The sequence below is a fragment of the Amphibalanus amphitrite genome, unplaced genomic scaffold (assembly GCF_019059575.1).
Source record: "Amphibalanus amphitrite isolate SeventyFive unplaced genomic scaffold, NRLGWU_Aamphi_draft 000443F_arrow, whole genome shotgun sequence".
NCBI lineage: Eukaryota > Metazoa > Arthropoda > Thecostraca > Balanomorpha > Balanidae > Amphibalanus > Amphibalanus amphitrite.
In genome coordinates, this window is record NW_024881937.1 from 458,555 (window position 1) to 528,594 (window position 70,040).

Sequence of the window (70,040 nt, forward strand, 5' to 3'; positions counted from 1 at the left end):
TCACTGAAACTTTCAAGGTGATCGTTCAGTGGGTTCTGCAGCAAGCATTTATACTTTCTGAGGTGAGGTCACTTGATGTGACCTGGGCTATCTGTAAAAATCTTGACCTGGGCTTCGTTTCATAAAGTGAATCCCTAACTTACGCCGGTTTTTGGTCTTGTATTGCCAGTGCATGTGAAGCGATAAATTTATTAACCCCTCTCTTTTCTGTTCTTGCTTGCAAGATACATAAATTCACCGATTCAAACTAACGTTATCGCTACACATGCACTTGCAATACAAGACCAAAAACCGCTGTAAGTTACATACTCGCTTTATGAAACGAGGCAGGTGACCCGACTGAGTGACATGGGTCTGAATTTTCCCATGGGCAAAAAGGATTGAGATATCTGCGAAAAACTACAGTAGGTAGCTGCTTTACATCACGCTTCGTTAGCCATTTTTGCAAAACGAAATGTCAATTATGTAAAACGATCTGTAGAATCCAACCCTTTTGAGCACAACTGCAGCAACAGATACCAATACCAGTGTTTTGGATAGAGCACTTACCTGCAGTGTTCACGGGTGAGTGCAGCTCCACCCCGACCGCCGCTGCTGCCAGTGCTGCCTCATCCATGAAGTGCTGCTCACGTCCAGTAGATGTCCTCAGCTGTTCCTCAGGGTCCCAACCTCTCCGAAGATGGCTGCTTGGAATTCACACTATATCATACAGCAGGTTTCCCGGACTCCACCGCACCCCTCGGCCCTCCCTCCATCGAAACAGTTCAATTGATGATGACATGAACACTATATTACACTTCTCACAAACAATGTACAAGTATCACAGTTTGAGCAGCTAAGTGGCCACAGCAGCCATTTGTACAAGCTGCAATGATGAGACAAATGACATGGAGGTTCTTCATGAATGAATGAATCAAAACCTAATGATACCACCTGACTGGCATACTACCTCTCATCCTCTTCCACGGGAGGTAGAAGGCCCAGGTGTGCTGGAAAGAACATAGCCAAACATCATCTGATTCATGGGAGAGGTGCAAAACATGGGAAAATTAGCAGTGGAGTATCAACAGTGTCTGCAAGATATGAGATATCAAAGCTTAGCATTTGTCAGGACAGTGTCACTGAAGGGGCCTGTATACCAACCTGTTATAAATAAGATGTATCCATGACAGCTTGCATGGTGCTCTGGATCTATGACCAGCGGCATCAACCTAGAAGAAGGGCAGATGGCTAAAAACAAGACAATGATGCATGCAGCATACACGCACACACTCCTACCAACAGCTTTAGTTTTCAGTAAGTCATTCAAGACTGGACAGAAGTGGCCTCTCACTGCTCCGTGAGAGGCATATCACTGCACAGGGCGGTTGACAAACACATGGTTCCCACACACTTTCTGGGGCACAACGACACACTCCAGACCCCTGGTTCAGATGTCCTTCCCCACTGCTCCAAACACACCTGCCGGAGCCGAGTCCCCTCCACCGAGGGACTTCAGGGCATCGCCCAGAGCTGGCCTCGCATGGCCGACCTGGTCCAGCAGAGCCCTCCGCAGGAACGCTATCTCCTCCTCGGCGGCATGAAGCCGAGCCTCCAGGCTCCTCTTGCTCCTGTCCAGTTCCCTGTTCTCTTGGGAGAGGTTGTTACACTTCTCACTGAGCATCATCATCTCCTGCTTCTTCCTGTCCCGGTTCTTCTTGGCGTTGATGGCATTCAGTCGAGTGCGCTCCAGGTTCGGGTCAGTGTACGGCTTCTGCATGTACTTCTTGGTTTTCCTAGTTGTCTTGAATCTGGCAATTCCAGAACTTTCATCAGTGACAGAGAGCTTTCTCTTGCACAAAGCTGCATCAAGCTTACTGTATGTATGCACTGGCGACTGCGTACTTGCAGGTTTGCGAAGCACCTTCAGCTTCCTTTCCTTTGGGTGCTTGACCATAGGAGCATCCTCCATTGGAGAGGCGGTCTCAGTCTGGGAAACCTCCGATGACTGGATGAGCTCCATGCCGGCTTCCTCCGCAGACCTCTCGGAGATGGCTGAAAAGGAAACTGGTGACGTGACATCTGCCTCTTCAGCGCTGTCATACGACCAGCTGATGGCTCGACCTAAAGCATCTCTGTCACTGGAAGCTGCTACCATTTCATTCAACGTTTTCTCCTTATCTGCCACAGGTTCAAACCGGACATCATTCGCTTCTGGCTCAGGGCTACGATAGATCCCAACAGTACATGATGCAACAACAGATTTCAGCTCAGTGAGTGTGCGGGGTGACGACGACGGGCTGTTGATAAAATCACTTTGGGACATGGTAGATTTCCGAGTCGCAGCCGAAAACAGTGGCGTTTGCTGAGTGTCTGAGTCTTCTGGGAGAATCACTTCAGATGCGAACTGCTCATCGCTGAACCGAAGGAACTCAAGCTCGTCGAAAAGTCTGATATCGGGGAACAAGTCTGCCATGATGTGCAACGCTAGGAATAGTAGCTTACCAGCTAAATATATCTTGAAATCCGAAGAACGGACGAACAGCGATCACCCGCCTCTTCAACGCTATCTCTCGACGAAAAAAGTCCAACTTTCTTTATATACGACACGCGTATGAGCATCTGACGTCATGAAAACGCGGCCTCCTATTGGCCGATGCTATCAGACGAAGCACATCAATAGTCATTCGCCATCAAAGTAGTGCCCACACCTCAAAACGTTTCGCAAACGTTTCGTTCGACGCCGCCGGATGGCGCAGCGGAGACAATTGCGCAATATGCAGGGAACGTTTCCCGCGCGAGTAGGTGTCGGTTCCCGCTTAGTTGCCAAATGGGTCACAAGCGAATAAGCGGGGGGGGGGGGGGAGACCAGCGTAGTAAAGGAATGTTGGGACCAGCCACCTTATAAATGCTTCTTCCATGAGCACGCCAAGTTTGCGAAATGCAAGCGAAACGATAGGTGTGATGAAAAGGAAGGCTTACCATTACCAGCTAAAAATACCTACACAACCTACCTACACAAGCAGCGCATATTTTATATCGCCAGATCCCAAATCCAATCGAAACGTCACATTTCCCGGGTGTATTGTGGACAACAAAACCAGCAATGTCACTGTATTTCAATTACCAGAAAGCAGGTTATCGGGGGCCGACAACGTCCGGGTTAAAACACGCCGGCACTCCCATCCACAGGCGCGTGGCGATTATTCCAACATTTCACCACACAACCAGCAGGACTCGTCAGCAAACAATCTGGGCCGGCAGACGAGCATGAGAGGGCTTTAACTCTGTGGGCAAGCCTCTATTGTGCTGAGTCCCTCGACAGCCTTCATCTGCATAACATTTAACGATGAATTCTTCAGCAGGCGCCGTCTACGCTAATGTGAAGACTGCCTTCGGATGACGCCACTTCTCACCACGGCGAGATCCCGAGACTCAGGGCGCGTCAGCCGCGCGAGGCTCCTCCGTCGCCGTTCGCTTTGTCGGCTCCTGCGCGCTTTCGGCCTCCGCTGCCGATGACTGCCCATTGTCCCCTTCCACAGGGTCGGAAGACGCCTTTGGCGACCCCGCTGTCGCCCCCGCAGCAGCGCTATCGCCACCCACCGCCCCTGCGCCGTCCTCGTCCTTGGTCGCCGCTTCTGCGTCACTTTTGGCCTCGGTCGTCGCTCCTTCGCCACTTTCGCCACCATCCCCCGCGCTTTTCGTCCCTCCCGCGCCATCACTCGTATCACATACCTCACTCTCCTTCTTCCCGTCCGTCTCATCACAGCCTCCCTCACCCTTCGCCTCGGCGTTCGTCTCACCCTCCCCCGTCCCTCCTTCGCCCTCCTCCCCAGCCGCCTTGGCTAGCTCCACCAGGTTATACTTCTTCATCGCGAAGTAGTCGCGCACGACACCCAGGCAGATGACGTTCCTGATCACCTCCATGAGCACGGTAAGCGTGGGCGTCTTGTGGTCGAGCCGGGCGGTCGGACATACAGCATCGATCAGACTGTTGATGGCCGACTGGGCGTCCGTTTGAGACAGCTGTGCCTGGTTCCGCGACCTGGAGAACGAGAGAGAGGAGGGTTAGAGAGGAACTTGACGCGCCGCCGCGCTTGACGCGCCGCCTGCACTGGCCCAAGTTGTGCAGCGTCGCTCGGACGTGTCACAGAGACACACCCGATGCTCCCACGGACATCAGTTGGAGCTACCTAAAATTAAGAGTGAACGAGCGAGGCGCTGTTTCCCTTACAGATCTGTGTCCACGTGGAACAGCGTTGGCGGGGTCGGCAGCGGATGAAAAACCATGTATTTTAGATGTCTTTTATTTCTTTTGGTGTTTAGTGTTTCGCTATTGCGTTGATTTTAGCCTTTTTATGTACGTACTGCGTAATGATTCACGTGTTTGTCAGCGAATTTTAATACTTGTATGTACACGACGAGAGGGCTGAAAAGCCATTTGAATGGAGACCTCAATAAACTGGATTTGGATTTGGATTTGGATTTGGAACTGTGCCTGACTCCGCGAACTGGAGACAACGAGGGAGTAGGGTTAGTGAGGTGCTCTGCCGTATAAAGGCAAAACCCATTATGTTCGGGTGACCTCTGACCTGAGGTAATGGCCTCTGACCCGACATAATAGTTTTTGCCTTTGCACGGCAGTGCTGTGCCTGGTTCCGCGACCTGAGAACGAGAGGGAGTAGGGTCAGTGAGGAACTGTGCCTGGTTCCGCGACCTGAGAACGAGAGGGAGTAGGGTCAGTGAGGAACTGTGCCTGGTTTCGCGACCTGGAGACAGAAAGAGGGAGGAATAAGGTCAGTGAGGAACTGTGCAAACAGTGTGCATCGTTCCGCGACCTGAGAACGAGAGGACGGAGGGTCAGGACGTGAGGGATGATCTACTGATCTGTGATCTTTCATACATAGGACCGAAGGTCAGTGTAACTCACGCAGGTCAGACAGTCTCCCGGGCTGTGACCTGTCATAAACAGGACTGAAGGTCAGTGAGGGAAAGTTTACTAAACCGTACCTTGCCCTATGTCAATAAGGGACGGTCTACTGAACTGTAAATTGTCATAAATAGGACCTGTAGTCCCGGCACCGGCCCTGCCGCTTACCGGCTCTGCGCCGGGCCTCACTAATCACTTGCGCCATCTATCACCGCTGCGTCGGTGACTACTTTTATATGCTCCGCGAGGTGGCGCCAGATGTGACGATCAGTATTCAGTATCCAGTATCACGCAGTAGAATAGAATTATTTTAATCATACATCACACTCATTGCTTCGCTTCACAATCATTCATAGTAAATTATTTCATATGTAAATTATCAACTAAGCCGACAATCTGTTATCAAACCGTAGTAACTAATAATATGTTTTCCGTAGCTCCACTCCAACGACGCGACTCCTTCTTCCGTTTCTGGTTTTGTTCCGTGACGCACGTATATCAAGTCTCTAATAAACCAGCATTATTATCACCGTTCAACACGCGTTCTGATATCATATGAAGTAGCGGCCAAGGACACTAAACAACGCGCTACAGACCGATTGTCGTTGAGGGACGGTCTACTGACCTGACAGCTGAATCGGTAGCCTATCAATAGTTCACCTAGTTCACCTGGAGCCGGTGGTGTAGCTGATTTGATCACCTGACGTAAAAAACAGCAGTGCCAGTGTCTATGGATAATAACGGAGTGGTTCACCTGATGACGTTGGTTTGGCTTACGTGAAGACTGCGGATTAGCTCACTAGCTCACCTGAATGTTTTAGCTCACCTGAGACATTACCTTAGCTCACGTCCTGAATATTGAACAGCGACTAAGCTCACCTGCATATGGTGGTGTAGCTCACTGGCCCACCAAAGACTGCAGTATGACCCACGGAGTAGTTCACCTGAACACAGTAGTGTAGCTCACGGAGTAGCTCACCTGAAGACGGTCGTATAGCTGACGCCGATCTCAGTGAATGCCTCTTTGATCATTGACTCGGCCGACGCCCGGATGTCCTCCTCCGTCGCCTAAGCAAACCAGACTATTAGAACACCACACGGGAAAGAAAGGTTACGCGTCCCTGAACGCCATTGTCGCACAGAGTACAGATCGAGACAACAGCATCACATCGGTTTATTTACTGTGTTCTTCAATTCATTCTCGTCTACCGTTGATCATCGTCTATCGTCCCGAATAAATTCTTCAAAATTCGTCTGTTTTTTTTTGTGTGTGCTACAAATCAAATATCCCGGCCTCAGCCAGATCCTCAAGGTCGGCGACATCGGTATTCTACACAAAAACCGTAGTATTTGACAAATTACAGATTCGATCACTACTTTACTGAATGACACTCATCGTTCACCACAAACGAGTCATCAGGGTTAAATATTGACTTTATGAACAAGTCCCTTAGAGCAGTATCCACAGTTACCCAGGCCTTTCACGTGCGTTTGTTACCTTGCATGTGACCTGGACGGGAATGAGTCGGAGCAGGTAGCGGGTTCTCTGGGTGCCCGTGTCGCGAATCTCGCGTGCTATCCGCTCCACCAGCGGTGCTGTCTGCTCCAGCTGCCGGGAACAGGTGCAACGTGGTCACAACAGGAGAGGAGTGGTAGGTAGCTACTCGCTATTAAGGGGAACTGAGCTGTCACCAGGTCAGAGTGCGTGAGAAATGGTCACAATAGACAGAGAGCAACATCCTCAGGGGTGTGCGTAGCATGAAAACCACAACGTCCACATTAACCCTCGCCGGCACAGGCCATTTTGCGTCCTTTGACGGCACAAGGGGGTACGACCCCCCTCGCGTTTGGCCCCTGAACGAGCTAGAGCTTTGCGAAAAAAAACGAGTGTGTTGCCCGTCACGAGAGGAAGCCGATGATACCCAATTTTAAGGTCCAAGGTCATCGGTTGACCTTTCAGGTCAGGTCAATGACCAAAAAGTCGGGAAAATCGGGACCTGTTAGAAAGTCGTAAAGTGTGGCTGCTATGGGGTTTTTGGGGTGCTCATCACGAATATCGTGTTAGTTTTGATCACAGATGATGTCTTTAAGCATTTAGCCCTGGTCGGGTCAGGTCAGGTCAGGTCAACCAGTAGGGGTCGTGACAGGCATTCGTAGTACGTGTCAACCGCTTCTGACAGCTTCGTATTATGTTACGAAAGGCACCAAAACTTATTCGTAAATGTTTAAATGGCTGTAAATTCGAACTCAGCTCCAAAAACTAGCTTAGAAACATGTAAAACCCCAAAAAAGGAGCTGAGGTCACCAAAGGTCAATGACCTGACCTTCAGGTGACCTTGACGTCCACCCTAATGCATGGGAGCAGCATCAAATCACATGTTTGAACTATGCTTGCAAACGCGCGACAAACTCGAGCAGACACACGCGGAATCGCGATTCCGACCAAACATGGTCTCGGAAAGTAGGTTACAGGTCAAAGGTCATTTGGGTCATGAAATTTTCAGGGTAGGTGTAAAATTAAGAAATGCGAGAGCACTGAACATTTCGTCGTGATAGGCCGTTTTTTACACAAGTTATTCGTGTAAAACCTTAGGAGAGGGTTGGATCAAACCCCCCCATGCTGGCAAGGGTCATGCTATCGGACCAGAGGGGAAAACTTTGGGGGAACCAAATAATATACAGTAGGTTATTGTCCCCAACAAGCTGCCGCACCTGAGTGCTTATAAAGATGCAGTTTTTGGCGCCGCTCTCCACCTGCTGGAATCTCCGCTCCTTGGAAACCTTCTGCTCCTTCAGAGCTGCCAGCTCTGCCTCCAGACTCTGCTCCACATCCTGTGATGTGCCCCCAGCTGCTGCTACCTCCTCCTGAAACAAGGTTGATGTTGGCATCAAATAAGGAGAAGGGATATAAGCATGTCCCAAATATCCACTTATGGGTTATGGCACCTCAGTCATTCATAAAGAAACAAAATATAGCAATCATAAAAATGACTCAACCATATATTTGCCTTATAATTGTGCATATAATTAGTATCTAACACTCTAACACAAAGGAGAGCAGGACTCACTTGAACACTGTCTTCTGCACCATACATTTGATTTGCATACTCGTTAAGGATGTTATAGGCTTCACGGACACACTCTCTTTCCTTATTATTTGTTGTGCAGAGAAAGCCCCTCAGACCTGGGTGAAGCTTTCTTTTCTCAAATCTGGCACGTTTTGCTTGGTTGACATAATACTGTTTTTGCTTTCTCTTCTTTTCATTCATGACGAGAGCAGTTTAGCACCCTATTATCGCTTATCTTCTTTTGACTTAACGATTCAGAAAACACCTAGGATTATCGCATATAGATGCCAACCGCACTAGCACCACAATTTCCACGCGCAACACCAAGCAAGCGCAACACACAGACGACACCAACACTGCCCCAACACTGGCCTTGGACGACACCAAGCCCGACACAAGCAAAGGTCACCACCGTCTTCCGTAGTCTGCAAATGAAATTCGAACGGTTTACGAAGCCAATGACGTCATTCATCCGGAGGAGCGATCTACCAATGACCTTTCAGATTTTGGTCACTTCGAATAGTCATTTTGACATTGATTGGTTTGCGTTGTAATGACGTACAAGAAATGTAGTATAGCAAGAGTTTTCTTTTGCCATTAAGACAAAAACAGCGCTCTTGCTACGCTTGAAAATTCCTCTTTGGGACCGTGTATATCACACCACGGTGAGATTTACACAATACCGGCCATTTGTGTAAATCACACCCACCCCGGTGTGATATACACAAAATCTACTACGTAGTGTAAATCACACCCGAGTGAGGAATACACAGAGAGGGCAGCTGTGTGTATATCTCACCACGATGTGACGTCATAGCAACGCTGAACGTCCATTGGTCAGAGCAGTGACTCTGCTCGCCCATTGGTCAGATCAGACTAAGCACTACGAATATTCCGGCGGGATTCCGGGCGTCCTCTCTCTCGGAATCAGCTGACCGCCTGGCCTAGTGGTGAAGGTGCTTGCACCATGATACGAATGTTGAGGGTTCGAGTCCCGTCGGCGCGGGCGCTTTTTCCCGCATTTTCGCTTTTCCTTGGTAGCGGTGGGTTCGCTGCCGACCGACAAGTTTAAAAGCACCAATACAATATGGAAAGCGACGTCTGAATGCTCGTGGCGAAGCGGTGCAGTGCCGAAGGCAATGCCTTAGGAGAGATTACAGGCAATGGTAAGTCAAATATTTTTAGGTTAAGTGGTTGTGTATCTGGCTTCAGGCCGAAGGCCTGAAGCCTGATGCACAACCACTTAACCTTAAAATATTTGACTTACCATTGCTTGCAATCTCTTCATGCGAGTAACTTCTTCCTCATCCACGGGTAGGCAAAAATCAGTAGGTCAGGTTAGGTTAGGTTAGGTTAGGTTAGGTTAGGTTAGGTTAGGTCAGGTCAGGTCTAAGGTTTGGTTAAGTGTCTTGTTACCGTGCCTACTGTGTAAATCTCACCCAGGTGCTGCGTGGTTTGACACCCAGGTGTGATTTACCCACTACCGAGCACACAGTGTATATCACACCCTGGTGAGATTTACACATTGGCTAGGCCTACTGTGTAAATCACACCCAGGTGCTGCGTGGTTTGACACCCAGGTGTGATTTACACACTAGGAGCACATTGTGTATATCACACCACGGTGTGATTTACGCATTTGCCGGGCCTACTGTGTAAATCACACCCAGGTGCTGCGTGGTCTGACACCCGGGTGTGATTTACACACTAGGAGCACATTGTGTATATCACACCCCGGTGTGATTTACGCATTGCCGGCCCACTGTGTAAATCACACTCCGCGTGGTGTGATATACACAGGAGTAGTGTATTGTGTAAATCACACCCGGGTGAGGTTTACACTACAGTGCGATGCATTATGTAAATCTCACCGTGGTGTGATATACACGCGTCCTTCCTCTTTAGCACGCAATTTCAATTTGCAACAGTGTTTTTATTGGTTTTGTGGTGTCCGTAGTGTCCTTGTTTGCAACAAGCGCGTGTTGGTGTTGGAGGCAAGTTAGAGGCATGTTGTTGGGTTTTTACATGTATTGAAATGCTAGAAAACCTGATGCAGCCAAAAGAAAGGTTTTCTGGAAAGCTGAAGACTTGTGAATAACCTGAACAGTGAGGCTGACCACTACAGACTGGCAATTTGGTTTAAAGTCAAGGTATTGGGGCAAGTTGTGTCCAATTTTAACTCCCCACCGGCTGTGGGAAACTGAATGAAGTACTGGCGTTAGTGCGTGCACATTGCACGGCATTGCACACGCCTTTGCTCATACACATGCTGCCTTGGCACACTTTGTGAGATGGAAGATCAAGGTGGTAGGTTTTTGTTGGCAGGGGAGGAAGATGCCTTTAAAGAGAAGGCCGGAAGCTTGTTCGATGCTCTCAATGGTGTGCAGTATTCACCAACTCAAGATGCAGATGGGTATTTAAAAAATGATCCTCAGAAAGATTTGAAGCATTCAAACATGGCCCAACACAGGAGAAATGCAACTGAAGAAAGCTCTAGACCTCACAGAGGTAGCTCATCAAGCTTGATGCCTCCCCCAAGAAGACCTGCATTGAAAAGAAGAGGTGGACACTCTCTTCCAGAGCATGTGAAAAATCCTTCAAAGTTTACCAAATATTCACTGGATGATGTGCCAGATCAGCAACTGACACAAAAGTCCAACACTGCTGCTGCACTGGCATTCCTTCGTGAAATTGATGAAAAGAAAAGGAAAGATCAAGATGAAACAGATGAAGACACATCAAAAGATCAAAGGCCAATATTTAAAAAGCCAACAAACAAAACCAAAGACAAGCAAAAAGGAGATTCGTCCTCATTACCTAAACCTTCAGATCCTGAAGAACCTACTGGGCCTAAGACCAAACCTAAGCACAAATCTAAAGGAAAAGAGATCAAGCTCTCTCATCTTGAGTATGAGGATGAGTAGTTTGTGCCATATGGTTTGGCTGAATGATGCATAAATGCACTCATTGTTGTCATGATACTACTACCATGTGCGAAATACAACCACGATTTGCTCGAGATGCAGTGATTTAAAGTGAAGTTTATCTGGGCTTTTTTCGAAGTACTCCGCCACCCATGATCAGGTGACCAGGAGTGCCCCCACCCTCAAACCATGGATAAGAGATATCCATGCTCAAACCCAGCGACTAGCAGAACCTTACGTTAACACCAGACGAAATAAACAGATAAGTCGCGGCACTCCCTGCTAAGAAAGGAAATAAAATATAAAAAAGCAAACGAGAGAAGGGGGTAGCGGGCTTAGACGGAGACAAGAACAGAATGCGAAAGTAGCCACTGCTGAAATAATATTGTGCATTTTGCTCCTTATATCAGTGATACCACATACCAGTACCTAAAACTACAACAGAATAGAAATGTCATGTATTTGTAGATAAGACACAACACACTTGACATGCAGTCAGATGACCAGAAAGGTGTTCACCTTTTCATCCACTTTGTGGAAGCAACCCTAAAGCCTCAAGTAGTGGAGCACATCTGCACACAATGTGAGTAGTGAGGATGCCTGTACCTGAGTTATAGAGGTCGCATGATAATTTGATCACTCCGAGTCCAACAGCCTAACGCGACGTTTACATAAGCCTTCCTGCCTCTCTGCATTGTCGTGAGTTCTGTCTACGTTCATGTAAAGCACCAGACCAACTTCAATTAAACTTCTCTAGGCTTTGGGCTAGTAGAAAACCATGCACACCCACTCATTAACCATGATAAAACTGTGTGCCTCTGCGCGCTCCTCGCATGTGACACACGGCAGTACTGAACGATATGACTTCCGCTGGTACGTCGTCCCCTGTCGACATCGCCCGAATCGGTCTCACGGACCATCTGTTACACACTGCAGGGCTAACACAACGTGAGAAACGAAAACGAAGGACTTGACTAGCATGATCTGCTGCTTCTGCTACCGCACAGGAAACCAGAGCAAGCCCCCGCCGCCAATATTGGACCACAATCACAGTCATTCATCGGAAAAAATGTCCGCTACAGAGCGCTTAGCACCGCGTACGCTCAGATACCGACAGAACGGGCTCCCACCAAACGGTCGTGCCCTCAACACCGTCATCCCAAGCCACCATGGGCATAGCACTATCTTACCGTCGGCTGTCTAGCCTTCCTATGAGATCACGTCCTCCGTCCCTGCCGCCATCCCTCACGTGCATACCAGTGCCCCTCTGCTCTCACTGGAGCGTTTCTGACTCGTCCTGCCCCACTTCCTTCTGCAGACGCTCCAGAAGAGCCCGCTGCCGCTGCTCGTCCAGGCCGGCCTTCTTGGCGAACGAGGCGCAGAACTCGGCCAGGTCTGTGCCTGTAACATGGGATCGCAGGATGAGAGCGTATTTGAGGCGTTTCCAGTTCGCCCCTACGGCCCAGAGGCAGAAGAATGGAGATGAGCACCTAACATCGGATGTTGTATTGCGAGTTTTATCTGCCTTTAACTCAGTGAGAAAGAAATAGAAGCAAGGAGTAACAAGCAGTCAAACAAGCAGCACTACTGCTAAAGTAACATACAACACCATAACTTGGCAAACCAACAACTTTTAATGGCAAATACATATAAGTACGCACAATAGTCCTTCAAAAGCAGTGCTAGAAAGGCATTATGGACGGACTTCATCGTAGACCAGTATAAAACAAAGAGCGCAAGAATTACCGGGGTTACATGAGCAAGTAAATGCGTATCAGGAACGGATTTTCCTATTTGCTCACCATTGTAGTCCGTTTGTAATGCGTATTAACTCTGCTCATGTAACCCCGAGCAATGACTACATTAGATAAACTGAAGTATTGCTGCCTATCAGCATGCCAGCTACCCTTAAGACATATATGACGACTGTCGATATGGTTTTACATGGGTATCACTACCTTCCAAGAAGGACTCGTGGCGCACCGCTCCGCTGCTGGTGTCGCAGTACTCCAGTCTGAAGAGCACGGCGCGAGGCGGCACGGCCGGCTTCCGCGCCACCGGCGGAGTATAGACAGCACGGTCCGGACGTCGGGGGACTCGGCGCGTCCTCCGCGCCGGCACCGTCTGCGACGACCTCTGGAGAAGCGGGGCAGAGCGAGAGAACACGTCCAGGAGGGCCGTCTCAGCACACATGCGGGATGATAGATGGACATCTTACGGCTTACGCAGTCTCATTGGAGTCATAACGGTAAAGGGTGATTTGACCTGATAATAGGTCATCAGTTCGGTGATCGTTTTTTCGACAGGATCCAGACCACGTATTTTCTAGATAGTTTCGTTTCTACTTCAAACGACAGCTTTGCATTCCAGTAACAAATTCGAAGAGAAAATCGGGCGGAAATGAAACCGAGTAAAAGATATTGGAACATGTAAACATGATCAATGTAAACCACATCAGTGTGGTTAGAAGACATGCTGCACAATTACCTGGTCCATCTTCTCTCTCATCTCCTGATCGTATCTATCTCTGTCTAGCTGGTTTCTAACGACAAATTTTACGAAACCGTGCTCCATGTTTAGGCGTGCCTGAAATATAACAGAAAAAAATGAATGGAACTGCACCCATGTGCTCCAGATAATTCAGACTCATAAGATTTACAGGGTGACCGGAAATTATTTGCCCCTTGTTCATTCAGCTAAATCCCATCATGCGCTTTTAGAACTGTTGAAAAATTGTTAAGAACGTGCCTCAGGCTATCCACAGCTGTCGGTTAGCCAGATGACCTAACCCGGTCACCTGACCTTGACACTTGCGACGCGCCAGGGGCCAGTGTTTGGCAGGCGTAACTCGCACCTGAACGTGGTTTCTACTACGACCGAAGAAACTCTTTGACAAAGCGTCATCGCGCTGAAGTTATGGTGAAGACTGAAATGAAGTAGGAAGTCAAATCGAATCCTCTGGCGTACCTAATGCCAATCGAAAACCTATGGGGAAATCATGAAGGAGGAATTCAGCAAGATTGAGCCAGCTCCCACAGAAAACGGACTATAGATGAACCCAAGGCCATCTATGATGAACCTGTGAAAGGTGTGGCTGAACATCAGCGCGGATACACTGGACATCTTGATCTATGAAATGCCAAAGCGGATGAGGGAATGGGTGGGACAAGTCAGTGGATAAATCGGTAAATAAACCATGTCCAGGTTTTAATGGCATTGAAAGCGGTTTACGGCAGTCTGTTGGGGGGCTACCACCGCCATCGGTATCGGTATCGTTCTGGCGACATTTCTCAATTACGAGGTCCTTCTAGCTGACATGTGCGTGGGTCCGAGAAAATGGATAGGGGATGATTCCACAGATCCTGATCTCGGATCCGATGAGATCATAGATCCAGCTCGTTAATTTATCGAGATCCAAAGGGATGAAAGATCAAAGCCCAATTTTGGGTTGAGATCCAGTGAGATCATATACCGGGGTTACATGAGCAAGTAAATGCGTATCAGGAACGGATTTTCCTATTCGCTCACCATTGTAGTCCGTTTGTAATGCGTATTAACTCTGCTCATGTAACCCCGAGCATAGATCATTTTTATTGCCAGTATAGAATTCCTAAACATTGATTTGTAGCAACTCAGAAAAATCATGTTATGACAATTTTATGTGATTGCCATCATAATTATTAGTTTTGAGGCACTTATGCACATAACAATGCTTGGAAACATAGTTCCAAATGTTGTGCATGATGGGATCCACTTGGATCATGGATCCAAGTTCCTTCTTGGCTTACCTTCGGATCCTATGAGATCATAGATGCAGGAATAATTTTTCATATGGGATCCAGTGGGATCACAGATCCCAACTTACACTGAACAGTTTGCTTTGGGATCCACTGATATCAAAGATCCATCACTCAGATCCCTGCACAATGCACATGTCTGCCTTTTTAGTTTACTTAAAATCATGCTGACCTGGTGGTAGATCCTTTGCTCATCAAATCTGCAATGTGATTAATCATTGATGGCTGAGGTCAATTGATGGTCACTGTTAAGTGTCAACTGAGTCAGCAGTATCAAATACCAACTGCCAAGGATGACTGAGAGGATAACTTATATTACAAGAGTGATGGGCTGTAATATGAAGAAGGTCCAACACCTCATGGTGACATTAACATTACTTACCGTCTTAGTGTACATTTCCATGATTCAGATTCCAGCCTGTCTTCAGTTCAGTACGTTCTATACTCAATACTGTGTACTGTGTAGCTGATAAGTGATAATGCTGAAACATATAGTTATCAGATCACACCCATGTCACATCTAAATCTACACCATGTACCTAACTAACATGACTACAGTCTAGGTGTCACACAATCTACATAGAACAGTCACATAAACAGAATAAACTATTAGCATGAGACTTCACTTTGCTATTTGAATTCAAGTTTAGCACCAGTCGTGCAGCCAGGGGGAGGGGTGAGAAAGGGGCCATTTCAGACCTAAGAGGGCCCAGTTCAAGCCCAGTCACTGTATTAGAGGGCCCATTTTCGACATGAGGGACAATTTCCGAATTACGTGAATAAATTCTGACGAACGATGAAATTATGACTAATAAATTCATGTTTTTTTTTACAATTTTCATAAATTAGCATAGGTACAACTCATAAAAATATAAAGCTAGAGATTCACTTTAGAGATTTAGATAACAACTCACTCGACAGGACTTCCAAACCCCTTTCGCTTTCATGTCATCAGATTTGACCTCAATGCCTGATGCATAGGCGGCGGGTGGGCGGCGGAACGGGGAGGGCACCGTGCCACCCTTTGAATTTGGCATTTTAACATAAGCCCTATGGGCGTTGCACGGAAAGAATGGGACCAAAAGTCGGCAGTGCCCCCCCCCCCCTTAATTGAAGGTGTTCTGCCACTACTGTAACTGGCCTCATTGTCATGTCAACGGTTTCGCAACAGAGGGCAAAACCATCAAAATAGAACTGTTTGCCGCAATAATTTTGCCATTTTTTTAACAACTTTGGTGTAATTAATATAAGACATAAAGACAAGTAAATTTTATCATTACGGAGAAGATTTTCCACTGAACTATAATGAGATTTTCTCAGCGAGACGCGAGTTACTCGTGGTGACAATTGCTGCGCCATTTTTGTAAATACCGCTTAGGCGATATGGGCACACATTTGGGCGCACCATTGAAGGTATTCCGTATTTGTAGCAGTTTTCCTTCGCCCGATAAGCGTTTTGTAATGTAAGACCGGTTTACATAGGGTTTGTTGCAAGCTTATATCTCCGTCCGTGATGTTGCAAAAGATGCCAATGGTGCTTAACAATTTACAAAATGATCCCCTCTAAATATTTGAAGACCACTGCATCGAAATTATCGCCAAATTAACGAGCTAGAGCCTCGTCAAAAATGCTATGTAAACCGGGTTGTAGTGTTTTGCTGTGTTTTCTCACGCAGTGGCGGATCTACGTTGGGGCAAAATGGGCAATTGCCCCCCCTAAACGGAAAACCTCTGGGCAAACATATCTTTTTGCCCCCCCCCTAAAAAACTACAACTTGAATACTAAAAATATGGTGTTTGAAAAGAAAATGTGAAATAAATGGAGGACGAAGGTTGTCATATTCGTGATTACGGAGCGAGCGAAGCGAGCGTAGTCTTTCCTTAGATTAACGGAAATTTCTGAGTATGAGCGGCCGGCCGGCCGGCCGGCCGGCCGGCCGGCCGTGGTCACGCTTTTGCGAGGCTTATATCTCAGCAACCACTTGACCGATTTACATGCGGTAATTTTTGTAGGGTAGCTTCATTCCTTCTACCAGGTATTGCACTATTCCCGGTGCATGTGGGTGACCCCTTATGAACGTGCCACGTGCAAAACGAAGAGGTGTCACTTTTGTAATTGTTGCAATATCTCGGTAACTACTGGGCCGATTGCGCTGAGAGTTGGCATGTAGGTAGGCACCCACTAGGCAATGCATATCCATGTGCCACAGTTGGGGTGCTGCTGCACGTGCGCACGTGCAGGGGTCGTTTCCAGATCTCGAGAACGGCTGGACCGATTGCGCTCAAATTTGGTACACGGTTACGGAGCAGTTAGTAGGGTGCCATGCACAAGTCAGTTGGGACCCATTTTGCACGTGCGCACGTGCAGAGTGCCGCTTCCAGATCTCGAGAACGGCTGGGCCGATTGTGCTCAAATTTGGCACATCGCTAGAGACCGGTTAGTAAGGTGCCGTGCACAAGTCAGTTGGAGGTACCCCCTCGCAATTTCGCACGTGCAAGGCCCACCCTCTCGCTCGCTCCGTTAGTCGCCACAAAAGGCGTTATACTGGTATTAAGTTGTGAGCTGATAAAAAGTCCTCCGCCCCATGAATGTCAGTCCATCATCCATCAGCAGTGCTACTACTGCTACTGCTACCAAAAAAAAAATAAATAACGCGATTTATTGAAACCTTGAACCAAGTAAACAAACCGTCAACAGCAGACCGCCAGACGCCAGTGGGGTCAGGGGTCACCACACTGGTGAGCGGTTGGACAGTGGTGGGTTTGCATGGGTATATAAGAAGTGTTTGCATAATATTTTATTGCTAGATAGCATGGGTATAGGAGCTGAAAAAAAATATTGGTGGGTCTAAATATCCATTAGTACCTAGCATTTCCACTGTGGCTACATTAGTTATGTCCAGAGGCGAATCGCTCGGGGACGCAACACCATCCGCGCCACAGCGCAGCCGGACCCCGAGGAGGGTGTCAGCGACACGGAGGCTTACTACCGGGCTAACGTTATCGCTCCCGCGATCGATAACGTCACATCGGATCTCGACGCTCGTTTCGGGCGTCACCAGCGTCTCAGCTTCGCTCTCAGCCGCTTGGTTCCGAATCGCGTGGTGTCCATCGAGTGGGAAGAGGTCAAGCCTGCATGGGAAAAGTACCAGGGACTCGTCAAGTCGTCGGGAAGACAGACCGATGCAGAGTTCACCATCTGGAAGGCACGGTGGTCCCGAACTCCGCCAAGTGAGCGGCCAGTGACAGCCATCAGAGCACTCGCTGCCTGTGACAAGACAGTGTTCCCAGCGGTATCAGCAATGCTGAGGATCCTGGCGACGCTACCAGTGTCGACTGCTGAGTCGGAACGCACTTTCTCGAAAGTGAACCTCACCCTGTCGGCCATACGCGCGACCATGACCGAGGAACGTCTGGAGTCGCTGATTCTGCTACAAGCACACCGCACCGAGCTACCAGCCACGTCTGAGGTCGTCAGGCAATTCCTGGATGGTGCAAGGCGTCCTCGCTGAAGGTGAGTGAGAGGTGTGGACAGTGGACACTTCATAAGTCCGGCTACTTATCTGACCCGGAGAGGGTGTCGGTGAGGATTAGTGATGAGTTCGGTGGGGATTAGTGATGGGTAAACAATGTGGCAGTCAGACGCTGTGAAATGTGAAGTAAAGCTGCGCTGGTGGTAGCTGTATCATGGCAGGCGAGATAGAACTGGTTGAGTGAACGATATGGTTGAGCTACTGCCGCTGTGTCACTCAGTGATGGCCAGAAAGAACGGTGTACTGCGTGCCTTTGAGAACAAGTGCGAGATAGGTTTCTGAGAGGAATAACGTAAAGAAGATTACCAATCGCGGCTTTTTCATGAGCCATACCGTTATCTAACGGGGACAAACACAGAAAGGCTCAGTCAGAGCTTTTGGTTTGCGAGGTGCCTTGGAGAAGCTCAGTATGTTGTGGGAACTTAACGCTGTTCAGTGTGATTCCGTTGGCTGTTGCGCTGTGGTCCTATATGTCTGTAGAAGCATCGTTTATCTCCTCTCGAAAGTAACACTTATTGTATAATTTTGCTAGCTCGCGAAGTTTAGTCCCAAAGTTAAGGAATGTTCGTGGCAACCCTGAATGCGTATAGTATCGCAGGTACGCTGATGTGGCCTTTGGTCGTGGGCATTTGCACATGAACCTGCTGCTGCGACCCTTATCGGTCTCCGGATACAGAAGCCCTTGAGAACCGGCGCGGGCGGACCTTTCGGACGAGGTCTTGCCGAGGTGATGCGGGAGGTAGAGGACGGACCGTCCATAGCGCCGGTGAGCTATTCTCTAACTATCTCCCGGAGTCAGGGTGGCTGCAATTTTTTTTTTTGCGCTACCCTGGCTTGGCCGGACTGACAAAAATGTAAAAAATCAAAAAAAAAATCCTGAAATCCGAGGAGAAAAATAGGGGTAGCTCGTTTTTTTTTTTTGTTCCTAAGACAGGACGTTTGAAATTCTCGCCGACTTGCCTGGCGGCGCAATGTTTGCCCCCCCCCCCCCCTAAACTCAAATCCTAGATCCGCCACTGTTCTCACGGAGTGTTTTTACAAACATTCCTTGCCTCACGGTCGGACCGACTCATTAGTCATTAATCATTCAACTCAGTTCACGTTGAAGTTGATTGATTGATTGATTAACCCGCGCCCGGCTGGGGGTCCTGGATTTCCACGCCCTGCTGGGGGGGGGGGGGGGGTGTTTGAACACCCCCCCTTGTAACTCGGCTCCTGGGCCACGTAGCGATACGCGGAAGGCGGCGTTCGAAAGAGCGTCAAAAATAATGACGAAATCACTTCGGTCAATTTTTTGGTCAGGTCAAAGGTCAGGTCACCAGAGGTCATTGAAGGCAAAATTTCGCCGATTTCCAGGTCGAATGTCGAAAATTTCCAAGAAGCCAACGCATAACTCGAGAACCAATAGAGCTACAGCGCTGCGGAAAAGCGCATTCGATAGCCCTATTAAAGCCCTTTCTGAGTAATTCTCTCAGATTTGACCTAACGTCAACGGTTTTGCCTGCAGGGGGCAAAAACTGCAAAAATAGCGGATTTTTTCGGAAACAGTTTTTCTGCAATAACTTTTGCCCCAAGCCTTGTACGAGCTTACTTTTACCGGTATCGTGTTCCTCTCGTCAAGACGCATCGAATGAACTATAAGTTGACCTTGAAAGGTCAACTTGAAAATTTGACCTCAGGTCAAGGTCATGACCTGACCGGAAAGGGTCATGTTGCATATCAGTCGATCCGTATCGTCGAGCTGAACACATCTAAGGCGTTTTCATCGCTCTAGCATGCCTCTATCAAAAGTTATTTGCGAAAAACTGTTAGATACCATTCGTGACCTAAGATGACCTCAGGGCATAAACAAGGGTCACGGACACCATTTTCATGTTCAGTGTGTCTAAACCACTTGTAATTCGGTGTTTGGGAGTGTTTATAATGTCTTTTGTCCAAAAGAGGCGCATTTCAATTTTCTCCCATTGACTTATAATGGGGAGGTCGCAAAATTGACCTGACCTTAGGTCATCGATATCAAAATTCTGAGATATACATTTTGTACATGCTATTGCTCTTAGCAATCGCTGAAAGTTTCAAAGCGATCGGTCACTCGGTGTAGCTATGACAGACATTGAAACTTTTTATGAGGTGAGGTCACTTCAAGTGACCTGGTGACCTGACCTTGAATGACCTTGGTCTGAAATTTTCACAACATGTGTAGAATTGATGTATGATAAGGTGTACCAAAAACGGCGGCGCTCCGCGCCGCCGTTTTTGAGATATTCGCGAAAAACCACAAGGGGGGTGTTCAAACACCCCCCCCCCCAGCAGGGCGCGGGTTAATGGTCACAGAAACTTTTTTGTCATAAATAGGATCCTTATGATTAACCGGCCCAGGGGTGTAGGATCGCAAAATAGGTTGGGGGGGCTGAACCCCGGACGCCGGTGGGGCGGCGACGAAAGGTGCTGAGCGGGGGGGGGGAGGAAAAAACCAGCAGTGGAAAAGGTGTTGACCGGGGGGGGGGAGGGAGCGTGGACCAGGGTGGTGAAAAGCGGGTCTATGACTTGAGGGATATGACTTAATCTCCCCCCTGGATCCAAGTTCAGGCTTATAAAATAAGGCGTAGGTATTTATATTCCGTCTCAACGTTTTGCAACCACATTTATGCAGTGTATGTTCCCGCTCTTTTCAAATGCAAAGTGATGCCACTAAAACGGTATATGTACCGTTTTAGGTATGCTCTTCTTATACTTAAGGCTGATGAGAGATTCAATTTCTTGATTGATTCAGTATTTAGATTCATATCCCCTAGTTTGGCAAACTGTTTCAGGGGTTCCTTGGAGGTACCCCTGCACTTTCCTAAAATCTAGGTACTCATTTTTCACCAATCACCCACTTCATTTCGGAAGGGTCAAGTTTTTGTGTAAAGATTGTAGACTGTTTAATGGCTCCCTTTTGGCTGTTTCAGGGACACCTCCTCGACTACTTCTAGGGCCACGATAGCGGTATCGACAAAGTAGGGGAGTGAAAAAAGATCGTGATCGGTAAAACAGGACAGTCACAGAACAATTTATGTTGTAGTATTTCGCAAAACCCCCGCATTCTGCATATCATTGGAAGCAAAATTTTGTTTTTAAAGTTGTAGGTCGTGTAGCCACACTACTCCCAAAATGCACGAAACAATTGCAGGCACATACCTAGGATTTGGCCAAGGGGGGGGGGCGGAGGATCCCGGGGGGCCTCCTCTCTACAGGGCGCCTCCTCTCTACAGAGGGCAAGGGAGGATCTAGGCGAACGTTTTGTGGGGGGGGGGGGGGGTTACAGGTCGGCCGACATGCCGGGTCTGATGGATGAATTCTGACGACCGGGGGAGGGGGAGCGAGTATGTCGAGATCAAAAGGCATTTCGTCTTCGTCGTTTCTAAGATGAAGCTTTATCGTTATAAGTCACTCGGCTCAGTAGTTTTAGTTAAATCCACCTATACAAGTGCGTCGCCACGGATTTCTTACTTGGGGGGGGGGGGGGGGCGTATGGACCGACTTAAAACCCCGAGAAGTTGATATTGTTACCGCACTTTTAGCCTAATGCATTAGTAGCATACAGTAGCGATCTCTCTATTGACCTGTTAACGAACCGGCGGCGCGAAGCGCTGCGAAAGCCGAAAATTTGCAAAAAAAAAACGTTTGTCAAAACACAGCTCCAAAACACAAATTTTACGACCCTTTTAGCATACCAGTACAAGCCGGAGTTCCTTAACAGGTAGTCGACTACAGAATGATGTTCCACTTTTCACAGGCAAATATTTGCCTGGCGTGGTAGGCTGTGCCGCATCACACGGGCTGAGTTCACAAATTATAACTTTGTCCTAATGCTCACAATCGACAGGCGCTTAATTGCGTGATAAACGGCACAACTAGCGCTCCAGTCAACTGATAGCTTCTGAGGAGTGGAACATCATTCTGTAGTCGACTATACACTTAGGGAATTTTGATTCAATTTGACAGGGTTGGTGTTATTACAGTCACGACCTTTTTTATTGATTGGTGTATGAATCGGAGGCGCGTAGCGCCGAGAAAATTTGCAAAAGCATTTGTCAAAACACTGCTCCAAATCACAAATTTTACAACTCTTTTAGTATGGTAGTACAAGCCGGAGTTCCTTCACACTCCACAGTACACATATGAATTCCGATTCAATTTGACACGGTTGGTTGGTGTAATTACAGTCACGATCTCGTATTGACCTGTACGTACACAAATTTGCAAAAAATCAAAACACAGAGGGGCCTCGTCTCTAGAGAGGACCACCTCTCTACTGTGGGCCTCCTCTTTTCACAGGGCCTCTCAACTACAGAAGACCTCCTCTCTACAGAGGACTTCCTTTCTACGGAGGGTCTATCTCTTTCAGAGGGCACCCTTTCCTCAGAGGACCTCCTCTCTAGTCTCTACAGGGGACCTCCTCTCTACAGAGGACCTCATCTCTGCAAAGGGCCTCCGGCCTCCTCTCTACTGAGAAAGTCCTCTCTACAGACGGCATCCTCTCTTCAGAGGGCCTCCTCTCTTCAGAGGGCCTTCTGCTTTCAGGCGGTCTCCTTTCTACAGAGGGCCTCCTCTCTACACAGGGCCTTCTTTCTACAGATGGTCTCTTCTTTACAGAGGGCCTCCTTTCTATAGAGGCCCTCCTCTCTAAAGGGGCCTCCTCTCTACAGAGGGGCCTCCTCTTACAGAGGGCCTCCTCTCTACTGAGGAGTCAGAGGGGCCCTAGCGGTCAGACACAGACACTAGCAGTTATTCACAGGAGGCGCCAGGAAGTAAGAAGGACCCTAGCTGTCAGGCTGGTCAGAGGCCCTGAATATCCTGACGTGAATTTTGGGATTCCCTTGAATTTCTTTCGCCTCCGACGTGATTTTGGCCCCGTGGCCTTCGGCCCACGGGGGCCTCCTGAAAACCCCGAGGGGGGGGGGCACCCCGTCCATCTTGGGTACGTCCCTGAACAATTGTCCTCATCGTTCGTCCTACCGTCCGAGTTCCACCCACATGGCCTTGCACCCACCCCTAAACAAACGAAACGAAGCTGTCAAGTGTCGCGCCTTTGTTTTGTTGTTTTTTTCTGCTTTCTGCGCCGCTTTAGCGTGCGTTCGGCATCCGGAAAATATCGTTTGGATGTTCTCGGCCGGAAAATTATTGGTGGGTGCCTATCTTCAACATGTCTCGTTTTCGCGATACCGAACGTAATCCCCGATAATTATCGCTGATCCCGGATAATTTTCCCTGATTATCCAGATGCCGAACGCACGCATAGTAACATCCAAAGGTTTTGTGCTGTATCGTCAGCTGATTATGCCTGCGATGGCGTCAAATTCCGTAAAAAGGATTTGGCCTTCTTCTGAAGGCGAGACATAACAGATGTCTTAGAAAAAAGATGAAAAAACAGTTAAAAGTTAGTGAATGTGCAAATTTCTTTCACCAAATCCATTTAAGATAATGCCAGTTTATTTTTATTCATTATGACGTTATCATTTTAAAGATTTGACATAATCATAAACATATCAGCTGACGATATTTCACCGGCCTTGATTTCACCTCTATTTTACTCAAAAATTTGACTAGTCTTGTTACAAAAACGGTGTGACAACGTTCGGGAGGTGAGATAACCGTTCTTGTAAAATACCGCAACCGAAGTTGCTTGGTGACGCCTGATGTACTGGCGTCCTAACATGTTGACCAATTGATTATTTCAGGCTTGCTAAAACCACAGTTGATTTTTATGTGTACCTTCCTGGTTTTGTTTTGCTAGTATGTTCTTTCTAATGACTCGAAAGTCATTTTATAAATCAAATTTACTCCCTCCATTGCAATGCACATTTTCAAAGCCCCAGTTAGTTTTAAGGCCAAAATTGGGTAGTTAGTCGTAAAGCAGAGAGGCGCTTTACCCAGGCTCCAGAGATGCTTTCTAATCGGACCAAACCAAACCAAACCTAACCAAACCTGACCTAAACTCACCTACAACCTACAACCAAAAACCTGCAACCTACAACCTAAAATCTACCACCTAAAACCTAAAACCTACACCCTACAGCCTAACCTACAGCGCATCTCCTTGGTTGCAAAAATAAGTGTGATGCCTGCTTTACTACTACCCAAAATTGTAACTTTGCCAAGTTGAGCTTTCTTTAATTTGTCCATATTTTATAATGTTGGGGGGGCTGCCTGGCAAGTTGGGGGGGCTGACCAGCAGATTGGGGGGGCTGAAGCCCCCCCAACTGTATAGGATCCTACGCCCCTACGGCCGGTTACCGGCCCCTGCTGGAGTGGGGGGAGGGTCGGAATGGGTGTGAGCTTTTTCATAGATAGCGGCAGCGGGTAAACCGCGTCGTGTAGTGTAGTGCCGCGCCCGCGAAATTTAGCTGCCTATTCCCTCATCAATTTTACACATGGCGTGGAAGTTTGAACCTCCTGCGTTTTAAGGTCAGGTCACTAGGTCACTTCGAATGACCCGCTTCCAAAGTCCAATCACTTTTTTTGCAACTTTGTCACCGTCTCAGAGCTACAGTCATAATAGGCGTGGGGGGGGGGCATGGCCCCCACTTTCGGAGGTGGGGGGCAGCAATGTTAACTGCCCCCCCCCCCCCACTTTTTGCTGACTTTGGACTTTGGAGTTTGGTGTGGTGTAGTTGTACCTACCACCCGGTACCCTAAACACCACAACTTGACGACTGTTCAGCTTGCCCGTTAATGAAGATTCCCTTTTGTTTCTACAGCGTTATTACTCACTATACTCTGTTTCGTTTCAAGTTTGCAGCCGAAGTGCCCTGCTGAAAGCAGTGCGTGATTTCTGTAGGGGAGAGTGGCATAGGCGGCGGAACGATTTGAGACAAGGGGGGGGGGGGGGCACCAGCTCAAGGAGCCAAACCTAGGGTACCCCCAAATCCTGTTTTCTCATCGGATTTAGGCCACTTATATCGGGGTTACATGAGCACAGTAAATACGTATTTAGCCGCTAATTCGAATTAGGAACGCATTACCGACTCATGTAGCCACCTGCTAGTACGAATCGGCGATCCGATCCGCGGTTACATGAGCAAAGCAAATACGTATCACGATCGGATTCACCGCTAATGCGAATCAGGAGCGTACTACCGACTCATGTATCCACCTGCTAATACGAATCGGCGGTCCGAACAAAATCCGCAGGGAAAGAGGCTTAGAAGCGAATAGGACCAAGATACGTATTACAGGAACTATTTCTTTCCAAAAAGAAACATTAAAATGCAAAATAATAGGTATTTTTTTCATTTGCTTCTTTTGAAATAATAATTAAAAAAATATGTCAGTATTTTGTCAAGTTTTCAAAAATAAATATAGTGAAAACCAAAAAGAAAATATCAAAGTACTTTCGGTTGAAACATTTTTCTGACAGCACTACAGACGAATCAAGAGAGGCAAGTGCTCAATGAGTCAAAGCAAGACAACTTTATGTTTAACTTTTTTGTTAAGTTAATTGAGAATGTTTTGAGCAGATTAAATGCAAAAAAGACATAAGATATTAAGTTTTTAATTCAGTCACCTCTATTGCTACGGAAGTGCGCCACATTTGTATGCTATTCCGTTTGTAATGCGCATCGGGCCGAGAGCCAAACTAGATCCGTTTGACGTCACTGATACGAATTTGCTCATGTAGTCGGTGCACTGAATGCGTTCTTGGGAAGCTGATGCGAATTAGCGTAGTGCGTATTTGGAACGGATCGCTCATGTAACCGAGGCACACGATTCGGGCCGTATTTCACAAGAACTATTCTTTGCTGACTGGAAGCGTCAAAATGCAAAATACTAAGCATTTTTTTTTATTGGCTGCCTCGTAGAAAATAGCAAAAAAATGTTGGTATTTTGGTTTAGTCTTTGCATGTGAAATAAAATGAATGAAATATTTTGATAGATATTTTTTTCTGACCACCCTGCTGTCGCTGCATGGCGAATCAGTGCCCACTGACTTAAAACAAGAAAAATTTGTTTTCATTTTTTGATTTCATGTTAATTTTAAATGTTTTTGAGCCTATCAAATGATATAAGTATTTAAAATTAGTTCAGTCGTCCCGGTAAATGCCGCAACTGCGCCATGACTGTACGCTAATCCTATTCCGTTTGTGATACGAATTACCGGCCGTCGAGGAGTCAGCCCGGGTGAGCCAAACAAGATCCGTTTGACGTAGATAAAACGAATTAGTCTCATTTAACCGGTGCCGTAGATACGTTTGTGGGGAGCTGATGCGCATTAGCGTAGTGCGTATTTGGAACGGATCGCTCATGTAACCCCGGTATTATTTTTCGTCACAGCCCTGACACGATGATTTTTTTGATTTTTTTTTTACAAAACGAAAATGGCAGCTCACCCCCCTATGTGTGGTTAAACCCGCGCCCTGATGGGGGGGGGGCATTTTGCCCCCCTGTGGTTTTTCTTAAATAGCGAGAAAACGGGCCAAATTTTGGGTACCTTACCGGGCATCAATTTGACACCTTCACACAAAATTTCAAGTCACAGGTCACTTCAGGTCAGGAGTTATTGAGGTCAAACTGAGGTCATGTTCGAGCAAAAATGAGCAAAAAACATGACATCTTGAAACGCTCACCAATTCTACAGTTAACAAGCAATTTTAAAGTTCTTTATGTGGTTGTGTAGAGAAAAGACGGCGCTACAAAACTGCTATCTCAGATTTTCGAAATTTTGGGATTTTGACCCCCAAAAATAAAAAAAATGATTTTTTTAGAAAAACTCGAAAAATTTCCAAAACTTTTTCGAATTTCGAAAAAACGGAATATATGTGATAGTCCCTACGCTCTTCGATATACACACCAAATTTTAGACCGATACCTCTTTTTTTGGCCAAGTTATAGCAAAAAAACTGTTAAAAATTAATGACGTCAAATTTTTGAACTCAATTTTTAGCAATTCTAGACCTCGTAGCGCAAAACAGAGACCACCATTGAACTCCCCGTGACGAGCTGCATCGAATCAATACCCATTTTATGCAAAAATATCAACTTTGAAATTTGACCTAATTTGACCTGACCTTGACCTGACCTTGACCTGACCTTGACCAAAACGTGACCTAAGCTGGCCTTAAAGTCTGTCTGACCCACATAATCGCATTTGTCATGTAAAATGGACCATAAAACATATATCACACGACACTTTCATATTGTGACCCCCCCAGTGACCTGACCTCTGTGACCTGACCTGGTATCAGTGACCTCAAATAGCAAAATATGTGTTTGATGGACATTTCTCCACCGATGATTTTCAATGAAATGCATTTCACTCGATTTTACAACGCATTTCTTGACATGCCTGTAAACGGTGAAAATTCGACCTTTGACCTGACCTGTGACGTCATCGGTTTGACCGAGGTCAATGAAATTGGGTCACAAGGTAGTTCCCCGTTGGGGCTATCCAACACCGTTTACCGCTTGTCGGTATGTTGCGTGGTTCTCGAGATCTGAGGGGGGGTCCAAAATGCCCCCCCATCAGACCGCGTTGCTCGGCAGACCCCATCAGACGTCATGACCTTGACCTGAGGTCAAATTTTCAAGTTGACCTTTCAAGGTCAAGTTATAGTTCATTCGATGTGTCTTGACGAGAGGAACTTGATGCCGGTAAAAGTAAGCTCGTACAAGGCTTGGGTCAAAAGTTATTGCAGAAAAACTGTTTCCGAAAAATCGGCTATTTTTGCAGTTTTTGCCCCTTGCAGGCAAAACCGTTGAAGTTAGGTCATCTGAGAGAATTACTCAGAAAGGGTGTTAATAGGGCTATCGAATGCGCCTTTCCGCGGCGCTGTAGCTCTATTGGTTACCGAGTTATGCGTTGGCTTCTTGGAAGTTTTCGACATTCGACCTGGAAATCGGCGAAATTTTGCCTTCAATGACCTCTGGTGACCTGACCTTTGACCTGACCGAAAAATTGACCAAAGTGATTTCGTCATTATTTTTGACGCTCTTTCGAACGCCGCCTTCCGCGTATCGCTACGTGGCCCAGGAGCCGAGTTAGAAGGGGGGTGTTCAAATACCCCCCCCCCCCAGCAGGGCGTGGAAATCCAGGACCCCCAGCCGGGCGCGGGTTAAGCTGATCCTCAAGTACCTATGTGTTTGTCTCTTCCTTATTCTCGTTTGATAATTTCCATTAATCCTACATGTATCAAATTACCAAGAAGCCATCGCAGTACTAATCAGTGGCGAATCCCAGGGGGAGGTCACATGGGTCATGACTTTGGGCCTGGGGTCACCACATGCCTGCCAGGAGCACCACAGGCCTGACAGCCGACAGGGGCACCACAGGCCCGCCAGGGGTACCACAGGCCTGTCAGTGGCACCACAGGCCTGTCAGGAGCACCATCGGCCTAGCAAAAGCACTACAGGTCTTCCAGGGGCACCACAGACCTGCCAGGGGCACTAGAGGCCTGCCAGGGGCACTATCGGCTTCGCAGGGGAACCACCGGCCTCGCAAGGGCACCATGGATGGGCCTGTCAAGGGCACCACATGCCTGTCGTTGGCACTTTAGGATTGTCAGGGGCACCACAAACCTGTCAAGGGCACCTGCGCTCTAACAGGGGCACCACAGGCTCGCCAGGGGCACCACAGACCTGCCAAGGCCCAGGGACATCACAGGCCTAACAGCAAGGACACCACAGGCCTGTCAGGGGCACCACGGGCCTGTCAGGGCCCATGGGCACCTAAGTCATGTGCAGGGTCCACCATAGGCTTGTCAGGGGGCAGGGTAGGTAGGTACCACAGTCTTTCCAGGGGCACCAGCGGCCTAGCAGGGGCACCAGTCATCACACGACTAACCAAAAATAAAGAAAATAAAAACTGAAAATAGGGCACCACCAAAATTAAGTAGCCGAAATCCGTTGATGTTTTAATTTTGGGTATAGGTAGGGGCACCACTTCGATTCATGACCCTCCCCTTGGAGTTTTCCCGAATCCGCCCCTGGTACTAATACATCAAATTTAAGGGGGGGGGCACCTTGCTATTGGTGCCCCCCTTGCAGAATTCAAGGGAGGCACGGTGCCCCGGTGCCCCCCCGTTCCGCCGCCTATTCAGAGTGGGGTGGGTTGTATCAGTTTTTACTCCGAGACCCATAGCCTCGTAACTATCCGTGGTAAACTTATTATTTCCATGCTATCTCATTCTTTGATTCTTCTGCTTTTTTGTGCAAAGTAACTTTTCCGCTACCTCTACCAGTTTTTCTTCTACGGTCTGCCGAATAGCACAATGTTTTTGATACAACTTGCCCCATGGCTTGGGTGAGTTGTATCACATGATGGGGTAGTTTGTATCACTATTTCACGTTTCAGGGAGTGTGCTTGCTACTGGTTTTGAACATACCAACAACATTAAATGGGGTTAATACAATGTATATGCTCAAAGGCTACACTTCTATTAGACCAAACTTAGGTCAATCCGAACGAAACATCGAAACGAACGAAACATCAACAGACTAGACGCAGAAGTGGTACGTTAAGAGCAAAGAAGCCAACACATTGTGCCGAAATGGAACGAGTATTGACTGGCTACCTACAAACGCGAGCCAGGGCTTAGCTTTCGCGATCAAAAGCAACATACCCATACATACATACATACATACATGTTACAACATACCCCACCCGGCTCTGATACAACATGTACCTCGCCGCCATCTTGGAAAAAAACATCCTCGTGCTAAAAAACAGCGGACAGCTGGAGAAATCCATTTTCACTCACGCAGCCTTAGAACCTACCCTCACCACCGCTACGGAGATCTTTCAAATTCGTGCACATCTAAATGCCCAAAACACACATTTTCTTGCAACTTATTTTTTTAGAATAACATTTAAAAAACATAAAATCGGCTCTCACCTCGAGACGCGTCCACCCAGCCACACGACAGAACAGGGAAAGATGGCGCCCGGAAAACCTCGTCGGCTGGTCGTGTCACGATCGCCATCTATTGGATAAGTTTGGCACAATTCACCCTGATGCAACTTGGACATGATACAACTCTCCCCGCTCTCCCCTATATACAGCTCTTACATTTTAAGACGCAAATTCTTGAGCGGAGGAGCGATCTGCCGAAGAAACTCCAACTGTAAGCTTGATATGGAACAAACTATAGGTATAGGTATCCAGTTTCTACGAACCAATCGGCAATCCATGGCAGCTCGGGTCCGGAATTATGCGCTTTTGATCGTAATTAGTTTTTACTCCTATTATTCGCAAAACAAACTCAGGGGCGGCGGATTGTGGAAGAAGGGGTGCAGCAGGCAGTGGCGCGGGAACCGGGGGGGGGGGGCTAGGGGGGCTGAGCCCCTCCAACTTTTCGGCTGGGGGGCTCGTAATGTATTTGAGCCCCCCAGCTGGAGGAATCGAAATCGGAAATCTACCAACACAATTTCATAGATTCATACATAGGCGCGGGAACCGGGGGAGAGGGCAGTGGGGGAAGCTTGCCCTCACAACTCTGGGGCCATGGGGGCGGTGCCTCACAACTTTTCATGAGGCCAGGAACCGTTGGGGCAGCTTGTCCTCCCCAAATTAGGGGTTGTGAGTCACAAAGGAAGAAAGCATGTGAGTGAAAAATCTACCTATTTTACTGACTCGGCAACTCATTTGGCAGCTTAAAACCTTTATTCCAGGTTGCCAAAACGGTAGTTTCTTCACTCAGCTGAGACGGAATACCTCACTTTTTTGCAAATATTTTCTTCTTCTTTTTTCGTTGAAAACGCCAAGGTCTGAAAAATAAGTGGCCTAAAACCGATGAGAAAACTAGATTTGGGGGTACCCTAGGTTGATCTCTATGATGGTTCAGCCCCCCCCCCCCCCCCAGTCTGGAAGAAGTTCCCGCGCCACTGGCAGCAGGTGTGGTGTGCGGTTGCATCCTCCCAGTCCCACCCAAAGGGGTGCAAAGATAGCATTTTGTTTCACGAAAATCCGTAATGCTGCTTTTCAAGGGGTCCGTCGAACCGTCGCTTGCATTTCATCTGGAAAACCAGTGGCCAGGCCAGAGGTTGGTAAAAGCCGATGTGAGGCAATCGAAAGCCCACCACTGACCACGCCGGGCTATCAGGCCTGAAAGCTGTTTTTCAGTCCTATGACGGACCTTGACATTATGATAAAAAAATTGTCAGGCTGCATAACGTTACAGTTCGAATCGACGGTGGGCCCCTAGGATAAGAGACGGGGGTGAGATCTCACCCCTTTCACCCCCCCCCCCCTGGCTGCGCCACTGACCACGGTAAGGTATGACCAGCGCAGAGCACCACACCGGGTTTGGTTCCCCATGCTGGCTCTGAGGACAGGGCCTCCAAAGCAGGCACTGAAGGTCATGGTGACGCAGGCTCCTGGGGCCAACCTAGTCTCTGAGGGCCACATGCGAACCCACGACAACCTCTGAGGTCCCACGTAGGCTTTGACTTTACTTCACAACAGAATGGGCAGAAAAAATAACAAAAATAACAAGTAAGTCAATGCGCTTCATGAAGCCATGCTGATGCAAACTAATCAATTTATAAGATAATACCAGCATAGGTAAGGGCTGCTACTTACATCTTTTTATTCCCACATTTACATGTTCAACGACGAAGGTCGAAGGAATGAGAAGTATAAGAGTGCACTCGCAATGGCAATTTGTCTTGCGGCTAAATGTGTTTACCTACTAGCTGGACCCTTCCCTACTTATAATCGTACCAGCCTGTGATTTAAAAAGCTCCAAATGCATGCGTGATAAACAATGGAGCAACTGACACACAAACACAGTGCAGCTTCGAGAACTAGGGCAGCTAACAAGGCGAGTCGGTGTTCCATTTAGGATTTTATTTTCTCCCCACTGAATGGGGAGAACGATAGAAAGGCTTATGGTTCAATTCGTGGAGCAAAAATCAATCCGTGTGTTATATATGAGGTACGAGTCATCTTATTCGATCTCTACAGCCGAAAGCAAAGATTCTCCCATCAACTGTCACTTCATCCCATGAGCCCGTTCTCAAAGGTGCGTCACTACTAAAGGTCTTGCAGATTCGTCGCTTTCCCCATTCCTGAGAGCCTGTTGGTCGAGGCTCGTCACTGCTGGGGGTCCTGATCCGTGTACCTGACCACGGTCCGTCCGTTGAGCGGCTGCAGCTCCCTCCAGTTGTTCTGGATGGTCTCGTTGCCAGCCGCGTCGGCCGACAGGCTGGTGCGCAGCTGCTCCAGGAACGTGGCCTCCACCGAGACGGGGCGGTCGCTGACCAGCCACGTGACCACCCGACTGCACGGCGGCGTGGTCAGGCTGCCCTCGTAGCTGAACAGGCCGCGCACGGCGGCGCGCAGCAGCCCCCGCAGCGGGCGCAGGTCGGCCAGGCGGCTCAAGTGGCTGCTCAGCTGCGACAGCTGCGACAGGTCGCCATCCAGCCCGAGCGTCGGCAGCGTCGGGCCCAGCGCCGCGTCGGGCCGCAGCAGCAGACCCAGCACGGCCAGGCCGTCGGTGTGCTCCAGCGCCGCCGACACGCTGCCGTACTTCTGGTTGAAGAAGACAAAGTGCGCCTCGGCCTGCTCGAAGGCGCCGTTCATCTTGTGCTCGGAGCCGCGACCGCCGGCCGGGTCGTTCCAGTGCAGGTGCATGTGGTCCATCGTGTAGAGGCCGCTGACGGGACCGGGCTGGGCGCCTTTCAGCTGGACGGCCGGCTGGTCAGAGGCGTCCCGCAGCGTCACTTTGAGCGTGCGGCCCGTGTTGCTGGCCGTGAGCTGGCCGGCCTTCAGATCTTTGGCGAAGCTCAGCTGTGGCCGTCCGCCGTCGCCCCAGTCGCGGACCTCGGACGTCTCCAGACTGACGGGCGACTGGCGGTCCTGGGCACACTGCGGGGACTGCGCCGACCAGCTGCTCTGGTCCGCGTAGCTCCAGCTGGGCTCGGAGGCCGCCGGCTGCGCCGTGGCCGGCAGAAGGGCCGTCACCGCAAGCAGCAGGAGCGACAGCAGGGACATGGTGTGGGAGACTGGGGACCGAGTGACTGATGACCGTGTGGGACTGAGCGCCTGACTGATGACCGTGTGGGACTGAGCGTCTGTCTGATGACCGTGTGGGACTGGGCGTCTGTCTGCTGACCTGTGTGGGACAGAGCGTCTGGTGGGTACCGACTGCCGACGATCGGTGACCTGTGTGCCGTTAGTGGCGGTCAGTCGGGTTTTATACCATCATCTGCCTCACAACTGTCACTGAACGCAGTTCCGTATTTGCCCATTTTGTTCGCCACTTATACCTGCCACCGGACGGGGCTGCCGGACGCACGCACGCTTTACGGTTTACGCACGTAGATCGAGCTGATAAACTGGAAATGAAACACACGTGCCACTCCCAATGTCGGGTTTTATTGTTCAGCAGACTTTGATGTTTTAGAAAATTGTTCTATTCCACTGAGCACTCGTTGCATTCCGATTCCCGAGATAGTTTCGCAGATAACAAACTATTCAGTGGTGTTTCGTAGGCTCAAGGCTGTTCCGTTGTTGCAAATAGTTATGCGCAAAGCTCGACTACCTATTTTCGTAACCATTGCGGTTAATCGGAATCGCGTTTGTGTTTTGCTTGGCTCGGCTTTTGTTTGCTCCCGATAGAAAAGTTAACCCTCAAATTATAGGGAGCCCAGATGGACCCCAAGTGACACATGAAGCCACTCGTTTTTGTTTCGGATTACTCGCGCGAGGGGTGGGGGCGATCGCGACGAAACTTCAGTTCAGTACCCTCTCTTTAAGCAGTTCTACACCCACTCTCAAATTTTCACTATTATCCTGATCTAAATGACCTTGAACCCGCCATTGCCTGAGGGGGTCCCTCGCCGGACCTATTGGTTTTCTACATACGCGCCGGACGAGGGGGGTAGGACCCCCTCGCCGTTTCGCCCCTGGTGGAGCTAGCGCGTCGCGGAAAAAGGAGCGTGTGCACCGTTACGAGACGCAGAGATCGATGCCCGATTTTAAGGTCCTAGGTCCTGACCTATATGACTAGGATGACCTCGGTACACTTTTCAAGTTATGCATGTTTCTAGGCTAGTTTTTTTGGAGCTGCATTCGATTTTAGCAACCATTTGAACATTTAAGAAGTAGTTTTGGTGCCTTCGTAACATGTTACGAAGATGTCAGAGGCGGTTGACACGAAGGTACTACGAATACCCGGCAGGACCCCTACTGGTTGACCTGACCTGACGTGACCCACCTGGCCTAAATGCATAAAGACAACATCTGTGATCAAAACTAACATAATATTCGTGATGCATGTTAGTATGACGCATGAATTCGTATCTTTCGTATCTTTTTTCGAGCCGGAAATGTGCCCCTTCCGCAATATGCATAGCATATGTGCAATGGGGGCAATAGGGGAAGATGGGGGAACACCGCCCTTTGGGGAACACCGCCCAACCCGATTTCAGAAATATAAAAAGGTCTAGGGCGACAGCTGACTGTCTTTTGGCAGCGTGACGACAACAGAAGTGCAGGTAGGGGCAGTGCACCGTATTGGTTTAGGTGATTTGAGAGAAATTCCTGATTTTACGTTTCGCGAATGCGTTTTATACTTTTTCTAGCATAATAAGCAGAAGAAAACTGATCTTATTTGACAGACTTTAGTCCTGAAGAAGTATTTTATGCTATAATTGGGACTCATCCAAGCATTACGTACTCCTGTTCGAGCGAGATTTTTGTCGTGCTGCCATATTGAAGGATTTTTTTGGAAAAATGCAGACACTTGGGTAACACCGCCCACTTGGAAAATTCGGTATTTAAAAGCACATTGTGACACCTAACCCAGGAGTGGCGCATTTCAAATTAAGAAAGAACGCTGTTGCTATGTTTTCTTTTTAGAGGATAATGAAAAATTTCGAGAAAATGAAATTTTGGAGCTTTAAGTCGTGTAGTTGTATAAGTGAGTACTACATTGTCCCAGGGAAATAATAAAGTCGTTTCTACTGTATTTTATAAATCTACTAAAACGCCTCGAAATTTACGATAAGAAGAACAACTAGTCCAGCAATCTGCAAATTTCGTTGCCTGCTGAGCTCGGGCGGTGTTACCCCGAAAAATGTAGACATTTACTAACTTGTGAAATAATGCAATTATGAGCGACACTACAAGAAAACAATTGGTTGATATGTATGTAAAATTGATGCGACAATCTAATGAAACTGAGAGATTGATCATTTGGCCAAAAAGTACGGGACTAGACCCTAGAAGACTAACCCAGGCCGGACCTATTGGTTTTCTACATACGCGCCGGCCGAGGGGGGGGGGGGCGGGTACGACCCCCCCTCGCCGTTTCGCCCCTGGTGGAGCTAGCGCGTCGCGAAAAAAACGAGCGTGTGCTCCGTTACAAGACGAAGAGATTGGTAACCGATTTGAAGGTCCTAGGTCAACCGGTGACCTATGAGGTCAGGTCAAGTGCCCCAAGGTACGGTTCAGTTTTTGGTCAATAACTTCGCAAAAAACGGCCGCAGAGCGCCGATTTTTGCAGCATCGTGTTCGCCTCGCTCAGGTGCGTCGAATGATATACTTTTTGTTTGTGTCAGGCAACTTAGGGTGTTGACCTCAGGTCAAGGTCAGGTCAGCACCCCCGGGTCACGAAGTTGGTCGAAAGAGGTCATGTCGCATATCATTCGATTCGGCAGGTCTTCCTGAGTCCATTGGTGGCTTTCCCGACTCACTAGCTCAATTTGATCGGGAGTTATTGACGAAAAACTAATATGACCTTGATGACAGCGGCGTATTTAGAAAATCGCGAAGGGGGGGGGGGGCCAAGGGTTTGGAGGGCGCCACCTCACCCAAGGAGGGCGCCATACGTTCGCGAGATAAAAATCCTTAACGATCGCTCAGCGGAGGGGGGGGGGGGGGTGGGAGGCCTTTTTTTACTGCGCCACCAGTTTTTTTGCGTACCTTGGTATAGGTAATGCTGCATTGATTTTCCATCGTGTGTGTTTTGTTTTTACTCCAGGTCACAAAAGGTCAAGTCACCCGCTCAGCTTAAATGACTATGCTTAAAACATTTTTTTAAGTTAGGTCACTCGACATGGCCTGATGACCTTGCTTTTAGCGACTATGGTTTACATTTTATAAAGCACGTGTAAGAGTAATGTACCAAAAGGTGTGCCCCTCCCGCTCACCCAGTTCCCTCCCCCAACAGGAAAAAACGGAAGCTCGTAGCGTAGTGGTATATGGGATTTTTCTACCGCATGTCTGAAGAAATGTCCTGGCGCGGGTTATTCTGACACGTGACGAAAAGGTTGGAAGTGATTGGCTATAAGTTCCTACTAAAGAAGTGTTGTTGTGCGCGCCGAAGGCGCGCGAAATTTTTGAAAACAACCTTTTCCTCCGCCTTTTAGGCACATATTTTACGTGCTCACTGTTCAAAGCTCTTCTCGCTCTTTTACCAAATTTGAAGGTGTAAAAATACCTAAGGTTTGGTGGGGCCGGTGCCACACAAACTGTATAGGAAGCTTCGCCCATGGGTGACGATGTAGAAAAGTTTATTGGCGGTGGCATACACACCAGACCACCATATCGGATTGATACCGGAGCGTGAGGTGCGTAAACACAAGCGCACAACGAGAAGGCGGCCGAAACAGAAAGATAGGTGAACCATAACAGGACTGTTCCTCATGAGATTGATTAGCCTCCTCGGGCTTCTCATCCAAATTACCTCGACCAGCCCTCATGGCCTTCTCACAGATGCATATTACAGTGTTGAATACCTAAATAACCAGCTTCAATCACCGAAACTGATGCCTGCTGTTGCAGCCGAACCTGTTGACAATACTTAATCGTGATTCATATAAAATAGATGTCATGATGCATGTAAAGCAAGATCAATCCGTTAAGACCAAAGACGTGTTTTATGCATGGTAGAGCGTAGACAGTTTTGGTATGCTTCATTCATTATGCTGAATGCACGTTCATTTGTGGCAGTTTTCACAGGCCACAAATGAACAAAGTAGATAAATCAGGAAAAACATCAATATGTGCAAGAGAACTGCTAAGTTGGGAAACATGCCAAAGGAGTAGATAAATTATAGGAGGGCAGCGATCAACAGAGGTCGCCAATAGGTAGAAGGGCTGCCTGCGATCGACAGGAGGTCGCTAATAGGTAGGAGAGCCCCGATCAACATCCCGAGTTTCGATAGGAGGGCACCGATAGGTAGGAGGGTGGCAAGCAGCAGGAGGGCGCCAATGGGTAGAAGGGCGGCGATCAACAGGAGGGCGCCAATAGGTAGGAGGGCCCCGATCAACAATCAACAGGAGGGTGCCACCAGGTGAGAGGGCGGCAAGGAACAGGAGAGCACCAATAGATAGGAAGATGGCGATCAACTAGAGGTCGCCAATGAGTGGAAGTGTGACGATCAGGTTCAACAGGAGGGTGGCAATGGTGAGGAGGGTGCCTTTGCCCAAGAGGATGACATTAAACAGGAGGGGACCTGTGGGGAGGGCGCCAATTTAGCAGGAAAGTGCCAGTGGGTAGGAGGGCGGCGATCAACAGGAGGGCGTCAGTGGTTAGGAGGGCGGCGATCAACACGAGGGCGCCAATAGGTAGAAGGGCCCCGATTAACATTCAACAGGAGGGACTAGGGAACCAATAGGTAAGAGGGCGCCATGCAATGGCTAGAAGGGTGGCAACTGGCACTCAACAAGAGGGTGCCAAAAGGGAGGAGGGCGGCCATCAAAATTTCACGAGGGCACAATTGGTGGGAGAGCGCCAATAATTATGAGGGTGCCGACCAGCAGAAGGGCACCATTGTGTAGGGCAAGGTGGCGACCTACAGGAGGGCGCCTTCGGGTGAGAGGGCGCCTGTTTACCAGAGAGCGCCAATAGGTAGGAGTACAACGATCAAATGAGGGCGCCAGTGGGTAGGAGGGCAGCGATCAACAGGCTTGCATAGGCGACTACCGCTACGCTTAGAAAGCTTTAGCCTACAAATGCGGTTGGAGGGCGCCCAAGGGAGCCCTCCAATCGTATTTGGAGTGCGTATTTGGAATGGCGCCCTCCTAGGGCGCCCTCCAACCGTATTTTCCCTGCAAACACATTCGCGATTGGGCGCCCTCCAGTCGCGATTGTTTTTCGATTCGATTCTATTACAATTGCATTTGCGATTGGAGGGCGCCTTCGGCGCCCTCCAATCGCAAAGGGCGCCTTCGGCGCCTAAGGGGGGGGGGGGCATGGCCCAGTGGCCCCCCCTGCCTACGCCCCTGCTTGATGACGTCATAAATGACGTCATGCAAGGTCAACATTGCAAAAGTGACGCATCTAACCTTGCAAGGAGTGCATCAAATCACGATTCTGTGTGCTTGAGATAGTTAGAGATCGTTCCCGGCGCCAAAATAGCAGTTTTCATTTTTCCCCATTGACTTATACCTAATGGTGAGGTCACGAAAATGACCTGACCTCATATGACCTTTAGGAAAAATCCGGGATATACAAGCTGTTAGACTCGTAATGGATACTAGATCCTGCAAGTTTCATTTCCCTGTGAAAGCTCCTCTGGCAGTGAGGGCATTGCGAAGTTGCGACATCTGAAGACCGTGCAGAGGTTCACCTATGACGTCATAGGTCAGTGACCTGACCTAACCCGAAAATGCAGTTGGTGTCAGAAGATCCGGCTTGAATCAACGGTCAGGTATGTATGGTAAGTTTCAGCCCTCTATCGCCGGCGTGTTCGGAGCTATCGCGAAAAAACCTATGGGGGGGGCGGCACCCGCCCCCCCGGCCGGCGAGGGTTAAAAGTGAACCATTTCCTTTAACCCGCGCCCGTATTAGCCTTATTAAAGCGTCTAGCGTATTCCAGGGGGGATGTCTAGAACCCTCTCCATTTGCCCCCCCCCCCTTTGCCCACCCCTTTCGGGTTGTAATACTTGTAAGGGTCAGACGGACCCCCTCGTTTCTAGCCAATAAATCGTGTGAAAAGGGGCCGATCGCAACGAAATTTAACCCTCACCCGCACATGGGGGGGAGGGGTAGTTGCCAACCCCCAGGTAGTCTTTCTGCTCTGCACTCAACATTTTTAGAGCTAGAAGCATTATTTTTTGTATAGCTGCTCCTCCATCCTTTCTTGATGTCCACTGAAAATTTCAATTTTTGGTTTCGGAGATATGACCTTGTTTTTCAGGTCATGTCATGACCCAAATGACCAATTCTCAACATCTTGCGTTGGCTATGGGCCTTGTGAGCTTTTGACACCTTGATTTCGGCATTTTTTGCCAGTCTTACCTCCCACCTATCATTGAACATGTTGTTTGACGATGCACAGATGTCAAGGTCAGGGTCAAGGTCAACCTAGGTCATCTAAAATAATTGCGTTTTAGGCAGGCTGAATTTACTTTTCGCTAAGTTTTTTGACTGCATTTCTGGTAAAAGCTTCTCAGATCATGATTTCATGTAATATGGACACATAAACACTCGGTGCACACATCAGTATAAACTGTAATGTCAGCGACGCCTGGGTAGGACTCAGGTGCAGCCGCCGTCATGGGACGGGGCCGGCCGCTATACCCCGGGCCGGCCACGTCACATGCTTTCGCCTCGGACCGCTTAAAACGTAGCGCTCGCCGTCTATCGGGGCGCTTCGTGGCTGGCAGCGCCCGAGGTAGGTGACTGCTCCTGTTGTTTGGCTTGAGGGTTGAATTCCCTCACGTCGGGTAATTCTTATCCAAATTTTAGTTGCGCGTCTGTTCTTTAAATATTGCAGTCTGTTTCAATGTTTTGGCCCTGTGTTATTCTGAATAATAACGTCTTCTAAATCTTGTCAATCTTTTACTACGGAGAGACGGTAGTATGGAAGTATTTGACGGAGACGCTAAATCTCGCACGGTTCACCGTTTATATTTGGCTTAATCGGAATTAGCTGTTAAAGAGCCTGAGAACTGACACCAGCCCGATGGGACCGCTACCCACCGAGTGGTTCAAAAGGCGCAGCATCCCACTGGAACCAGAACCGATCGATTGTTGTGAACTGCACTGGGTGGCAGACAGTGCGGCACACACTGTTATTAGAGTTGCAGGCGTGTCCTAAACATGAGCCTCGTTGAGCAACAACGTAGTATGGTAGGAACCTACGTTTCGTGTTATTACAAAACACAGACACACACACAGACATACAAACACATATCATTGACCTTGACCTAACTTGACCTGAAATGACCTCAGCAGCAAAAATCTGGTCGGGTAGTGTGACAAAGAGGTTCTAGCTGACTTGGCACCAGAAAACGGCATCGTCATCGGTATATGATAAGCAGCGCACTTGATATCCAACGGTGACCCAAAACAGCAACATGTTTTAGCTTGACCTGACCTGGAAGTTCAATGACTGACCTGAGAAGGTAAAACTGGGTATCATTGGATTTGTCGCTTCCCAAAGAATCTTTCTGGTCTTAACCGCGAAGCTCTATCTCCAACAGGAACGAAATGGCGCGGGGGGTTGGCAACCCCCCCCCCCCATGTGCGTTCTAGGATGGGAAAATGGCATGTGCGGGCGAGGGTTAAGTATTATCGTTCAGTAGAGGCTTTGATGTAGATAAATTGCACCATCCAAAAAGCACCCGCTGCATTTCCAGATGATGCGGCAGATGACAAACCCATTATCTGGAGAGAATGCCTTCCGACAAGGGATATCCGAAAGAATACGGAAAAAAGCAAAGTATCTACCATTATAAAAAGTTAGGACACTGGAAACATTGAGCATCGCTACTTCGGCCAGAAGCTGACGAGGTGATTTGTTCAGATTCGGGCGTGCTAATTGGATGCTAATGATAACAATGTTCAATGCATAAAAGCCTATTATGAGACTTTGACTCAGATATGTAAGTACCATTATGAACATTATTCTCCTGCTATTTAAACGCAGCCAGAAGTAATGCCAGCTTCCCATTACGGAACTCATTTGTCAGTTCGGAGTACCTACGAATCCGACTGAACGCCCAACAATAGGATATGACAGCCTATGTAATGATCTATTCATATTTGCCCCAGGATTTCATTTTCATTTTTGCAAGAACCTTTTGAAGTTCACCGATTGTATTAATGCATAATGATTTCTAGTAAAAATGTTGCATGCTCATGAGATGGTAAGATACAAATTATCAACCAATTTGAGAATCAAATAATATACCGCGGAACGGCACAGCTGGGGGCCTTTGTCCTGCTTCCGCCGCGCTGTGTTTCATCTATTGGCATTCGTCCGCCGGATCCGGCCGGCAACTGGAAGCGGCAGAGAACAAACGTACCCACCGTACATACGGAGTACGGAACTGCGTTCGGTGACAGTTGTGATCCTGATGATGGTATAAAACCCGACTGACCGCCACCAACGGCACACAGGTCACCGATCGTCGGCAGTCGGTACCCACCAGACGCCCAGTCCCACACGGTCATCAGTCAGACGCTCAGTCCCACATAGGTCATCAGTCAGACGCCCAGTCCCATACAGGTCATCAGACACTCGGTCCCCAGTCTCCCACACCATGTCCCTGCTGTCGCTCCTGCTGCTTGCGGTGACGGCCCTTCTGCCGGCCACGGCGCAGCCGGCGGCCTCCGAGCCCAGCTGGAGCTACGCGGACCAGAGCAGCTGGTCGGCGCAGTCCCCGCAGTGTGCCCAGGACCGCCAGTCGCCCGTCAGTCTGGAGACGTCCGAGGTCCGCGACTGGGGCGACGGCGGACGGCCACAGCTGAGCTTCGCCAAAGATCTGAAGGCCGGCCAGCTCACGGCCAGCAATACAGGCCGCACGCTCAAAGTGACGCTGCGGGACGCCTCTGACCAGCCGGCCGTCCAGCTGAAAGGCGCCCAGCCCGGTCCCGTCAGCGGCCTCTACACGATGGACCACATGCACCTGCACTGGAACGACCCGGCCGGCGGCCGCGGCTCCGAGCACAAGATGAACGGCGCCTTCGAGCAGGCCGAGGCGCACTTTGTCTTCTTCAACCAGAAGTACGGCAGCGTGTCGGCGGCGCTGGAGCACGCCGACGGCCTGGCCGTGCTGGGCCTGCTGCTGCGGCCCGACGCGGCGCTGGGCCCGACGCTGCCGACGCTCGGGCTGGACGGCGACCTGTCGCAGCTGTCGCAGCTGAACAGCCACTTCAGCCGCCGGGCCGACCTGCGCCCGCTGCGGGGGCTGCTGCGCGCCGCCATGCGCGGCCTGTTCAGCTACGAGGGCAGCCTGACCACGCCGCCGTGCAGTCGGGTGGTCACGTGGCTGGTCAGCGACCGCCCCGTCTCGGTGGAAGCCACGTTCCTGGAGCAGTTGCGCACCAGCCTGTCGGCCGACGCGGCCGGCACCGAGACCATCCAGAACAACTGGAGGGAGCTGCAGCCGCTCAACGGACGGACCGTGGTCAGGTACACGGATCAGGACCTCCAGCAGTGACGAGCCTCGACCAATTGGCTCTCGGGGGTGGCGGGAGACTGACGAACCTGCAAGACAGCCTGCAGTGACACACGGCACGCTTTAGAACGGATTCTTCACGAGTGTCTATATTATAGCTACGGTACGGGTACACTTCAGATAGATTCGAATAGTTGTTATCGTTTGACGTTTGCAGTGGCTGTTCTAAAATAATTTAGTGGTAGACTACAGCTATAAATACAGCTATATAGTAAATTCTGCTCCATTAACTTGATTTTAACAGTTTAGCATTCAGAAGGCAAGCGTGTCGATTACCGGGAATGCACACTCGTATGTTGTGATATACTCGTCCATGACATAAACAAGGACTGGTTATTTGAGGTTTGTTGATTTGCCTTGTTTGTCGTGTGTTTTGTTCTGGCGGAAGGGGTAGATAAGAAGCAGAAGCTTGCGAAATAAGTCTGCATAGTTCTCTTGTTGCTAATAATAATAATTTCTGCAAATGGTAATCATTTTCAGGAGCGGCGGAACACCCTCAAATAAGGGGGGGGGGGGCACTGCCGACTTTTGGTCCTGTTCTTTCCATGCAACGCCCATAGGGCTAATGTTAAAATGCCAAAATCAAAGGGGGGCACGTTGTCCCGTTGCCCTCCCTGTTCCGCCGCCTATGTTCGTTTTGTGTATATTGTAAGTGTTCATATCACTAATCGGTTTTCGATCGGCCTTATTTTGAAATAAAAGTGCAAACCTATTTTGCGGTAATACCTGGGAGAGTGGGGCAAAGCGGCCACCCGGGGCAGAGCGGCCACCCGGGGCAAAACGGTCACCCATCGTTTTACCCCTCCTGAGTCAGCTCCAATTTATGGTTGCCAATTATGCTTCTCTTCGCGGTCGTTCGAATGAGCCACAGCGGGGTTTCAGGCCCATCGCCGTTGTTCTGTGAGACACGAATAAGTATTTCTTGCCAGGTTACAATTTTTACGATTTTTTTGTATTCCATAATATTTTTGTATTCCATAATTTTTTGTAGACCATAACCGTTTGGAATTTCATTAAAAGGTTCTTGTTCGTGCATTGTGTGGTTATCGTACATGTCTTCCATGAGTTTTAATACTTTTTGCCCCACTAACAGCTGAGCTGGAATGTTTTTATCTTTGCCGGTATGCGCGGGGCAAAGTGGGCAGGGCAAAGTGGCCAGTCCCCAATTGGTCATAAGTTATTTCCACCTGGACAACAAACGTTATTGCAGTGGCCGCTTTGCCCCACTCTCCCCTAGATCAACGCGGATGACATCTTCTGTTCATGATGGGGTATCACATCTCGTGGCAATGCCTTCCCTATTCGGAGTGCTCCGTGTTTTTCTCTCATCGTTGTCATTCAGCTGGCCTTGTGAGCAGGAAAACGCTGCCTAACAACATCCCCACACACCTCGTGTCTCTGCAATCCGCCAGTCACCACGACTCAGTCAACACGACGGCAGACGCCAGCAACATACACGTGACCTTGACTCAGACCGAGGTGACCTTGACTCAGACCGAGGGAGGCGAGCCCCGCGAGACGCCGTGCAGGTTACAGAAGTGACGTCATCGGCATTCAACTGCGATCAGATCAGACTCAAACGGAAATAATTCAGCCGCCAGTAGTTCAAATTTGTTCAGTCGTATGTTCAACACAGATCATTGGCCAGAAATGTGGTTGAGCTCAGATGTCATCCTTGCGGATGACGTGTGTCGCGCTGGTATGGTGACATTGTTCTGGTGCTCTGGGAGTTGTCTGTCTAAGCGAGGTTTCTACATAATAGTAGCGTAGGTCAGTGGTCTACATCTAGGTAGACTGAGTATACTGAGTGTATACTTCTTTAGATGGTTTTCATGATCATTGCTTTCAATGGACTGAAATAAGATAGAGACCAAAACGTTACTTCGTAGGTAGGTATTATTTGATAGATATTTTCGTTTACGTAAATATACTTAAGGGTCAGCACTTAACCCGCGCCCCGTAGGGCTACCGGCGGACCCTACCACCCGTAGGGGGGGGGGCCGTTTCGGCCCCCCCCCCTAAGATCTCTGAAAGTTACCGGCCGATTTTCAAAATTCAAACGGCGTTCGATAGCCCCACCCGGGAACTACCTTGTGACCAAATTTCATTGACCTAGGTCAAACCGATGACGTCACAGGTCAGGTCAAAGGTCAGATTTTCACCGTTCACAGGCAATTCAAGAAATGTGCTGTGAAAGCGAGTAAATTGGTAATTTATTGAAAACCATCGATGGTACATTGTTCGTCAAACACATACTTTGCTATCTGAGGTCACTGATACCAGGTCAGGTCACAGCGAGGTCAGGTCACCGGGGGTCACAATATGAATGTGTCGTGTGATACATGTTTTATGGTCCATTTTACATGACAAATGCGATTATGTGGGTTAGGCAGCCTTTGGGGCCAGCCTAGGTCACGTTTTGGTGAAGGTCAGGTCAAGGTCAGGTCAAATTAGGTCAAATTTCAAAGTTGATATTTTTGCATAAAATGGGTATCAATTCGATGCAGCTCGTCACGGGGAGTCTAATGGTGGTCTTCGTTTTGCTCTACGAGTTCTAGAATTGCCAAAAATTGAGTTTGAAAATTTGACGTCATCATTTTTGAACAGTTTTTTCGCTATAACTTGGCCAAAAAACGAGGTATCGATCTGAAATTTGGTATGTTGATAGAAGACGGTAGGCACTATCACATATATTCCGGTTTTTTTGAAACTCAAAAAACTTTTTGGATTTTTTGGCGAATATATAAAAAAAATGCTTTTTTGATTTTTGGGGGTCAAAACTCAAAAATGTCAAAAATTCGAGATAGCAGTTTTGTAGCCCTGTCAATTCTACACCTTTTATGTCTTGATCATTTTTCTGTATCTTCAAAGCTGTAGTCCTGACAGGTCTTCTCGCAAAGGTCTTTTTTCGGTCGAAAATGACAACATGACGTCACTCTGACGTCATTTATGGCCAACCTATCATAGCCTCTGGAAAAATTTTTGGTCACAATGTGTAAAATTGATGCCCGGAGGGGTCCTGAAAGTTTGGTGGCGATATCTCCAGCCGTTTAGGAGATATCGACCGAAAAGGACAGGGGGGGCCGTTTCGGCCCCCCCCCTACGGGGCGCGGGTTAAGCAGTTATTATGCACCCTACTAAATTGACTCCAGTCAAGAATCACTTTTCCTACATGCCGGGGTATGTTTTAAGCACAGCACGAGCCGGGCAGTAAAACTATGACCAAGAAACTGTCGGTGTCAAAAGGCCATGTTATTTGATAGGCCGGGCAGGAAACAAAAGTTTACTGCCTGGGTTTACTGCCCAGGGCAATGACCTCTAAACTACAGTTTATCGCATTAGCTCAGAGGTATAATTGACAGGGAATGTATAATTGACATCATTTTTGCATGATATTTGCCGCGTAAAATTAGAAAACTGACATTTTTTGGTAAAAATATCTGCTCTGCTTATCAAGGATTTTGAAATATTTTGTATTGGTTACAAAGCCGAAATTATGGTAAGATATGCGCCTATTAATCGAAATCCGTTATCGCTTGTTGTCTTACCTTCGTTTGATATGTCCACTGATACCCTTGGCCTAAGTTATTGCGTTATTATTTGACAGTTGTAGTCCTTTCCTCGAAACAAACACGTAAAATATGGAAAATATAATGTATTTCACGAAAGTTTAGGCATAGGGCTGAGGGCATCAACAAAGTACTAGGTACATAAATAAAGAAAAGATTCTTGCAAGAGCACTGGAAAATTCACGTTTAATTACTAGGTATATTATACCTTCCTCTTGTTCTTATGTCTTGGCAAATTATTCATGTATTATGTTCCCTGGATATCCAGTTGTGCCATTCTGAGTTGATATTTTCAGACGCGATTCTTTTTGAAGTAAGGTATTTTGATGCATTTTCTTCTATAAATTTCCTTTATCCACAGCAGTAGCGCAATCATAGTAAGGAAATTATGGACAAAACAATTGTATAAGTGTCACCAAAGCCTGTCAAAACGTTTTAATAGGTATGCGGCATGTAGGAAAAATCTTACTGACCAAGGCCGTATAAGTTAGGTAAGATCGTCCGGGCTCGCTAATGTTACAAATCTGCAACACTACGGTGACGTCACCGGGGCATACGCTCCCTGGCTCCATCCGGACCCTGATGCGGCGGCTGGAATCGCTGCTAATCGAAAAAATACTTGTGCAATAGCGCTTTTAAATGACTTTAAAAAGGGGGAAAATATGATAGCAAAGTAATTATGAGAATCCCTTGTCCTGTCTGGGATTGTATGACCCCGCCACCTAGCGGACAACGTCGTAATTAGGGTTGAGTTGGCGATCGCCAGGTGGCTTGTCAGTAAGATGCCAGCCGCAGACATGAGAGGGGCCGTCAGGCGCTTAATATTATGTGAACGCCAGATCATGCTCAGGAAAATGCGACACGCTTCAGAACGGTCATTAATCTCGAAAAAGATGCGGTGCCCTGTGGTGATATGGCCCACATGACTCGGGACCCGTAGGCCGTATACAGCCTACGGGTCCCGAGTCATCAGGGGCCTTATAAGGCCCCTGTGGTCACCGGCAGCTCCCAAGGCCCCTACGGACGCGATACATACTTCGAAAATCGCTAGACAAAGGACTCAGGGGCGCAGCCAAGGGGGAGGGGCACACTGGGCCCCTCCCAAATCTAGCAAGCGCCCTCTGGAAAGACGCCATCCAGGCCGCCACCGTAGACGGCCCTCCTGATCTGTCGGCGCCCTCCTCGGACCGTACATCGCCTTCCTCACCTTGTCCGAGCCCTCCTCTTTATACAGTGCCCTCCTGACCTGTCAGCGCCCTCTTCACTCGTATAGTGCCCTTCTCATCGTACAGCATCCTCCTCACCATGGGCGCCCTCCTGACCTGTCGGCGCTCTCCCCACCATACAGCGCCCTGCTGTCTTGTCCGGCGCCCTCTTCACGGACAGCGTTCTCCAGACCTGTCGCAGCCCTTATCACAGTGCAGTGCCCTCCTGACCTGTCAGCGCCCTCCTCGCCTGTCGGCGACATCTTCGCGTTCAGCGCCCTCCTGACCAGCCTGCGCCTTTTGCAACGCATAGCGCCCTCATCACCATGCATCGCCCTCCCGACCAGTCAGCGTCGCCGTTCATCGTACAGCGCCCTCCTGACCTGTCGGCGCCCTCCTCACAACACATCGCCCTTCTGACCGGTTAGCGTTCTCCTCACCATGCAGACAATGCAACACTTTACAATTAGGAAAGCGTTAAGTAGCCTTTAACCCTCGCCGGCACAGGCCATTTTGCGTCATTCGACGGCAGGGGGGTTGGTACGACACCCCCTCGCGTTTGGCCCCTGATTGAGCTAGAGCTTCGCGGAAAAACGAGCGTGTTGCCCGTCACGAGAGGAAGCCGATGATATCCAATTTAAAGATCCTAGGTCATTGGGTGACCTTCCAGGTCAGGTCAATGACCCGAAAATCGGGAAAATCGGGACCTGTTAGAAAGTCGTAAAGTGTGGCTGCTATGGAGTTCTCCGGGGTGCTGATCACGAATATCGTGTTAGTTTTGATCAGAGATGATGTCTAAGCATTAAGACCAGGTCGGGTCAGGTCAGGTCAGGTCAACCGGTACCTAGAGGTCGCGACGGGTATTCGTAGTACGTGTCAACCGCCTCTGACAGCTTCGTAACATGTTACGAAGTCACCAAAACTACTTTGTAAATGTTCAAATGGTTGCTAAATTCGAATTCAGCTCCAAAAACTAGCCTAGAAACATGTAAAACTCGAAAAAGTGAACCGAGGTCACCAAAGGTCAATGACCTGACCTGACCTTCAGGTGACCTTGACATCCACCCTAATGCATGGGAGCAACATCAAATCACATGTTTGAACGTTTGAAACCAAGAAAAGCTTGCAAACGCGCGGCTAATGCGAGCCGACATACGCCGAATCGCGATTCCGGCCAAACATGGTCTCGGAAAGTAGGTCACAGGTCAAAGGTCATTTGAGTCAGGGTCATGAGATTTTCAGGGTAGGTGTACAATTGATCAATGCGAGGGTACTAATAGTTTCGTCGCGATCGGCCGCTTTCTACGCGAGTTATTCGCGAAAAACCTTAAGGGTGGGGTTGCACCCCCTGTGCCGGCGAGGGTTAAAGTGATTTAAAGGAAATAGTTCACTTTTAACATGGGGTTTTGAGCTGGAATAGCAGTTTCGTAGCTTGAGCTGAGACTAGCACAAATCAGGAGCTTTTACGGCTCAACGATCACCCTAGACGAAGAAATTCCATTTCTCGTTCCGAAAAGAGTGCCTTGTAGAGGAATGCGTGCCTTGCACAGGAATGCAGCCACGTCATCGTCAGCCAATCAGCGTGCTGCTTACAGCCAATGCAGTATTCGTAGGTTTGAGCTACGCAATATGATTGGTCAATGCGTAATAAGCTTCCGCGTCAAACATTATTTTACATAGAATATAGTTCGCCCTATATTAAAATAAAGAAAATAATTGTTTTTACAAAAAGGTTTTATTTTATTTCATGATTATTTTGAGCATAAAAAATCATAAATCAATAGCAAAATACTGATTTCAGGAAAGTGGACTGTTTCCTTTAAGCGCAGATTAGTAATGAAGCAATTTCCGGAAAATAGAAGGATGACAACGTTTCCAGTGTTTCCGGAACGTTTCCGGAAAGGAACTTGTTTACAACCGTGACCCTCAAAATCGTATTCAAGGCCAAACTTGCGGGGAAGGCCAGCTGACAAGTGTATGCCCCCGTGACGTCACGGGTAATGTTAAACAGTTGGGCGCCCGGCACATAGGAAAGCTCGGGATGACAGCCCCCTGTTACTGACCTCAGCCGTACGAAATTATTTGGAAACTCGGCTTGCAAAATTTGACTCCGGCCCTCGTGCTCCGCACTCGGGCCTCCGTCAATTTTGCAAACCTCGTTTCCAAATAATTTCGTCGGCCCGGTCAGTAATATATATATTAGTGGAGTCAGACGAGTTAGACGAGGAGACAAGTGGTAGGCAGATGGCCAAAGTTGTTTTTGTAGCTTTTGGCCATTTTTATGTCCGACCAGAATGTTGGCGACCGGAATTCGTGACCGGACAAAACCAAACTTAATGTTTTTTTTTGTTTTTTGTTTTACTTTAATGACCTCCTTACAATGATAATGAAACTTTCATCTCAATTCGTTTATTTTTTATATGAATTTTCGGCCACGAGCCATGATCACAAATACATATAGTCAAAAGCAAACTTTGACTATATGTATATGTGATCATGGCCCGTGGCCGAAAATTCATATAAAAATAAACGAATTGAGATGAAAGTTTCATTATCATTGTAAGGAGGTCATTAAAGTAAAAAAAACGATATCATCAAATGCCTTACATACAACGAGCCTTAAAATAAAACCAAACTTTGTTGCTTTGGATCTTTGCATATCGGCTGATAAATGAATTGCTTATTAATAGATAAAAGATGAACATCGAAAACATTGATGCTACATACTTTTAGTTTTTTACGGTATACATGCTGTTCATCCAAGTATGCATTTATGCGTTACAGTGTTTACGGAGCGAGCGAAGCGAGCGGAGTCTTTCCTTAGATTAACGGAAATTTCTGAGTATGAGCGGCCGGCCTTGCGGACGCTTTTGCGAGGCTTATATCTCAGCAACCACTTGACCGATTTACATGCGGTAATTTTTGTAGGGTAGCTTCATTCCTTCTACCAAGTATTGGACTATTCGCGATGCATGTGGGTAACCCCTTATGCACGTGCCACGTGCAAAACGAAGAGGTGTCAGTTTTGTAATTGTTGCAATGTCTCGGTAACTACTTGGCCCATTGCGCTGAAAGTTGGCATATAGGTAGGCACCCACCAGGCACTGCATATCCATGTGCCAGAGTTGGGGTGCTGCTGCACGTGCGCACGTGCAAGGTTCGTTTCCAGATCTCGAGAACGGCTCGACCGATTGCGCTCAAATTTGGTACACAGTTAGGGACCGGTTAGTAGGGTGCCGTGCAAAAGTCAGTCGGGACCCATTTTGCACGTGCCCACGTGCAGGGTGCGGCTTCCAGATCTCGAGAACGGCTGGGCCGATTGTGCTCAAATTTGGCACATCGCTAGAGACCGGTTAGTAGGGTGCCGTGCACAAGTCAGTTGGAGGTACCCCCTCGCAATTTCGCACGTGCAAGGCCCACCCTCTCGCTCGCTCCGTTAGTCGCCCCAAAAGGCGTTATACTGGTGTTACATATATCACATTTCCAGTTATGTTCCCTAAATATAAAGGGACACTTTATGTGCGGGAAGCTTTGGTATCACCCCACTGCATGCAAACGACCTCCTTAACGCTCTGTCCGGAACGTTCGGGAGGTACTGGGAATGCTGCCGCAGTTTCTTCTGGAAGAAATAAACTGATTGCCTACATGCGTAGAACAGTATCACTTTCACTACATGTATTTTGGGCAATTACAGCCACTCGTCGCTAGTGTCTACTTGACTCTAAGAAGCCAAGTATAGACAAATATATACATATAGAGACGGTTCATACATGATTCGTATGTCATTAAAACTGATACCAGCATTTATCACCTCCGCACGCATAACACCCTGTTAGAACAGCAGGAGAACCTTCAGGCAATTTGCGGCCACTGGATCACTAGATCGGAACGAACTTGTCGCAGCAGTCGGGATACACGGCGAACCGATCGCCAGGAACCTTCTTAACGAGACGGCTGCCGTGCGATATCACTCCACACCTGAAACCAGGGGGACGGGGCTGAGTACCTATGCGACCCATGTTATCACACTCCGCACCTGAACCCAGGGGGACGGGGCAGAGTATATGACCCATGTTATCACACTCCGCACCTGAAACCAGGGGGACGGGACTGATTATGTGACCTTTGGTATCACACTCCGCACCTGAAACCAGGGGGACGGGGCTGAGTATATGACCCATGTTATCTCACGCCACACCTGAAACCAGGGGGACGGGGCTGAGTATATGACCCATGTTATCACACTCCGCACCTGAAACCAGGGGGACGGGGCAGAGTATATGACCCATGTTATCACACTCCACACCTGAAACCAGGGGGACGGGGCAGAGTATATGACCCATGTTATCTCACTCCACACCTGAAACCAGGGGGACGGGGCTGAGTATATGACCCATGTTATCACACTCCGCACCTGAAACCAGGGGGACGGGACTGATTATGTGACCTTTGGTATCACACTCCGCACCTGAATCCAGTTGGGGACGGCACTGGGTATATGACTTTGTCGACGCTGTCGGCAGAATTTGGCGTCCCGCTGGTCCTCTACATATATTTGCTTTCCCCCTGTCTTCGACAACATTTAGCATAACAGGCATAACTATTGTACAAATGTTCTACAACCGACAACAATATGTGGTTGATAATAGCCGTTTTCACGACGGCCATCTGGTACACATTTGGTGCACATTTGGTGCAGATTAGGTGCAGATTTGGTCAAATTAGCTTCAGTGTATCTCTTAGTAGCTATCAGCTAGGGTTGCACTTATTGCTTATATGCCTGCTTAGTCATATTATCAGAGAGTATCATCGTTTAAAACACTGAAATAAATTCATCAAATGAAGATATTTGCTGTAAAAGAGATTAGGTGCAGATTTGGTCAAATTAGGTACACTCGTCGGATATCCCGTCGTGAAAACGGCTATTAGCCGTTTTCACGACGGGCTATCTGGTGAATGTACCTAATTTGACCAAATCTGCACCTACTCTGCACCAAATGTGTACCAGATGGCCGTCGTGATAACGGCTAGTAGCTCCACCCTATGGGCTGTTGAACGCTCGTCGAGTTATATCAACACAGTCACCCAATCCCCTGGCACGTTCGAGTGACGTCAGTGACCTGTGTGAGGTCAGAATCTCCTCTATAGCACTCTGTTAGCTAGCCAAATATGGAACTCGGGATGCACAGCTGGCGTTGTATTACATATAGGTACTCACGTATACATTTCGTAGAAGTAAGTTCCTGGCTCCGAGCCCTCAGAGCAGTGAGCCTCCTGGCAGCCGATGATTGGTTTTGAGTCATTGACCTTCATGTAGATGTTGATGTTGTCTAGGAAGCATTCTCCTTCATGCCCTGAATGGAAAAATTGATATGTAGAATGCAGATAACCGAGTGCTCAGAGGAAAATTATAACCAACTGTAGCAGCATGTCCCTATAAATGCATAACGCATAACATGTTTTACATTCACGCTACAAGTGTAAACCTCAACAGTTCTACGGTACACTCAAGCGTACTATTTGAAACAGATATGTCATCTTACTCGAAACATTAGCCATCACCATGCAGAACGTTATCAAAAAAGATCGTGAAAAGATTCACCTCACCTGGCTTGAAGTCGCCGGCACCTCTGAGGATGGCCAGCTGACAGAATGGAAGGAACGCTACCACGGTCAGCGCAAACTGCAGGCTCCACATCTCTGACTACTCGGCCTCTCTCCGTACTGAAATATCCCGCACTGGTCTCCTGGCTGGCGTAACCTGTTCTTTATACCGGCCGTGGGTCTACACAGGCCTCATTTGCATAACCTGTTTATGGCGAGACAAACCGCGTAAGGTAAACGCTCCTGGGATCAGTCTGGTGCGTCAGAAAGGATTACAAGCCATAAATCTGTCGCGGCGTTATTTGGGAAACCCGGGATTCCAGAAAAGGCTTAGCAGCTGAGAATGGCCTTGAAGACTAAATTTAACATGAGCATATGGTTCCTGAGAGGAATTATACCGCGCCACTCTGGGGCTCCTCAAGAGCCAGTGAAATTCAGTGGATTTCCACGCCCTGCTCGTGGGGGGGGGGGGGGTTGAACGTGCCCTTTTTACCTGGCAGTTACTGGGGTATTTCGTCACCCATCCACCATTTGCTGGGGGGGGGGGCGTTAAACGCCCCCATAACTCGGAAACCATATAGGCGCAGCGAAACGCGCGAGGCGGCAAACGAAGGAACGCGACGAGATGCTTTTGAGAGTCCTTGAAAGTTGAGTTTCAAAGCCACAGGTCGGGTCAAAGTCAGCTCAAATACCTGAAAATGGGCTTTCAGTAGTATGGACTTCAGGGCCGAAGAAGATCCCGAATGGGAACGGAGCGGGATTGCTGGCTGGGAACCTCGTACTGTGCGGCTCTCATAAATAAACTGACTCCAGACTGTGACTGTGTCTCCTTCATGTAAGTGCTACACGAGCGGCAGATCCATGTAGAGTTCAGTCTAGCATAGTTCAGGCTTCAGGGCTAAGGTCAGGTCAACCAGGTAAGAACATATCCCCGACAGACGTTATTATCCCGGCAGTTGCTGGGGTATTTCGCCACCCACCGTTTGCTGGGGGGGGGGGGGCGTTAAACGCCCCCAGCCGATAACTCGAGAACCAATAGGCGCAGCGAAACGCACGAGGCGGCAAACGAAAGAACGCGACAAGACGCTTCAGATGAGTACTTTGAAGTTGAATTTTGAGGATCACAGGTCGGGTCAAGGTCAGGTCAAACACCTGAAATCGGGCTTTCAGTAGCATGGACTTCAGGACTTCGCAATGAGCGCCTCTCGTCATAAACTCTGTCAAAACGGTGCACAATCCATCATATAAGGCCTAAAAGAGTGTCAGCCCCATGTAGGGGTCAGTCAAGCATAGGTCAGGGTCAAGGTCAGGTCAACCGGGTAGGCACATATCCCCGAAAATCAAAACTGATATTCGCAGCCTGTGACGCATGTTGTATGGGTAATTTGGGGCGTAGAACACGATGGTGACATTCATTTTATCATATGTGTACCTGTTTGGCTCAAAAAGTTCAACTTGAGAAACGTATGTATCATGGTCGTGAAGTAGTCACGAGAAATTGCCAAGATTCAGATCAAGATTTTGGCAAATGCGAAACGATAATCAATAATCGAAGATAGCCATTTGATTGTTCATGGTATTGGCAGTCTAATGCCGTTTACGGCATGTCTGTATGTCTATTCTGTGATTTTATATGATTTTTTGAACATATGCCGTTTTTGGTCGAAAACTCAGAAATCATGACGTCACTAAAACCTCGATATCTCAAAATTTTTCCGACTGATTTTTTTTGAAATTTTGTCACAATAGACTTCAATCAATTTACTACAGGTCCCCAAAATTTGGCGCGCCTGCGGCGCGCCGTTTTTATGCTATGGCCCGGCGAAATAAGTGGGGGCGTTTAACGCCCCCCCCCCCCAGCAACTCGCGGGTTATAAGAGTACGCTCTTGGTCGAAAAAGAACAATTTAAGAAATGTAAACATCATGGTCGTGAATCAGTCACTAGAAATGTCAAGACCTCAGCCGTCAATGGGATTTGTCTGTGACAGAACATGTCCAATAAACAATGAACAAGATTCTGTTCAAGATTTTGGAAAATGTAGAACAATGATAACAAATCGGAGATAGCCAATAAATTGTACATGAAATTAGCAGTTTAATGGCGTTAAGCTCTTGTCTGTACGTCTGTTCTGCGATTTTATGATGACAAATATGTTGTTTCTGGTCGAAAACTCCGAAATCTGAGGTCACTCAAACTTCGATATCTTAAAAATTTTCCGATTCATTTTTTATACTTTGGCATTGTAAAGTTCAATCAATTCGCCACAGGCACTACCCGCAAATTTAGCTACAGCGCAGCGAGATAAGTGGGGATGCTTAACCCGCGAGTTGCTGGGGGGGGGGCGTTAAACGCCCCCACTTTTTTCGCCGCGCCGTAGCATAAAAACGGCGCGCCGCAGGCGCGCCAAATTTTAGGTACCTGTAGGGAATTGATTGAAGTTTATTGTGACAAAGCTTCAAAAAAATCGGTCGGAAAATTTTTGAGATATCGAGGTTTTAGTGACGTCATGATTTCTGAGTTTTCGACCAAAAACGGCATATGTTCAAAAAATCATATAAAATCACAGAATAGACATACAGACATGCCGTAAACGCCATTAGACTGCCAATACCATGAACAATCAAATGGCTATCTTCGATTATTGATTATCGCTCCGCATTTTCCAAAATCTTGAACTGAATCTTGGCAATTTCTCGTAACTACTTCACGACCATGATACATGCATTTCTTAAATTGAACTTTTTGAGCCAAACACGTACACATATGATAAAATGAATGTCACCATCGTGTTCCACGCCCCAAATTACCCATAAAACATGTGTCACAGGCTGCGAATATCAGTTTTGATTTTCGGGGATATGTGCCTACCCGGTTGACCTGACCTTGACACTGACCTATGCTTGACTGACCCCTACATGGAGCTGACACTCTTGTAGGCCTTATATGATGGATTGTGCACCGTTTTGACAGAGTTTATGACGAGAGGCGTCCATTGCGAAGTCCTGAAGTCCATGCTAATGAAAGCCCGATTTCAGGTGTTTGACCTGACCTTGACCCGACCTGTGACCTCAAAATTCAACTTTAAAGTACTCATCTGAAGCGTCTCGTCGCGTTCGTTCGTTTGCCGCCTCGTGCGTTTCGCTGCGCCTATTGGTTCTCGAGTTATCGGCTGGGGGCGTTTAACGCCCCCCCCCCCCCCCAGCAAACGGTGGGTGGCGAAATACCCCAGCAACCGCCGTCCCCCGTCCTCAAGCAACTCGCGGGTAGTAATCTGTTTGTTCTGCCCGTTTCGGACAAATTTATTTAAAACAATCATAGACGTGAGCTGTCCACTATGCGTATAACTCACGATCTCCCCCTCTCCCTTCCTCAATCCTCTCTCTCTCTCTCTCTCTCTCTCTCTCTCTCTCTCTCTCTCTCTCTCTCTCTCTCTCTCTCTCTCTCTCTCTCTCTCTCTCTCTCTCTCTCTCTCTCTCCCTCTGCGGTCGGCGGCATAGCACGCGTGCGTGGCACGCGGGGAACGAAAACAGAGCGGTCCATCACACTCGAGGGAGACCATCGAGCGGTGCCGGTTCTCCGAGTCGGCACCGGCGGCCACTTCTGTCGCCAAAACGGACCGCCGGTGCGACGAATGGCCGCCGGAAACGGTTTGGACCGAACAGATGGACCGGCGAGATGGGAATGGTTGGGACCGGGGTGGTTGGATCGGGGTGGTTTGGACCGGGGGTGGTTTGGACCGGGGCGGTTTGGACCGGGGTTGGTTTGGACCGGCGATGTGGACCAGTGGCTGGGACTGACGGATTGGGCCTGCGAGATAGACCGGCGAGGTGGAAATGGTTTGGACTAAGGCGGCTTAGGTCGGACCAGCGGTTTGGACTAGAGATGTCAATCGGATACCAACTTTTTGGTATACCGATACCAAACCGATACCAACTCGGTATTTGGTAGGTATTTCAATCCTAATGTGTTTGGTATTTTGTTGGTATCATGAACCCTTGCTAATGTTTAAGAGGCTAAGAAATCGGTTAAAAGTTGGTATTTTCCTCATGTTCCCAAGTTGGTTTGGTTTCGGTACTTCTCCACGGTTTTGGTTGATATTTGGTTTGGTATCGGTATTCCGATTTTCCGTAATTGACATCACTAGTTTGGACTTGCATTTTGGACCGGCGAGATGGACCGGCGAGATGGGCCGGCAAGTTTCACATTGGACCGCTGAGCTTTTGAGTTTTAAACCGGCGCCAGATGGCCATGGGCCAGGGAGGGAGCGAGAGGGGGCTGCAATCAGGCCTGGGGTCTTTGGCGAAATGTTTGATCTTAGGCGCACAGTTGCTTTGATTCAATGAATGTTTGGTGCTGTTAGACCCTGAATGAGATCGAAGTTCTAAGTGGTTCTGATTTTGACACCTAACCATTCCATGGTGGAGATGGGGCTTAAAACGATGCCAAACAACTTGTTCACATGATAAGATTCAATTAACGTAATCTGAAAGAAAAACAAGGTCAACTTCATAGGTGTAGCAACGTATCTCTTTGGTGAAGGATACCTTTCACCAAAGTTTCAGATTGGTGAAGGATCCTTCACCAATCTTGGACAATGCAAGGGAGGGTCTTCACCTACCTATGCTTAGAACTACTGGATTCGACGGTTGATCAAATGTCTGTTTTCTAACCCGCGCCCGGCTGGGGGTCCTGGATTTCCACGCCCTGCTGAGGGGGTGTGTGTTTGAACCCCCCCCCCCTTCTAACTCGGCTCCTGGGCCACGTAGCGATACGCGGAAGGCGGCGTTCGAAAGAGCGCCAAAAATAATGACGAAATCACTTCGGTCACTTTTTTGGTCAGGTCAAAGGTCAGGTCACCAGAGGTCATTGAAGGCAAAATTTCGCCGATTTCCAGGTCGAATGTCGACAATTTCCAAGAAGCCAACGCAAAGCTCGGGAACCAATAGAGCTACAGCGCCACGGAAAAGCGCATTCGATAGCCCTATTAACGCCCTTTCTGAGTAATTCTCTCAGATTTGACCTAACGTCAACGGGTTTGCCTGCAGGGGGCAAAAACTGCCAAAATAGACGATTTTTCGGGAACAGTTTTTCTGCAATAACTTTTGACTCAAGCCTTGCACGAGCTTTCTTTTACCGACATCGTGTTCCTCTTGTCAAGACGCATCGAATGAACTATAATTTGACATTGAAAGTTCAACTTAAAAATTTGACCTCTGGTCAAGGTCATGATTTGACCGCACATTGTCATCTTGCATATTAGTGGATCTGTATCGTCGAGCTGAACATATATAAGGCGTTTTCATCGCTCTAGCATGCCTCTTTCAAAAGTTAGTCGCAAAAAACTGTTAGATACCATTCGTGACCTGAGATGACCTTAGGGGCATAAACAGGGGTCACGGGTGCCGTTTTCATGTTCAGTGTGTCAAAGTTACCTGTAATATAGTGTTTGAGAGTGTTTAGAATGACTTTCGTCCGAAAAAGACGGTTTTGAATTTTCTCCCATTGACTTACATATAATACCTAGAGAGGTCGCAAAATTGACCCGACCTTAGGTCACCGATATGAAAATTCTGAATTTTGTACATACTGTTGCACTTATCAATTGCTGAAAGCTTCAAAGCGATCCGTCACTTGGTGTAGCTATGGCATACATTGAAACATTTTATGATGTGTTTATGAGGTGAGGTCCCATGTAGCGACCTGGTGACCTGACCTTTAAGGACCCTGGTCTGAAATTTTCACAAAATGTATAAAATTGATAGATGATAAGGTGCCGCCGTTTTTCAGATATCCACGAAAAACCGCAGGGGGAGGGGGTGTTCAAAAACCTCCCCCCCCCCCTCCCAGCAGGGCGCGGGTTAACACACTTTGACCATTTGCCCCAGTAGTCAAAATTCCTTAGCCGAGGCCCTGATTTACATCTTGCTGTCATGGCAAGATGCACAATTCAATTTTAGGCAGGCATTGAAAATTTGACTTTAATGGGATGATAAGGGCGTAAAATATCTGCGAAAAACAAGGGGTTGGCGAAATTCGCCCCCCCCCCCCCGCTCGCACTGTGCGTGTTGGTTGGCACGGTCCTGTCCCTTTTCATAAGGTTCAGGTGGCATCCTTCACCAATATTTTTGGCGCTCCTACACCCATGGTCAACTTGTTATGCAATGAAAAAGTAGAAATGCATCTACCTGCAATAGGTAAGTACCTACCTATAATGCTTAATTTTGAAGGGAACCAACCATATAGCTAAATCGTTATGAATCGTGAAATTTCTCATACACAATGCTCCTAAAAAGCTATAATCAGTTAAAAATTTGCCGGTAGTAATAAAGCGTCTTGAGCTGGAAGCAGAACATCACCAAAGTTCATACATTGGCCGGTAGGTGGCCACCTTTCCCAAACTCCCGACCACCTGCAGTGCCGCAGTTACAGCCCGTGACATGAGGAGAGGGGGAGGGCTGCTCGACCTCTGGCTCTGAGCTCCTCTCTCTATCTCTCCCCGAGGCGGACGCCACGGTCACAGGGGTGACGCCGGGGTGCGGGTGGCCTGAAGGTCAAAGGTCACCAGTCGAGTGATCGCCCGCGGCGGGGACAACTCAAGGTGAGTTACGTATTTGTACGCGTAGTCTTGGAGACACAGCACAGGTGTATAGCACTGTGCCACCATAACCGTTGACTGAGGAAAGGAAACTTCAATACCGAACAAGTTGACTGTCTCTATGTAAGTATCCACACTACAGCTATTCCTATCAATAGGTAACCATGTCTAAAAACCATTTTGAGCTGCGTTTTTCTTTATCTCCAGTCAGTCCATTTGCCTTCCAGATCTTCCGCTTCATTTCAGCTTACCAAACCAAAACCAAGACCTCTTTCCACCACCGCAGCCAGTTCATTTGCCACATTCCTTCTCCCCTATATCTGTCCCTCGTCTTCCGTTTCTCATTTTCGCGACACTAACGCGCCGTTGGGAAGCGCATGACGGAATCTATCCGCCATTTTGTCTCGTCATTCTTGCTCACTTTTTCCCGAGATTCTTCCGCGACATTTGCCGTATCCGGCACGGGACTAGTTATATGAGGGCCTCCGGCGGCGCACGCGATTTAGGCTCCTCGTAGATTGTCGTCGGCACTAGGCGCGGCGCTAGAGTGGCTTGGCCGAGTGGCCTCACGTTAGCGTGCGGACGCTAAGGATCCCACGGGGACCAGGGATATAGATATGGACGGCAGTGGATGTTGGGGTGAGCTGGGACAGTGAAGTCGCTGAAGACAAGGAGGGTCAAGCGAGTCCACGGCTTCTTGCGATAGAGACGCTAGAAAATCGGCAGATGGTGTATTTTTTTCTGGCGTATCTGTCCCGAAATGCCCTTCGGACGGCGCTTGTTAAGGACATTAGGTACATTGCGAAGCAAAACTTGAGTGAATCAGCAAACATGGCTGATGAATACTACAAAATTATTTCAAGTACATATTTTTAATTTTATCTCAATAAGGTAAATCGCTAAAAAGTTTTCAACGATGATACTAGAGATAAGTCCAATAACTTATCAGAAGAAACATTTTAAAATTGTAAGCATTTATCTAAATCGAAAAATGTGGAATTCTATTTTACCAGCGTCCAGCAAAAAAAAAAAACGATTGTGGGACAAACCGCACTTTATCAAGCTATTGATCTTGATCGGCTCTCGGAGGAAACACAAAAACGTAATGCGAGTCTCAGCTAATGCATGTAGCTGCCGCTTTCCGGGAAATCCGCATCGCTGTTGGCTAACGGAGCGAGGCGACTGACATCCCCTAGTGCGTGGTGACGATATCGCTCTCCTTGGGGGACGATCGGGACGACTGTCCTCCCCAGAGGAAACTCCGGTAACTGTCCTCCAGAGAGAGAGAGAGAGAGAGAGAGAGAGAGAGAGAGAGAGAGAGAGAGAGAGAGAGAGAGAGAGAGAGAGAGAGAGGGAGAGAGAGAGGGAGAGAGGGAGAGAGAGAGAGAGAGAGAGAGAGAGAGAGAGAGAGAGAGAGAGAGAGAGAGAGAGAGAGAGAGAGAGAGAGAGAGAGAGAGAGAGAGAGAGAGAGAGAGAGAGATGTGGTATCTGACAGGCCACACTCTGGGGACTGCGGACATTGCGAATTCAATAGCTCAAAACAGGACACCAGACGCTACACAGGGAACTCCAGTCCTTCAAAAGCTATTGAAAATTAACGTTTTTTTGGCATGGAGAGCAATAAACAATTTTATCAGAACAATACAGAGACTTCAACTAAATCAAACGAACCGCATCGAACCCGACATCTACCTAGAGAGTTACTGGCTAATACCCAAGTCAAAGTGAAATCATTAAACCATCTGCATTTATCCACGCATTATATTCCAAATCACAGCATGAACATTCAAAAGATCCGACACTCTTGCTTGAAGACGGATCACATTTGATCGACAGACGTTTCATAAGGATATCTTTCCAAGTCTGTGGCTATTACAGGAACCATCCAATGACCATCGGACGCGACCGTCCCCATCACGGCGCGTCTGGGGCGATTCCGGCGCGTCGGCGGCGATTTCGGCGCGGTCTGCGAGACGAGGCGCGGCGCGGCCGGTACGAATGATGAAGAGGCCACATTCTGGCCTGAAGTGCCTCGGGGAGCCGAGACATTTGGAACAGCCCACCGGCCAGATTGCCTCGCGGACACCTTCATCAGGGAGAAAACGACCGGCGCCGGCCACCACTTTAGCCCAGAATATAGGCTATTTTATGGTTAGTGGCAGATGTTATGCCAAAATATTGACACTCAAACGTGAATTCGTTGTTGGTAAAGTGGATTGAAAGCTGTTTTTGATAGCGGTCAGTGGTCGTTCTGCTGTAACTCTTAAGTACTACAAAATTTGAGCAACCAAAATAGTACAATATGATGCTAAGTTAGGGAGACGCTCAACAGATTCAGAAGTGTCCCCAGAAAGAATTCGATTTGTAAGATTTTTATTTTTATCTTACGGGGTAAAAAGGACGACGTAACTGGTTCTTCACCCTTTAAATCGGACATTCTTCGCACGCTGGCATATATAGGTATGCCTCCAAATTTCAGTAGACAGACGTGATTTACAGCCATGATCAAACAGAAACAAATGATTCTGATTAGCAAAAGTGGAAAACTTTATCCTGAGCGAAAATCATTTTTAAGGCATGGTCTATGAATATCAACTTTTACATGCAAAATTAAAGCGAGCAGGCCATTGTCATTTTAGCAGTGGAACACCTGATACAGCAAGAGTGACAAAATGGCGTTCTCCTGACCACCCAACTCAAAAAGTCCCGTCTTAACCTCACCAACCGTCAATAGACAGAGCAGCGAGAAGGCCACTGCGAGGGCAGCAGCGAGGGACGAGCAGCATATGACTCTCTGATGCCTCTTGATCGCATCTCTCGTGTGTCGGCTCTGCCGGTCACCTTCCTTTGTCATAATGGACGAACGGTATCAGTGCCGCGTCATTTAACACCGGATCGGAAACAGACGGAGACAATCTCGCAGCTCTCCCTCTCTGTATCTGCCTCTCAGCTTTCCCTCTCTCTCTCTCTCTCTCTCTCTCTCTCTCTCTCTCTCTCTCTCTCTCTCTCTCTCTCTCTCTCTCCTCTCCCTCCATGTTGTTGTTGCTTGCTCGATTTTATTCTCTCTCTCTCTCTCTCCCCTCTCTCTCTCTCCCTCTCTCTCTCTCTCTCCCCTCTCCCTTCATGTTGTTGTTCCTTGCTCGATTTTATTAAATATTATCGCATATTTAGACATTAGACATATTTATACTGTCGTCTGTCTGTCTGTCCCACTCTCTTTCTCCCGTTCTCTCTACCTCTCTTTCTTCCTTCCTTCTTTCTTCCATCTTTTCTTCTCTGTCCGTCTGTCTGTCTGTCTGTCTGTCTGCCTGCCTGCCTGCCTGCCTGTCTATATGTCTGTATGTCTGTCTGACTCCCTCTCTCTCTCTCTCTCTCTCTCTCTCTCTCTCTCTCTCTCTCTTTCCTCTCTTTCCCTCATACGTTTTTTCTCCGTCCCTCTCCCCGTCACTCTAGACTGGCCAGAAACAAAACCGAACCGTCGGCGTTGCGTCGCGGCCGACGCGGCAGGTCGTCGCTGCCGACGCGGCAGGTCGTCCGTCGTTGGCGACGAGCGACGTCGGCGACGACGGCAGTCGGTCGACGGCCGTGGTGAGGGAGGTACCGCGACGGAGTCGACAGCGGTACGGCTGCACCAGGTCCGGATCAGGTCAGTTCGGTGGGTCAGAGGGTGAGGGGGGGAAGAGAGTGAGAACAAGATATAGGAGAAAATGTGTTGATGGGGTATCATCATCGTTAACAAGGTTATTAGGCGTAATCATCTAGCTTGCGTTACCAGTGTGAAGCAGACTGACCATGAGCGTTGAGCGAATTTATCCGAGCTCAAATGGCACAACGGAGCAAAAGCTAACGCAGAAATAATCGCAGAACGATGCAAGAATTTATAACACAAATTAGAAAACATAATGTCAGGAACCCCGGAAATGGCAGTTGTTCGCGCACAGTAAGATTAGTAGTGAGACACACCCAGCTATCTCACCGGTGCTGTGCCAATCGCAATTGTTTCAGATATCAGCTCGATGAACCATATGATAGCTTGGTAATGCACAAATAACTAGTGTTAAAATAAAATTGCCAACGCAGTGAAAGCGCGAAGCATTTCTACTGGCCTTGCTGCGTTCCAGATGAAGTGAAAAAGTTTATTTCTCATGCGTCGGTCATGACATAAAAACACACACAAAAACACGCTGCTCATTCACCCACTCAGATGCTACCATACTACCCACCCGGCTCTACGTACCCCGACACTGCGTCCCGTTTCATTTCAGCCAGCAGCGATGCGTAGGTGGCCAGCCGATTGGGGCGAGGCGACCCTGGCGACACTCCGGAGCAGCTGGGCGCGATGCTCAGGAGCTGGTCGGTCAGCTCCTGAGTAGTTGCCACTCTCTCATCGACTGACCGGGGAGCGGCGCGTGGCTTCAGGTACTGCGCCAGCTCGGGGTCGTCCAGTGGGTTGCGGCTAGGCAACGCGCAGTGCAGCTCACCGACGCCCAGCGGCTCCTCCCGCAGCCCGTTGCGCCGGTTTTGCACTGTCCGTCCCCTCCACGTGCCAGTCTCTTGTTCCCGCAGCTTTTGCTGCACCTCATGTTCAGCCGTTTGCAGGATGCTTGCCGCGTTTCCTCTGACAACAGCCAGAGCCAGCCGCTGCCAAAGCCAGGCTGTCTCTCGACGGTCTTCCGTTACGGAGGCGATCCTTGCACCGAGCTCCCGAACAAACACCTTTGTGGAAGGACCACAAGCTCCAGATGTCTCGAAGGCCAGAGGTTCAAAGTGGAAGCGCTGCGTGAGATCATCGTACTTCTTGCGCTTCTTGACTTCAGCTTCGTGTGCAGCTGTTCCGGCTGAGGTAGCGGCTGCCAGCACATGGCTATCGGCGTATGTGTTGACGCACGTGGCATCCCAAGCAAGGCACATACCGTTTTTGAAAGGAAATATGCTGATGCCGTCGGGGCGCTTGCCGTCTCCACGGTCAACTCCTGTTGGCTCCAGAAGAGAGGGAATCCTTGCCGACTGCAGTGCTCGCCTTACGATGTCGTTCAACGCGGTGTGTCTAGGGTGTCTCCCGGCGCTGAACTTGCAGGTAAGAGCATGGTATCCCTTACTGTCCGCTATTGAGCCACATCTGCAGCGGTGTGGACGGCAGACATCGGCTCCCAAGCGAAGGGCGATGGCAACTCGCAGGGTTTCTCGGTCTAGCAGTGTTCCCAGGTTGGCAGACGGTGCAGCATGGAGCCATGCACCGCTTTCTGGTGCTGCAGTGCTCAGCAGACGAGCACGATCATACTGATTCGCTTCTGAGAGCAGTTTTTCCTGCTGCTGTTTTGCCAGGACTGCATCCCATGGCTTTTGTTTCAGCTGTTCGTCTCTTTCGGGTACGTTTTCACCTCCAGCTGCCTCTTGCCAGTCGTTGACGGCCTTTTCACGCTCTTCTGTGACACATGCAGTCATAGAGTCTGGTAAACAGGAGTAGATGATTCCATGGCAGGCATGCAGTGAAGAGACGTAGCTTGGTAGAGCGACATCGACCAGGAGCCGGAGTCCGAGACCGCCATATCGAGTCGGGAGAACAGCCTGTTCCCAACTGGCTCCTGTGAGCTTGACGTTGCTGATGCTTGTCAGAGCCGACTGCATGACTGCGTCCAGCTGGCTGAGCAGACTGGCTTGCCGGTAGAGTGGAGAAGCTCGCAACAGATATTGAAGCTTCGGTAGCCAGATACAGTTGCGTAGCAGGAAGAGCGCGGTGTGGGCGTCCAAGTGATGGAAGCGCTCTACCATGTGCTTGAGCTCACCCTGTTTTTCTTCCATGACGGTCTCGGCTGCTGCTTCAGTGATGGGAGCGCCAAGAATGGTCTGCTCCGAAGCGCCGAGGACAGCTGCACCTGGGATAAGCTCGTGAATTCTTCTCACTGCCTGCATTGCCTCTTCATCAGCGCTGCCATCTGGCAGAATTATCTCGCACTTCCTGGCGTTGATACTGAGACCGATGCTGGCCATAGCCGGTATTAGCTTCTGCAGGTCCGAACAGATGGTGCTGACCTGGCCACCGATGGTGCCGTCGTCGAGGTACCAGCAGTTGAATGGTGCCGTCACCCCTCTGGCCACTTGGTCAATGGCCAGCGCAAACACAGCGGGACCACACGGGTCACCTTGCTGAAGTCCCGTGGCCGATGTGATTGTTGCTGTTTCGTAGAAGAGTGGAGTTGGTGCGCTGTATGCTTGCCACAGTAGGTGGAAAAGTGACGGCACACGCTCTCGAACTTGGTGTAAGAAGTGGTCCCTTCGGATGCTGTTGAAGGCGTTACGCATGTCGATTTTGATGATGGCACTGCCCTCGCCGAGCTCGTCATTGAATCGCCGCGTTGCATGTGCCGCTGCCTCGCATCCGCCTGTGGTGCCATATCCCAGCTGCACTGGACGTAGCAGATCTCCCAGCTCGGCGCTGATTGGCTTCAGAGCCACCTTGGTCGCCAGGCGTCGGTAAGTGTTCCCGACTGCGATCGGTCTCACACCTCCACCTGGTTTTCGGAGCGCTGTTAAGGCGCCGCCGAAGAAGGCATCACGCGCAGAGGCTGGGACGTCACCACTGAGGACAAGGTTCACGAGCGCCGTGAGAGCTGAGATGAGTCGCACGCCAGCTTCCCCGGTGGATCGGGTGGTCAGATCTTTGAGATGGGCTGGTCGTAGGCCGTCAAGACCAGCGCTGGAGCCGGTATCAAGGGAGGCGATGGAGGCCGCCACTTCGGGCTCGGTGACCTGACACGGCTGGATTGACTCATCGGGCGCTGCTGGTAAGGCCAGATCGTCTGGGGAGGGTGGGTGTTTGAGCTGCAGACTGTCGATTATCTCCTGTGAGCTCTGGGCCAGCTGATCCTTGGAGGCGAGCAAACGAATGGCTCCACGCACGTCCCCGTCTTCTATTTTGGCTGCCACGCTCCGTTGGAGGCGTCCGTCTTCGTTATGCTCAGGCCGTTGACGCTTCCCATGGAGGGGATTTTTCACCCTGTTGGTCTCGACCGATGACTGGACGTGTATTAGAGGGGTTGAGGTCATGTAGCTGTTGACTTGGCGTTTGATTTTCGACGTCAGTGACGTGTCCTGTGTTTGACTACTGTCGCGTTCCGGCACACACAAAGCGTGATATGGAAACAGCAGCAGTCTCTTCCAGGTCGATCCCGTGTTATTCTGTACGGTATCTTCGAGTAGGGTCGTGAGTGCACCAGCTGTAGCTATTCTAGCACCTCTAGGGATGCGGCGAATAACGTGGCGATCTTGTCTGAGCTTGGCTAAGCTGGACGCCAGATCACCAGCATCGCTTGATGGGATGTCCGCCTCCGGTGTTGAGCGCAGAACATTGGCGGTGGAATGATCTGGCTGCGAGCTGAGTGAAGTCTCAAAGCCGAGACATCTTTTGCACCACCAGCGTGATAAAAAATCAGCCTCCCTCCGCTTCAGACCAACGCATGTGAGATGCCAATGATGGCCGCATGAGTCACACGTAATGTGATGTTTTCTACTGTTTCTGATGCCGCACTGTTCGCAAACAACAACTGACGGATTTCCTGATGATGAGATGATCTGCGGTTGGCTGTCTGATAGTGAATTATGTTGTTTTTGGCCATCTTGAGAGTTTTTCCCTTTTACAGAATTCTTTCTACGCGGCATCTTCGCTGAATACGATGTGAATGTGGGATATCGGGAACGTCCGGCAGCGGTGGTTCTACGCATGAAATATTCAAGTAACTGAAGGATTGCATCTCATAACGTCACGTTCTTGAACTCGACTTTGTCGTGCAGGTCTAGTCAGTTCTTGGTTATCCGTAGGGCAGAAATGACGCATTTAACTCGAATGCAAAACAAAGTGAATTTACATACCTTCAAAGAAAGTCGCAGATAAAAATCTTGCTCCCGGTGATTGAGTAACTAAGGATACTCAAAACGAACAGCAGAGCACACGGCTCCTGTGTTTCCACTCTTTTCGGAGCTGTCTCTTCCATGGATAAACTAGGCCAATGAACTAATTCAAAGCACCGCAGAATCGCAGTGATTCGACTTGCACGTATTCCGAGAGAGAAGTGTCAAAAATTAGCACGAGAGTCACAGAAGAAAATCAAGAGCAAAGTCGCTGAGCGGAAATTCGAAAAATTCGGTAACTGGGTCAAAAATTATCAAACTTTACAAGCTTATAGTAGTGTGCTTTTCAAATTAAATTAGATGCGAGTGGACCCATCTTATTCTACGTTAAATTAGGAGCTGTATGATATTAAGCATGTATCACAAGGCGGAATAGGACCGCAAAAATATGCAAAATCATAGAGCACTTCCAAACACGTCTGACCCGGGCAAGGGTTAAAATTGTTACTATTACTAAGATGAAGTTAGTAATAGTAAATGCCCGTCACGTCCAATGTTATAGCCCATAATTCTTTTCTATGAAGTGGATGATGTAAAGCACTCTTTAGATTAAAACTTTCAGTCTGGTTATTGTATCTCTTTTGAGGTCAGCGAGACTTAGCTTATTTTGCGAGAAGATTGAAATATTTAATGCATTTAAAACTATGTTTCGCCTGAACTCGGCATGAAGCTTAGTGTTCGTTTTTTGACCATCACTGAAGTTTTGAGAGAAAGTAATTTATGACTTAAGAGTCATGTTACCTTTTCCTCAAGTTATAATGAATATGAAATAATATTTTCGGAGTTTCTTGAGTGATATATATTGAAAAATTGATAGCAAATATTTCGATACTCGTAGTGGTACCTTTTTCAATGCGAGTGATGCACAGTGCGAGCTTGTTAAGCACAACAAAATAACACAATTCCCATGCAATCGGTGGAGCTGGGTCCTCCAGTGCAGATAAAATAACCTATACGATACCGCCTTCCTAAGAACTTATACAATATCACTGTCTATCACGGAATTTTAATTAAATATTTAGACAAAGCGCTAATTTAATAAAAAGAGCGTCACTTCAGTTACAGGTAAGTCACACTTACACAAGGTGACCCCCCCCCCTTTCTCGCGTGTTCGTTCAGCGTGCCAACCACTATTTTTTTAGCACAATGTCCCATATTGGGCTCAGCTGGACGCCACCGCTGTCGAGATTCATTGACGGGCGCAGCTGTCGGATCTCGATGGCCTCCCTGATTTTACGTTTTTTCCAGTGGGGTTCGATGGCTAGGGTTCTCGCCTCGAACGGGTTCAAGTCACCGCCACAGGTACAAAAGTGTCTGGCCGTCGCTGACGTATCGCAGCGTCCGTGCTTGATATCGGCGGTGTGCTCCTTCAATCTGTCCTGTTTTGGTCGCCCTGACTCTCCGATATAGCTGGAGCCGCACGAGCACTTTATCTCATATACGGCCCCTTTCTTCTTGCTCTGCTCCACGGGATCTTTGACGTTAACCAGGTGACCCCTCAATCGCTTGGATTTGTGAGCTACCTTGATTCTGTGTGGCCTGAGAACCTTGGCTATCCTTTCGCTGAGACCTGGGACGTAGGGCACTGCCACATAGGCTTCTTGGTCTCTGGCGGCGGTGACTTACCTGTAACTGAAGTGACGCTCTTTTTATTAAATTAGCGCTTTGTCTAAATATTTAATTAAAATTCCGTGATAGACAGTGATATTGTATAAGTTCTTAGGAAGGCGGTATCGTATAGGTTATTTTATCTGCACTGGAGGACCCAGCTCCACCGATTGCATGGGAATTGTGTTATTTTGTTGTGCTTAACAAGCTCGCACTGTGCATCACTCGCATTGAAAAAGGTACCACTACGAGTATCGAAATATTTGCTATCAATTTTTCAATATATATCACTCAAGAAACTCCGAAAATATTATTTCATAGAAAGTAATTTAGTAAAATATTGCAAGAGCGCCAAAACATATAAGATGTGATATTATGATTCTCCTGTTTATGTAAAAAAGATAGTTATAATATGCTCCATAATAAATTTATTCCAACATGTTGGTACATTGCATTTACTCCCAAGCACATAAGTCTTCCATGCTGGGTAGGATTTAACTGAACACGACTAATATGTGTTCTTATTGGTAGCACCATCATTAATAACGTCGAAGCTAATTCGTTACTTACATTTTTACTTTGGACAGACGCATATCAGAGCGATGAGATAGAGCATTGCATTGCAGCAAGCATCCAAGGCCAATAAAGCTCCAAGGTCAATAAATGCTTGAAATGGACGGATCGACGAAGCCAAAGTCTGTGCTGAGCATACGTCGAACAGACTCTGACCTTCACCGGTTGATCGGTCAACTCCGGTTTGTTGGGATAGAAGAGAAGTCAAAGTTTAACCCTCGCCCGTAAACGGTGTTTTGCCACCTTCGCCCATCGCCCATGTTGGTGCGACCCCCCCCCCTGGCGTTTGAAAACGGAGCGTTGTAGAGCTTAGCGGAAAAGACCAACGGATTGCTCTCAGCGAGATCTCG

General features: G+C 48.5%; 5 protein-coding genes across 9 annotated transcripts; 1 reads left to right on the forward strand and 4 right to left on the reverse strand.

The window, feature by feature from the left end:
• Positions 1-768: 768 nt before the first annotated feature.
• Positions 769-8,722, reverse strand: LOC122391534 (THUMP domain-containing protein 1-like). 2 transcript variants are annotated; one of them, XM_043385562.1, is made up of 6 exons: positions 7,978-8,722; positions 7,622-7,774; positions 6,408-6,518; positions 5,889-5,977; positions 1,144-4,024; positions 769-989 (listed from the first exon to the last, which is right to left on the reverse strand). In XM_043385562.1, exons 1-5 carry the CDS (start codon positions 8,176-8,178, stop codon positions 3,415-3,417), a joined length of 1,164 nt encoding a protein of 387 aa, XP_043241497.1. In that variant the 5' UTR covers positions 8,179-8,722; the 3' UTR covers positions 769-989; positions 1,144-3,414. The 2 variants fall into 2 exon arrangements, with proteins under 2 accessions (XP_043241497.1, XP_043241499.1); XM_043385564.1 differs by lacking the exons at positions 5,889-5,977; positions 6,408-6,518; positions 7,622-7,774; positions 7,978-8,722 and having other exon boundaries at positions 1,144-1,211; positions 1,462-2,686.
• A 2,622-nt stretch (positions 8,723-11,344) lies between these two features.
• Positions 11,345-16,047, reverse strand: LOC122391535 (UPF0561 protein C2orf68 homolog). 4 transcript variants are annotated; one of them, XM_043385565.1, is made up of 5 exons: positions 15,979-16,047; positions 15,081-15,180; positions 13,389-13,487; positions 12,860-13,037; positions 11,345-12,302 (listed from the first exon to the last, which is right to left on the reverse strand). In XM_043385565.1, the coding sequence occupies exons 2-5, from the start codon at positions 15,099-15,101 to the stop codon at positions 12,175-12,177; spliced, it is 426 nt and encodes a 141-aa protein (XP_043241500.1). In that variant the 5' UTR covers positions 15,102-15,180; positions 15,979-16,047; the 3' UTR covers positions 11,345-12,174. The 4 variants fall into 4 exon arrangements, with proteins under 4 accessions (XP_043241500.1, XP_043241501.1, XP_043241502.1 ...); XM_043385566.1 differs by having other exon boundaries at positions 16,000-16,035; XM_043385567.1 differs by lacking the exon at positions 13,389-13,487 and having other exon boundaries at positions 15,979-16,038.
• A 16,256-nt stretch (positions 16,048-32,303) lies between these two features.
• On the reverse strand, positions 32,304-33,203 carry LOC122391529 (carbonic anhydrase 2-like). Its single transcript, XM_043385556.1, has one exon. It carries the CDS (start codon positions 33,201-33,203, stop codon positions 32,304-32,306), a length of 900 nt encoding a protein of 299 aa, XP_043241491.1.
• An 8,505-nt stretch (positions 33,204-41,708) lies between these two features.
• LOC122391530 (carbonic anhydrase 2-like) lies at positions 41,709-42,608 on the forward strand. Its single transcript, XM_043385557.1, has one exon. It carries the CDS (start codon positions 41,709-41,711, stop codon positions 42,606-42,608), a length of 900 nt encoding a protein of 299 aa, XP_043241492.1.
• Positions 42,609-51,060: 8,452 nt separating this feature from the next.
• Positions 51,061-53,211, reverse strand: LOC122391542. The gene is made up of 3 exons (XM_043385579.1): positions 53,008-53,211; positions 52,619-52,754; positions 51,061-51,378 (listed from the first exon to the last, which is right to left on the reverse strand). The coding sequence occupies exons 1-3, from the start codon at positions 53,096-53,098 to the stop codon at positions 51,279-51,281; spliced, it is 327 nt and encodes a 108-aa protein (XP_043241514.1). The 5' UTR covers positions 53,099-53,211; the 3' UTR covers positions 51,061-51,278.
• Between the last annotated feature and the right edge of the window lie 16,829 nt (positions 53,212-70,040).

Coding starts and splice junctions, on each gene's coding strand:
- LOC122391534 (XM_043385562.1), bottom strand. CDS start 8,178: ATGAATGAAAAGAAGAGAAAGCAAAAACAGTATTATGTCAACCAAGCA. Junction 7,775..7,977: donor GTGCAGAAGACAGTGTTCAA/GTGAGTCCTGCT, acceptor ACCTTGTTTCAG/GAGGAGGTAGCAGCAGCTGG. Junction 4,025..5,888: donor AGCTATACGACCGTCTTCAG/GTGAGCTACTCC, acceptor CTCGTTCTCCAG/GTCGCGGAACCAGGCACAGC.
- LOC122391535 (XM_043385565.1), bottom strand. CDS start 15,101: ATGGAAATGTACACTAAGACG. Junction 13,038..13,388: donor TGAGAGAGAAGATGGACCAG/GTAATTGTGCAG, acceptor CCGCTTCTCCAG/AGGTCGTCGCAGACGGTGCC. Junction 12,303..12,859: donor CCACGAGTCCTTCTTGGAAG/GTAGTGATACCC, acceptor CCCATGTTACAG/GCACAGACCTGGCCGAGTTC.
- LOC122391529 (XM_043385556.1), bottom strand. CDS start 33,203: ATGTCCCTGCTGTCGCTCCTGCTGCTTGCGGTGACGGCCCTTCTGCCG.
- LOC122391530 (XM_043385557.1), top strand. CDS start 41,709: ATGTCCCTGCTGTCGCTCCTGCTGCTTGCGGTGACGGCCCTTCTGCCG.
- LOC122391542 (XM_043385579.1), bottom strand. CDS start 53,098: ATGTGGAGCCTGCAGTTTGCGCTGACCGTGGTAGCGTTCCTTCCATTC. Junction 52,755..53,007: donor TGCCGGCGACTTCAAGCCAG/GTGAGGTGAATC, acceptor TTTTCCATTCAG/GGCATGAAGGAGAATGCTTC. Junction 51,379..52,618: donor TACTTCTACGAAATGTATAC/GTGAGTACCTAT, acceptor CCCTGGTTTCAG/GTGTGGAGTGATATCGCACG.